Source organism: Heterocephalus glaber, unplaced genomic scaffold, assembly GCF_053883595.1.
Source record: "Heterocephalus glaber isolate CG9 unplaced genomic scaffold, H.glaber_assembly_v1.0 deba00001673, whole genome shotgun sequence".
In the NCBI taxonomy this organism is placed as follows: Eukaryota; Metazoa; Chordata; class Mammalia; order Rodentia; family Bathyergidae; genus Heterocephalus; species Heterocephalus glaber.
This window is the reverse complement of record NW_028258410.1, coordinates 11,638,908-11,709,057: the sequence shown is the minus strand read 5'-3', so window position 1 is coordinate 11,709,057 and position 70,150 is coordinate 11,638,908. Positions and strand designations below refer to the sequence as shown.

The 70,150-nt window shown below is 48.6% G+C and overlaps 2 protein-coding genes across 17 annotated transcripts in view; both read left to right on the top strand.

The window, feature by feature from the left end:
- Positions 1-29,659: 29,659 nt before the first annotated feature.
- Positions 29,660-57,735, top strand: Stx16 (syntaxin 16). 15 transcript variants are annotated; one of them, XM_087197918.1, is made up of 10 exons: positions 29,662-30,595; positions 38,201-38,329; positions 45,221-45,328; positions 45,737-45,877; positions 46,694-46,859; positions 47,823-47,914; positions 48,411-48,554; positions 49,707-49,787; positions 56,283-56,331; positions 57,228-57,735. In XM_087197918.1, exons 1-9 carry the CDS (start codon positions 30,464-30,466, stop codon positions 56,301-56,303), a joined length of 1,014 nt encoding a protein of 337 aa, XP_087054044.1. In that variant the 5' UTR covers positions 29,662-30,463; the 3' UTR covers positions 56,304-56,331; positions 57,228-57,735. The 15 variants fall into 15 exon arrangements, with proteins under 15 accessions (XP_087054042.1, XP_087054040.1, XP_087054044.1 ...); XM_087197917.1 differs by having other exon boundaries at positions 29,663-30,595; positions 57,042-57,735; XM_087197916.1 differs by lacking the exons at positions 56,283-56,331; positions 57,228-57,735 and adding an exon at positions 51,803-52,101 and having other exon boundaries at positions 29,660-30,544.
- Positions 57,736-64,329: 6,594 nt separating this feature from the next.
- Npepl1 (aminopeptidase like 1) overlaps positions 64,330-70,150 on the top strand; it is a 15,110-nt gene continuing 9,289 nt past the window's right edge. The window contains exons 1-5 of one of the 2 annotated variants that reach the window (XM_004840953.3): positions 64,330-64,523; positions 64,999-65,184; positions 65,653-65,823; positions 68,462-68,551; positions 68,951-69,032. In XM_004840953.3, coding sequence (XP_004841010.1) covers positions 64,374-64,523; positions 64,999-65,184; positions 65,653-65,823; positions 68,462-68,551; positions 68,951-69,032 — 679 coding nt within the window. In that variant the 5' untranslated portion in view covers positions 64,330-64,373. Of the gene's footprint in view, positions 64,524-64,705; positions 64,901-64,998; positions 65,185-65,652; positions 65,824-68,461; positions 68,552-68,950; positions 69,033-70,150 lie in introns of those variants that run through there. The other variant, XM_004840954.3, reaches the window with a different exon arrangement.

The window sequence follows — 70,150 nt, the reverse complement described above, 5'->3', positions numbered from 1 at the left end:
TTTGCTTGGGGACAGTGAAATGTGTCGGCAGGCAGGTGGGAACGCCTCAGATCTCGGAGCCACAAGGCCCTGCCTTGACCCCCAGCAGAAGCCCGTCCCTGAGCCCGTGCGTGGCTCCGAGCCTGGCACATACAGGCAGCCCTGGGGCCACAGGACACAGGTACAGTGTACACTGGGCAGCTGAGATCAGACAAAAGCTGTGGCCTGGGAGGCAGCTGCCGCCGCCATCTGGAACCCACCGTCTGCTTCTCTCAGCGGAGAAGTATGCTGGGCTTGGGTGTCTGCTTTTTGGATGCTTTCCTCTCCCCCAGCTCCCCACTCAGAGGATTAAACAGATTGGAGGAAGCAGGCGAATAGCATCTTGGTGACAGCCCAATTTTCTTTCCTTTTGGAAGAGCCCTCATATCGCTCATTCCCCGCTCCCTCTTCCCCAGAGCGTCTCCCCTGCCCTTGCCTGCTGCTGCCTTCCCAGCAGCCCTGGCACTGCCCATCTCCCCCCAGCCAGTCTGGCTGTGCCTCCGCCCAGGGCCCCGACCGAGACGGAGGAAGGCTTTCTAAGAAAAGACACGTGGAGGTGAGGCCACAGGCAGCCCAGGGAACCCAGGCCCCTGGAGGCCCTGATGTCCTGCCTAGGAAAGTCTGGCTGTTGCTCAGCTGGACCCAGGAAGGTAGACTTTAGCTACCTGCTTTGCCTGGTCTCCCGTGGCCCCTTCCGGACACGGGCTGAGCAGTGCAGATCAGGGGAGCACCTTGGAGTGAGAGTCAGAGAATCTTGTTTGGGGGTGCCATTGGGTTGGGATTAGGGTTTGGGTTAGGACTGAGTTAGGTTGGGTTGAGATGGGGTTAGAGTTGGATTGGGTTTCGGAATGTGGGAGAGTTGAGTTTAAAGGTGGAGTTAGGTTGGGTTAAATTATGTTTGGAGTCAGTTCAGCTACCAGCTGGGCTGGGGCCAAGGTTAAGGTTAGCTCAGAGTTCAGATTGCACTGAGTTTGGGGATCTTGGGAACAAAATGCCTCTGTTTCTGCTTTGCCCTGCCTCTGTCTCAGAGCTTCCTGGGAATGGGATGGGAGTTTCCAGTCAGGGCATGACCCGGTCACTGCGTGACGTCCACCAGCAAAGTGATCTCCCTCTCTGGGCTACCCTCATGCTGTCCCTGCCTCACTCCCACCTGCCCCTCACAATGCAGCTGCTGTTCATGTCCTCTCTCCCAGGAGTTCTTTGCTGACTTCTGAACCAACTTCCCTCACTGCTGGAGACGCTTGCTGAGCAGGACATCATCTCAGGGCAATGGGTACCTCTGCAATGCGTCACTGTGGCTCGAATGGCGGTGTGCCCAGCTAGACAGAAGTGCTGTGAGGAAAGGATGTCACTGAGCACTCGGAGCCACGTTTCACTCTTGGTAGGTGCTTAATAAATATATATATATATATATATATATATATATATATATATATATTTTGGTAGCGGGGATTGAACTCGGGTCCTTGCACTTGTGCAGTGGGCGGCGAAAACACTGAGCTAAATTCCAGGCCCTTAATAAACATTTTAAATAATCAGTAAATAAATGAGTGCATTCATTTGTCTTCACCACAGAACCCGAATCTCTCACAAACAGAATTTTGTAGATTCCCCCTGAAAAATCAATTTCCCCTCTAGGGGCTTCCCGCTTAGAGATATGTCCGCCTGAGTTCTAGGGATGTGGCCTAATTTGGAGTAAAGGTCTTGGCAGGTGAGACGAAGATACAGATCAGGAGAGGAGGTCACTTGGGTTAGGGAGGTGACACAGTCCAATGACATGGTCCTTCTGAGAATCCAAAGGCACAGAAGGCTGGGTAGAGGCAGAGGCTGGAGGGGTGTGGCTCTCAGCTAAGGGACACCAAGGACTTCTGGCAGCTACCGAGGCTGGGAAAGAGCTGTGAAGGACAGACCATTCCCCGAAGCCTTTCCAGTGGCCCTGGCAGCACCTTCATGTTGAGCTCCTGGCCTCCAGAACCGTGAGAGAGTAGATTCCTGTGGTTGGAAGTTTTCTGAATTTGTAGCAGTTTGTTATGGCACACCTAGGAGATCAGTGGAATCTTATGGGATCTGGTACTCCACCCTGGGGGACTCCATTAACCCACCACAGACCCCAACGCCCCGCCTTGAAATCTGTTCCCATGAAATCCTGTCTGCAGCCAGGAATGTGACTTGTCCTGGTCTCCCCAGTTCCAGCCCCCAGCTACTCTCTGGCTTCCAAATCCTCAGTCCTGCTGTTAGAGCAGGACTACGGAGAAACTGGGCTGTCCTGTGGGACCCTTCACGAGCCACCCAGCAGGGAGAGTGGGGAATGAAGCAAAGGCATAGAAACCAGAAGTGGAATGAGGCACAGATCCCCGAAGGCAACTTTGGTGTTCCTGATCTTGTCATGCCTGAAATCCACCCTGTCACCCCAGATAAGTACTTTCATGAGGCATTAAGGTTCCACGTTTTCCCTCGGGTCACCTTGAAGTGGTTTCTGCCCTTGGCAAACCAAAGTACACTGTTACTATGACAAGATATCCCACACTGCCACACTCAGGTCTGCAAGAAGTAGAAAGACCAGGACAGTGGTGTCACCCAAGTGTAGAGCACTGGCCTAGCTTGCACGAGGGCCTGGATTCCTCCCCCACATCACAAAACAAGAACCTGTTGCTACAGTTTCCTTCCTGAAAACCCAGGCTGGCTGTGCCTCCCCTTGTGTCCCTGGCCTGTCAGATCAGCTGCTTTGACCGTGTAGAGGAGTTGGGGCAACGAAGCCTGGGCACCCGGAGGTGCTTGTGGGATGCAGGACTCAGTGGATGACCCTGACCACAGAGGCCCCAGCTAGCAGCGCCCTGGACCTTGTTCTCTGCCTTTCACGTGGAGATTCATCGCAGGAGGCTGTATTAATGGTCTCCACATCTGACAGACTGGAGACAGCACGGAGTTGCCAAGTGACTCATCCACAGCAGGGGCTGGGGTGTGGGACCCCAGATCCAAGCCCTCATTCTTAGCTAGGAAGGGAGGGCAGAGGGCTGGGGAGGAAGGAAGAAAGAGGGAAGGAGGGCGTGCAGGGAGGAGGACCGGCAGTGTGTGTGTGCGCGCGCGCGTGTGCGTGGCTTAGCCTTCTGTGCCCCCTGCCTGCCCCTCCCGGCCCCCGTGTGTGTCGGTCAAGCTGGAGGCTCATCAGTGTGCAGTGTGTCCGAGCCGAGTGAGTCACCGGCTGAGCTTCAGACTGTGGGGGCCGCGCTTGCTCGCTGGGCACAGATTCCAGCTGGGCTCTCGCCTGGTCAGCCCGCACCAGCCCGCGCCTGCCTCCTGGCCGGGGGAGGAGAGGCGACCGGCTGGCTCAGAGGCAGCAGCCTCTCTCTGCTCCCCGATCAGAAACCGAGCTCCGAGGGACCAGCGCGCCGGCGGGTCGGCAGGAACCCGTGTCTGTGGGGTGCCGCCTCCGTGAGGGAGAGCCAACCACACCCCGCCAGCTCATCCTTTCCTCCACAGCGGGCTGCTCTGGAAAAGGTCACACAGCACCAAACCCTGGTCTCAGGGAGCTGAGGGTCCCCAGGGAGGGATGGATGATAACGGGAAAGAGACCAGACGGAGGGAGCCCTGGCTGCTGGGCCTGCACGGCTGCTGGGACTGCCTGAAATAATCCTCCACATTTTGTTTGTGGCCTGGAAGGCACACAGGGCTGTCCTGTTCCTGCTGAGTCTAGTGCAGGGCCCCGGAGAGGTGTGCTGAATGCAGCCAGATGAACGATAAGGCAGAGCGGCAGAGGGGGTGCTGTGAGGAGGAGTGGCAGGGAGATCTGCTGGAGGGAAGGCGGTCTGAGCACAGGGAGGCCGGTGGGAAGGCCCTGGGCTGTGATGTACTGGGTGTATCAGGGAAGGCCGAGGGGCTGGAGAGAAGGAGAGGCAGGAGGGAAGGGAGGGCATAGAGGTGGGCCCGAGCTGTGAAAAGAAGGCCGGATTCCTCTCCTGGGCAGTGGGAAGGCAGGGCTGGGCTCTTAGCAGATGAGCAGTGTGGCTCACCCCCACCCTCGGACCTCCTCTGAGAGACAGATGAGAGCCGCGGAACACCTGTCCTTTAGAAAACGGCCCCGCATTTTCTTGAAGAAATAGCTGCCTAATGACTCTTTAGTGTAGGTACAAATTTGTCTTCACTCAGCGGGGAACAGGGTGCCCAGTGACACGGGATACGTGGGTCTGAATGACAAGCAGCTCAGAGAGTGTCCAGATCGGGCTGTGCGCGGCCAGGGTGAGGGAGGATGTCAGGAGACAGACCTGGAGTCCGGGGTGGCATCAGCACCCTCTGGGTCTGGCCTTGCCTCTCGGGCTCTGCATCTCTCCTGGGCGCTCCTCACCCTTCCCAGCCTTCCCAGCCTGCGTCCCTGGCCGCCTGCGAGACTTGAGTTCCCGTCGCCCTCCTGCATCCTGAGCCCCTGGAGGGCAGACCCAGGTTTGTGCTGTGTTTTTGCTCTGTGTTCCTGCCTGGCTCCTGGCACCTTGCCTGGTGCAACTGGCACTGTCAGTAAATTGCTGCCACGCTGCGGGGAAGGCGATTCCATTTCACAGAGGAGCAAAGTGAGGCAGGCACAAGGTAGGGTCCGGACCAGGGTCAGAAACTTAAGGAGGCCTTTGACCACGGGCGCCAACCCTGCAGAAGAACCTTCTTGAGAGCGAGTGCCACCTTAAATCTGTGAGTCCCCTTGATCCCACCTAGACAGGAAGAAGCCAGCCCGCAGCCCTCAAGGGCCTCTCCCAGAGGTGTCCAAGCCCTAGGGCCCTAAGCGGAAAGGTGCGCTTACTCCCCCACCATCCACATCCAAATACCAAAGTGTGCAGGGAGCAATAAAATCGGCCATGTCCTCAATGAGCTTGACTTGGGGTGCTGGAGGAGCTGTTGTGGCACCTCTAAAACCTTCTATAGATCAGTTTGTTACCACTGACAGCAGAGAAGGAAATCATGCTATCAGTGGCAGGAGCTTTGAGAGGCTTGGGCTCAGTGTGTTTCGATCGTGGATGCAGTGCTGGGAATAAACGATGCGTGCGGCTCTGCCGTGCTCCATGTGGAAGCCCCAGGCTGGCTTGGGCCACCTTACTACTTTGCTTGGTCTTGCACTTGACTGTGAACTTGCACGATTTCCTCCTCTGCAGCCACCCTGCAAGGCAGATGGGTGTGAGGCCAGCGGAAGTGTGGAGGAGGGAAGCACGCATCTGGAGGCAGGAACCATCTGGGGGCACTGGGTGGAGGTGGCATTGGAGTAGAGCCAAGGAAGGGAGCTGGGCCAAGCACCCATGGTGGCAGAAGCATGGGCGGAGGGGCAACCTATTCACAGAGGAGACAGAAAAAGTGAAGTGGGCTGGCAGGTGGAGACCTGAGTCCCATCTTGGACTCACCAAGCCCCTTCCACGTCTGGATCCTGTTTCCTGACCCATTCTACAAGGACCTGCCTTGCACGGGAATGACAGATGACATTGCTGAGCCCCTGGCCCCCCGCCTGGCACAAACTTGGTGTGGTTGGCGATGTATTATGACCTTGTAGCAGACGGAGCTATCTGAGACGGTGACCCTGGACTCTGCCCTACTGAGTGCTGTTCTACAGCGTTTGTGCGCTCATGGCAAGGAGTTAATGGGAAGCATTCTTCACCCTGATGCCCATGTGGCTGGAGAAGGAGCGGGTGCCTAAAAGGGATGGTCGCCACTGCCCTGCTGGGCACTGTGGCCCCAGAGCTGTGATCTTTCCCACTATGTTCACCACCACCCAGTTGAAGGGCTTCAAAGCCAGGCTGTGGGCTTTGGACGCCGACGTGGTGAGAGGGGAAGGGACAGTAACCTCTGCAGCATCCGTGCTGGGTAAGGCACAGCCTCACTGCTGACGCCAGTGGAACCGGGGGCCTCCTCAGGGGCCGTGGCGTGGCCACCACCCTTCCTGTTTCTGGGAACTTCCGTCATAGCAGTGCGTCGCTGGGGAGCGTCCTGTCGAGGGTCTCTGGGAGGCTCTCTTCCTCTCCTTCCAGCTTCCTGTCTTGACAGCATTGTGTGCCAGGATGTCTCATGAGGTACTGTTTCCCTCCAAGAACTCAAATGACATATTTGGTGACAGAGTCTCCGTAAGACCCACCCCGCAGAGCCCGTCTTCGAATCGCTGCCAGGGCCTTCAGTGCCGAGGCTGTCTTCCCGGGGGACCAGTGACAGATGGAACTCATTTCTAATTTAACAGAACAACAGGTTCCCCTCCCCTCCTCTCCCACCTCTCCTAACTATCGCATAGACATGGGGCTGTTGCTACCTCTGAGGCTTTGTTATATTTGTCCTGCTTGAAAATTCTTGCCCAGCCCCTTGACCTGGCCCCTGAGCCAAGCCAGGCCCACAGTGCTCCTTGTGGGTCCCACTTCGGACTTCTGGGCAAGCTGATTCACACTGCCCCTTCTCGGGCACCTCTACTTCTGTGCTGCTGGGGAGAGTTATGGGGAGGAGGGCCATGGCCTGAGTCATTGACGGGGTGGGGGGTTCACTCAACAGAGCTGGCCATCTAGGGCCAGGTTGGAGCCTCCCTGGGCTGAAGGCCAGTGGTGACACTGATGTGATGACCTGTGCTCTTGCCATGTGCCCTGCATCTTCTAACCCCACTGTGCACTATTTGATTTCACACTCACTACAAGCCCATTTTACAGGCAATGAAACTGAGCCCATGAGCGGCTGAATAACTCAAAGCTTAATCACATGAGCAGGACTTGGCCCCATTTCTGACCCCGAAACCTGGGTCTAAAGCTATGGCAGTGCTCCCAGCACCACCCAATGGTGGCTACTGACAACCGCCACAGATATGGGCAAGGTGCTGGCATCGCCTGCTTCTCTGATGGTGTAAGTTGTGTCTTTGTGGATATTAACTTGCTCGTGAGGGGTTCAGTTAGTTAGGTTTGAGGGAAAAGGAAAGAAGAAGGAGAAGAAGGAAGAAAAGAGAAAGAGAGGGGAAATAGAAGGTGTCGTGGCAGATTCAGCCCCCAATTCTCAGCCTCGCCTGGCTCTAGAAGCCCCCTCCCCAGCTGCAGCGTCACCAGCTGGCCTCACAGATGACAGCCCCATGATCCACCTTCAGCCATCTGCTCTCATGGCTAGGGACACCCAAAGGCCACGGAGGAGGGCACTGGGAGGGACCTGCCTGGCACAGCCCAGCAAAGGTGTCAGACTTTTCAGGTCACTTGCCTTTTGGAAATGTGGTCTGGCCCGGGTCTGCACGTACAGCATCTCATCTCCCAGGCCTGGAGTTCCTAACAGTCAGATAACCTTGCTCACAGAGGCTCAGCCTGAACACCAGTTAGAGAGAGTGACACCATTTAATGAGATAAAGCCTTGGGCATCCATGAACCAATTTATGGGATGTGCTGTGATGAAATGGCTAAGGTTTCTTAATAGATATCCAAACGCAACACAACCAGAGGCCAGAGAGCTTCAAAGAAACTTCTCAGCGTTAGCCTCTTGAAATTTCAGGCAAAATCCAAACACCTGTCAGTCTTTTCACTCCATTTAAAATGATGTGTTTTTGTGATATTACGCAGGACCCATTTGCTAAGGGGAGATGGCCCAGCTGCTCTGAGGGCTCAAAGCCAGGGTCTTCAGCCTCAATTCCCATAATGACAACATCAAATTCCAGTCCCACTTTCTGCAGGGGGATGTCAGACAAATGTCTTGTCCTGGAGAAGCTAAAACACCTGGAAGGAAAATAAATACTAAGCTTTCACTGACTCCTCATTTCCTTCAACTAGCTGGTTTCCTGAAGTGAGTGGGTAGACTAATTAATGCAAGTGGGCAACTCAGCATCAGATCTAGTCCTGGAAAAAAAGGTTCTCTCCCACTTCCAACCATGGGACAATGACGTCCTCACACAGCAGCCCCCCCCCCTTTGAAAGGGCACTATTGCCCCACTGGTGTCTGTCTTTTCTGCCTGACTTGGAGAAACGGCTCCTTCCTCTGAGTTCCTAAAACATTTATCATCCCTATGATTCGCCGGGCAATTAATCATGCACTGCCTTGAGTCTCTTCTGCTGTTGTATCGAACAGTTGTTTAACCCTTATCAGTGGTGAGGTTTTCAATATCGAGTTTTTCTGACTCAACATGGACATCCGGAGGGCCGGGCAAACGTCCACCCATCTCTGTCTCTCTCCTAAGCTCGCTGCCGGAATGAGCCATGTCTGATCCTCACAGGGAGAGGGATATATCTCCCTGACTAGAATAGCGTCTGTATGCAGGGTGCTTAGCACAGGGTCAGGAACCTTGTAAGTGCCTGAGAAAGGGTTATTAGTGCTGGCACTGGTATCAGTGTTAGTGCTATTTGATTTACCACACAGTCACTGATTGTCCAGGCATTGCACCCTGAGACAGGGGCCTCCATGGCTCTCCCTGAAGCCTCTGGAATCCAATGGGGAACTCCAGGCTCCAGTCCCTCCCAAGGGGGTGGACTTATTCCATCAGTTGTCTTCCTTACAGGCCCCTGGTCTGGTGTCAAGGACGCTTCAACTCTGGGTGAAGGGGCTTGTTTTGATCTCAAGAGCAGTGTGTGGCCTTTGAAGAACAGATGGATTGAAATCCCCATCACCCTCCCAGACAAGGCAGGAAGGGGCCAGAATGGAGGGAGACTCTGAGTGGAGTCCCCTGGAGGGATGCAGACAGGCCCAAGTCCACGGCTCTGGAAAGCATGGTTCATGTCCCAGCAATGCCTCTCGCTGGCCCAAGGCTGGGATGAAAAGCATTGAAGGTGGGCTGGGGTACGGGGCAGTCAAGATGTTTATATCATCTGTGCTGTGGTCATTTCCGATGAGATAGTTATCACCGGATTGTCAGATATAACTCTACCCATGCCAACTCCCTCCCCATATCTTTTGGAGCTCCTTCTTCCTGGATGGAGAATGTTGGACAGGAAGCCCGGCGTGGGCGGCATCTGCTCGTCCACATGATGGTGGCTTGGATCAGGGAAGGGGAGGAGGAAGGGGAGAGAAGCCTTCTTTCTGGACTTTTCCAACCTGGGTTCCCGACTCCTTCCACATCCGTGTCCCTCAATCCCTCCTCACTCTGCATCTTATTGTTTGCTAGAAGGAGGCATCTGTGAAGGCAAAGCTTTGGCTTAATTGTCTCTGCTCGCTGAACACCAGGAAGAAGGAAGCCAGGCGAACCACTGTATCCCCTTTGGGGCTGAGGTCTTCACAGAAATCCCATCTGTGGCCTCGTTGCAGCAAGCCGGACGCTGGAATTAAGGGAAAGGCTTATCTCCTAGACTGAATATCATTCCATTCAAATCTGAGCATTTTAAAGCATGTCTCATTCCTGCCTGAGGTTTATCACTCCCGTGGGGTCTATTCTACAGCCCACTTCCCAGCAAAACCTAATTCCAGGGCAGTGGAGCCAGCCCCAGAACTCAGAAGGAAAGACCTACACGCCCCCCAAAGACTGGTGGCCCAGGAACAGTGGATATTCTGTCAGCCTGTAGTGAACATTACGGGACCTAAAGACACTCTCTGGCCCTGGTGAGCCTTTTAAGAAACAAAACAAATTTTAAAAACACATATACACAGAAAAGTAAATAAATAAAAAATAAAGGTGTGTGCATGTGTGTGTATGGGGGGGGAGGCTGAGGAGGAGGAGGGAATCCAAGGCGATCTTACCTTCATCTCATCCCCTCCCTCAAAGGAGAGCAAGGTTGGGCCCCTCAGCAGCCACCTTGGAGGCTGCAAAGTCTAGGAGGAACTCTGCTCCAACCAGGAGGGTTTCACATCCAGCCTGAACCTCAGAAAATGACCCTATTTGGATATAGGTTCTTTGCAGATGTGATCAATTAAGGATCTTCCAATCATCTCAGTTTACCGGGTCCCTAAGTCCAAAAATTAGGGTCCTTATGAGAAGAAAGGGAGATTTGAGGCACATAGGAAGAGGATCACATGACATGGGGTGCTGCAGCCAGCGATCAAGGACACCAGGAGCCACCACAGACAGAAGAGGCAGGAAGAATCCATCCCTTGAGCATTTGGAGGAGCATAGGTACACTTTGACTTCAGATCTCTGAGCTCCAGAACTGTCTGTTTTTTAAAATTTTATTTTATTGGTACATTTTAGGTGTACAATATAATGACATTCATCGTTGGAAATTTGCACCTTTACATAGTCTCTCTCAGTTCTTATTTTCCCCCTTCTCCTGCCCTCCCTTCAACCCCTCCCCATTTACAAACACTTTGTTTCCATTTTTTCCTTTTCTCATATTAATTCCATTCCTTTCTTTCCTTTCCCCTACCCCTCCCACTTCCCTTCCCCTTTGCTCCTTTTCTTCCTATTTCACATTATCTACTATACATTTTAGTCCTTATTTATGCTTTGAGTTTCCCACAGATATTTATGATTGTCATCTCTTCCTCTTGGATTGTTCCCTTTACAAGGATGTAGTGTCCTCCTTTGTCTCTCTTAATCAGTGTTGGTTTGAAATCCACTTGATCTGCAAAGAGCATAGCTACTCCTGCTTTTTTTCAGGTTCCTGTCACGTTAAGTTTTGTTTTCCACCCTTTTACTTTCAGTCTATGAGTTTCTTTTTGAATTAAGTATGTTTCTTGTATGCAGCATATTGTTGGATCTTGCTTCTTGACCCATTCTGCCAGTCTATTTCTTTTGATTGGTGAGTTGAGGCCATTAACATTGATGGTCATAACTGATACAAATTGGCTTATCATTGTCATGACATTTTCTTTTTGTTGGATTCTCCCCCTCTGCATTTAATTTCTTGTTATGCCTGATGGACTCATTTTGCTGGGCTTCCTAGGGTTGTGATACTCATTGTCTTTTCCTAGGGTATTGTCTAAAATTTTTTGAGTGCTAGTTTGGTATTCATGAAGTTCCTAAGGTGCTCTTTGTCATGAAAGTATCTTTTTTCTCCATCAGTTTTGAAGGATAGTTTTGCAGGGTACATCAATCTGGGTTGGAGGCTGTTTTCTTATAGGGCTTGAAATATTTCACTTCAAGCTCTTCTTGCCTTGAGGGTTTGCATTGAGAAGTCTGCTGTGATTCTAACGGGCTTTCCTTTGTATATGATTTGTTTCCTTTCTCTAATTGCTTGTAGAACTTTGTTCTTCTGTTGGGTTTCTGGAATCTTAACAATTATATGCCTATGTGTAGATTTTTTTTGATCAAGGCTATTTGGAGTTCTATATGCCTCACTTATTCATATGTCAAGTTATTTTTTCCTGCTTGGGAAGTTTTCTGCCATTACTTCTGTGAACAGTTTCTTTTATGTCATCTGCACGTTCTCCTGTTTCTTCATTGACTCTGATAAGTCTAATGTTATTCTTCTTTGCATCATCGAGCAGCTACTGGTTTGATTTCTCATGGTCCCTGACAATTTTAAAGCAATTTTTCTCTTCCAGGTCACTAATTGCAATCTTATCTTCTATATCTGAAACTCTATCCTCACATTGGCTCATTCTGCTTCATAGACTTTCAGTGGAGGTTTTAATCTCCTGGAAATCTGTTTGCATTTGTTTTATGGATTCCATTTGTTTTCTATGTTGGGATTCCTTCATGTTCCTCAGCTCCTCTCTAGATGTATTAATCATGTCTTGCACTATGGGCACAATCTCTTCTGTTATCTGAGAAATTATTTCTGATTTTATTTTTTCCAGATCCTCTTTTGTTGCCAGGTCAGGGAGTTCAGGTGGTTGAGTATCAGAGTGTTCCATCTTGTTTCCCTTTGAGGTTGCTATAGGTGATCTGGAAGTCTGGTTTTGAGGCTTGTTTATGTGTCTTCTCATTTTGATTGGAGGGTGGTACTGCTGGCAACCACTTGGCTCACCTCCTCTGTGCTGGGAGCAGTGGCACGTTGGCCAGGAAGCCTCCTCCTCTGTGCTGGGAGCGATGGTATGTTGGCCCAGAAGCCTCCTACTCTGTCCCATGTGTATGTTTATATGATTCTGTCAAGACTGTGATAGATTGTTTTCTGTCAGTCCATGGAGTGGCCAGACCAGTGCTTGCTTCCGCTGCTCACCTTTGGAGCTGAGTCCCTGAGATACAGGTGGGGGTGGGGGTTGCCACCTTCAGCAAAGACTGATGAACTCCTGCAGGGGGACAAAGGTCACTCTGTGGTTTTCCATTGGGGGAGAGTTAAAAGCAACTTAATGACAAGGTGTCCATGATGTGGTTAATGCAATTTGTTACTCTATGGAGACACTTTGCAAAGGTGTCTGGGCCATCTTTGTCTTGTCACCAGCTCCTTCCAAGAAGCCACCAGAACTTCACTCCCTGGAGTCACCATGGTGGGCAGACCAGCTAACATCCTAGCAGGAGACATGAACGTGAAGAAAATAGATGAAGTGGCAGAATACTGATGAGAAAACCTACCACACAACTGTGGCTAGAGACTTCTCTGAGCGGGAGCCATTCAGTCTGGGACCAGAAGGACAAAGAGAAACCAGCCATCAAATGAGGAAGAGTGTTTCAGACAGAGGAAACAGCAAGTGCAAAGGCCCTGAGCCCTGAGATGGCAAAAGACTTGGCCAGGGCCAGGAATGTACTCAAGGCAACTATGGCTGAATAGCAGGAAGGCCTCAAAGACCCCAGTGAGGAACAGGACTTCAGGCTTGTCATTTGGTCAAGGACAAGTAGCCTAGGAGAGGTGAGATAGCTGGCCCTGGACATCACCACCTCTGGGAAGCCTCTCAGGTTGCCTTTGCAGAGGTGCAAACTCATGGCAATACTGCCATGGCCTCATTCGGCCATCATCACTGGTTGCTTTGCTCTGAAGGGTCTTTGTGTTATGAAGGGCAGTGTCTCCTGGAAGTCTCTAACCCCTCACCCATACTCAGAATATGGTAACATGTGAGTGGTTACCATGATGTCTATGTTTCACATCTGGCCGCTCAAGCGGTGACTTTGTATTCCCTAGAGCTTTGTACTGAAAGACCTTCCCAAGGAAGAACAAGCCACCTCTCTATGTCAAATAGAATTCTGAAGCTCCATTAGTCATGTCTGCTAGGAACAGGGAGGGTCAAGAGTGCCATGTGTTTGCCATCCTTCCTAGCCGAAAGCCTCCTTTCCCTCCCAAAATCCATGCGCTTTCTGGGTTTTAACCTAGAAACTAGACATATGATAGATGTTTGAGAATATTTGTTACTCGATCAATAATTTATTCTGCAGTTATTTTATAGCCTAATGACCACAAGCTATGTGGGGTAAGAGAGTGGAGGTGGGCAGAAAGAACTGGCTGCCAGATGGGAGGTGAAGGATGCATGTCAGACAAAAGTGGACCATCTTGGCAATTTGAGCACGAGAAGTTGCTCTTTCCTTGCCTGACGGCGGGTCCAGATGGTGGGGTACCGCAACCCCTGTCTAGGAAGATATTTTTCTTCTTTCCCTTTTCACCTTTAGGTCTCTAAGCTCACAAACTCTATGGAAGAGGCTTTGCTTGCCTCCCCCAAGACAGGTCTTGGAGCTGCAATGCTCACCCTGGTGTTCATGAAGGTGCTAAGAAGGTGACTCAGGTTCCACTTAACAAGCACTCTTAAGTAGCCTGCCTGGCTGGGGCAGGGCCCTCTTCAGCTGCACCTTATTAGAGCGTCTAGAGCTTAAATTCTCTCCTTAAGAAAGGAAAAATACCATAGAGACCCGCACCACAGAGGCACCCAGGTGGGTGTGCTTTACGGGCCTGTACATCAGGAAGTGTTTCCTCTCGGCTACCCTGTGGTCTTTCTCCCTCTGACCAGACGTCCACAGTATGGTTCTGTATATGTTTTTCCACTTTTTCCAGAGCCAAGAGCCAGGAAAAAAAATGAAAAATGGAAGTGTAAGGAAAGTGAAGGTAGGCTGTGCCCACCACAGCTTGGGTGGCCCCATATGAGAGCTTTCTTGCGAGCACCCTGCGCCCTCCCATGGGCCCTCATGGTCCCCTTTGGGGACTTGAGCCTGGAAATGTTCAGGTCCCTGTCTCTCCCCAAGTTTCTGACTCTCACAAACATCCTCTCACCACGGGGTCCGCAGAGGGGCAACCACAGAGGCTTCTCTGCCTCCTGCTTGCCTTTCTTTCTTTTTTTCTTTTATTAAGTTTATTGGTGCATTTTAGGCATACAATACGATGATGTTCATTGTTGGAAACTTGCACCTTTACATAATCTCTCTCGGTTCTTATTTTTCCCTATTGTCCTCCCCTCCCTTCACCCCCTCCACCCCTCCCTATTTACAAAGACTTTGTTTCCATTTTTTCCTGTTCTCATATTTGTTCCATTCCCTTCTTTCCTTTCCCCTACCCCTCCCACTGCCCCTTCCCTTTAGACCCTTTTGTTCCTGTTTCAAATTATCTATTATACCTTTTAGTCCTTATTTACACTTTCAGTTTCTCACACCAGAGAAACTACTCGGTATTTACACATCTGTGTCCTATTTATTTCGCTTAAGACTGTGCATCAATGTGCATCCATTTAGCTATAAATGACTCTAGTTTCTCATTCTTTATGGCTGAGTAGTACTCTATTTTATTAAAAAAAGAAACACATCTTCCTTAGCCAGTCTCCAGTTGATGGGCAATTGGGCTGTTTCCAAGCTTTAGCTATCACAAACTGTGCCGCTATAAACATGGGTGCACATATATCACTGTGGTATGATTCTTTTAATTCTTTGGGGAAGATACCCAGCAGGGGAATAGCTGGGTCAAATGGGACCTCTAGCCCTTGTTCTTTGAGGTATCTCCCTATTGATTTCCACAGTGGTTGCACCAGTCTGCACTCCCACCAACAATGGAGAAGGGTTCCTTTCTCCCCACACCCCCGCCAGCATCTGTTATTTGTTGATTTCTTGATAGCAGCCATTCTTTCTGGGGTGAGATGGAATGTCAGTGTTGTTTTCATCTGCATCTCTCGAATGACCAGTGATGTTGAACATTTTTTCATCTATTTATTTGCTCCTTTTACCTCTTTGTCTGAGAAATGTCTGTTCATTTCAGATGCCCATCTTTGAATTGTATCTTTAAATTTGGGGGATCTGTTTTTTTTAAGTTCTTTATATATTCTAGATAGTAGTTCTTTGTCCAAGAAGCAACTAGTAAAAATTTTTCCCACATTGTAGGTTGTCTCTTAACTCTGTTGGTGGTTTCTCTTGCAGTGCAGAAGCTTTTTAATAAGATGAGATCCCAGTTGTTGATTCTTTGTGCTAGTTCCCGTGCTACTGAGGTTTTGTTCATAAAGTCTTTTCCTATCCCAATGTCTTCAAGAGTTCTACCTCACTTATCTTCCAGCAAGTTTAGTGTTTCTGTTTTAATATTTAGACCTTTGATACACTTCGATTTTAGTTTAGTGCATGGTGAGAGATATAGGTCTAGTTTTAATCTTTGGCAAGTTGAAACCCAATTTTTCTGTGCAAGCGCAAGGACCCGAGCTCCATCCCGGTTACAAAAAAAAAAAGAAAAGAAAAAAGAAACCCAATTTTTCCAGCACCATTTATTAAAGAGGCTATCTTTCCTCCAGTGAGGGTGGTTGGCTCCTTTGTCAAAGATGAGGTGGCTGAGTGTGTGAGACATATTTATAATAGAAAATATTCATTGTTTATCTGAAATCCAGATTTAACTGAGTGTCCTGTAATTTACCTGGCAACTCTATTCCAAGGATGCCCACTAAATTCCAGAGAAATGCAAATCAAAAGCACACAGCCAGGTATAGTGGTACATGCTTGTAATCCCAGCACTCTGGGAGGCTGAGACAAGAGGATCACAAGTTTGAAACCAGCCTGAGCAACTTTCCAAGCCCCTGGCTCCTGTGTGCTTCTCGACAGGCTCCAGCTATCAGCTTGGCCTCTGTAGCCCTCTGGCTCCTGCAGTGCATGGCAGTGAGCAGCACCTGCAGCACCTTCCTCCGGCGCGCTCCCTCGGGTACTCTGTCTTGCCTCGCACCCCATGAGTCGAGTCCCCTCCACACTGCTGAAGCCGCTTCTGAAAGCCCTGTGGCAGACCCCACTCACCTTTCTGACTGATCAGAGGAGACCCCTGGGGTGACCCCATGCCTGGGCATGTTCTGTGGCAAAGTCTCTCCCAGGTCAGGGTGCCCGTGATGGGTACTGCTCTCCAAGGTGACTGCCCCAGCCCTGAGACACCAACAGCCCATCCAGAGGGCCACCAGCCACACGGACACTCGCCAGGGCCTTTGTGAGAAGACATGTGGCTCTCAAATGGGTGAGTTTGCCTCCAGGGGACCAATGGCCTCACAGGTTGGAGGAGGTGCTGCAGTCACCTAGTAGGTAGTGGTCAAGGACACTGCTGAACTCCCAGAACAGTCCGACAGCTGTTAGTGCTGAGGGTGGGCAGCCCTGGGCCAAAGCCCTGCCTTCCTCACTGCCTCTGAGGCCGCCCCTCCTTCTGTCCCACAGGACTCACCCATGCATCAGGGGTGGATGTGACTGACAAACCCCAGTCAACTGGGGAGAAGATTTTCTCCCCTTCCCTCCTTCCTCACTCTTTCTCCCCTCTTCTACCCTTTGATGGGTGGCCTGGTAGACTTTTAAAAATAAAAACCAGTGGAGAGAGCCAAGCACATCCTCACAATCTTTTCCATCCGAGGAAAGGAAATAAAGCCAACTGGAGAACCATTGTCAAGAGACCAAAAACTATGGAGAAGGAGGGAGAAAGGGAGGAAGGGAAGGCAGGAGAGGACTCCCTGGCGCATCTCCTGGTGCCTGGGTCACATGGAAAAGTGTGAGGAGGAGAGCTCTGCAGGCAGCCACAGGGATGTGAAGATGGGGCCACCCAGTCGGCGGGAGCCTGCCGGGCCCGCTGTGAAACGAGGCGCCACTCCAGCACCTTCTCGGGGGCCACAGCTCGGGAGGCCGAGTTCCTGCTTCTAGCCTGGAAGAGCATGGCCCTCAGGAGCTCTGAGTGTCTCGAAAGCAGAGACAGAGCCAGGGGTGTTCAGAGAGCATCGTTCCAGGAACGGGCAGTAGCCCGGCGGTTCTCCACCACAGTCAGACCCTGTTGGCGACTGGCCTCACCACCCTTCCCTACCTCCCTGCAGTGCACTTACTCTGACTCCTCCATGGTCTTCGCTCCAATATCACCTCCTCCCAGGGGCTTTCCCTGGCCACCCTCCCTCTGTGTCTACTGTCTTCCCTGAGGCCGGGACCGTGTGTTTTGTGGGCCATGGTGTCCCCAGCAGCGAGCTCTCTGCCTGGCACATAGGGGTTCCTCTGCCACGATCTCATCGCTGGGGTGGAGCTTCTATTCCTGGCTGTTCTGACCTAAGATCACTATGGTTGACAACAGTATGTTCTACCAAATCAACAACAGGATCCAGGGGCAAGGACAGGGGGACCTGGAGCCAGCCAGACCTGAGTCCCATCTTGACATTGCTTCTCTGCCATCAAAGATACAGCACAGGAGCTGTGAAGCTGCTTCTTTGTCTAGAGAATGGAAGAGCAAAAGAGAACCAATGCAATGATTCCTTTCGAGCACCAGACTCTCATGTCAGGCTGGAAAAGTACCCTGTGTTCAGGAGTCTGAAGAAAAGAGACATATTTCCTAACACAGGATGCTTTTTCAGCATGAGACAGGAGCCTGGAGATGTTTTTCTCAGTAGGTCCTTTGGGGGCCACCAATTTGTTTCCCCCTGCATGGCCTGTCATCTTAAAAGACCACAGAACTGTGAAAGAGCTGCTAAGCTGCTCCCGCACGTGAACACTGCTCAGCTACCAGATCTGTATCGAGAACTTCCCAGAGCAGCCTTGTTTGGCCTTAAACACACAGGGCCCCTCCTGCCACCCCTCTTGTGATGAAGACAGCCTGCTGGGGCCTTCTGTGTGGTTCCTTCATATGCATGGCTCTGCTAGCAGGGAGAGAGAGGGACACTGGCCAGCCTGGCCTCCAAGGAAGGGACACTGCCCCGTCACCTGTCCTCGGGCCACGTTGGCCTCCAGCAGTCCAGTCCCAACTCCACAGAAATGCCCATCGATGCCTCATCCCAGGCTGCAGGAGGCTTGGGACTCTCCTATCCCTCCGTAGAGTCACCAGTGGGGCCACTGGCTGAGGTGGACACGTCCAAGAGGAGCGGCCCCTCATGTCACACTGCGCGCACCCCTGGCTAGCACCCCATCCTCCTGCACCAGCTCAGGAAGCCCCTCCATCACCTTAGGCCCAAGTGCCTGTGGCCCTGTGCACTGTCCAGGTCCCCTGGGTACCTGACATTGTCGTGCAGGCCAGTCACACCAGAGCGTGACGCTCTTGGCTGTCCCCTGCAATGCGTGGGGGGTCGCTGCTTTATCCCCACCATGAAGACTGCCTTTATCTCTCAGGAAGCTCATTCATTCATTTACTATTCATTTATTCTTTCATTTACTCAACAAATATTTACAAAGCCTTCACTCTGGGCGAGGAGAGCACAGAAATGAATTAAGTACACATGATCTCACAACCCTGTGGCGTTCCACAAGGGAGATAAGAATATCTGTGTTTGTGGTTCAAGGGGCTTGCTGTTCTGTTTTTGTGCCAGGAAGTTCTGGTTACAACACCCAATTCTCCCTGGGATAATGCTCCCCACTTCCCTGGCCAGTGTATCTGGGAGGCCTGACCCGAGGATAGCTGTGTCACTAGCAGATGTACATGGCTGGGTTAGGTACAGGCTCACCCCACACCGGGGATGGCCCTAGATTGGTCAGGGGTAGGGCTGGTGACCCAATTCAGGCCACTGAGGCTCAGACATGAAACCTTTGCCAGGCTGATCCCTGAGTCCAGAAACTGGGGACCTTGCCGAAGCAACTTGCCAAAGAATCTAGTTTTTCCTCCATTGACCCAGAAAGGATTCCTGAAGGTGGAGCTTTGTGTCTTAAAATGATGGGAGAAAAAGCCAGCCATAGTGACTCATACCTGTAATTCCTGCCCTCAGAAGGCCAAGGCAAGAGGAGTACAAGTTCGAGCCCAGATTGGAGAATTTAGCAACTTAGCAAGATCTTATCTCAAAATAAAAAATAAAAAAGGGCTGGAGATACAGCGCAGTGCAAAAGCCTGGGTTTAATCTCTGGCTCCCCTCCCTGCAAAACAGGATGGGAGAAAAAGGGAATGCAGCTGGTGCTCACGTGTCGCCACTGTCGGCCGGTGCGCTCTCTTTCCGGGCCTGAGGGTATACTGTACACCAGGGACCGGGCCCTCTCACCAGCATCTCTGTGGTTCCCACCATCCTTCCCGTACCTGCACCAGATCCACACCTAAGTGATTTAACTCCCATGTGAGAAAGGACACCAACCATCCCGAGAACCAAACATGGCAGACGCTGGCCTTTGTGGGGGACACAGGATGATATTAATTCTTCTCTGAGGTGAACAAAGGGCTGCTCTAGGGGTTAAATATCTGGCTTCAGGGCTAAACTTCTCCATGGCCAAGCAGCTTCCCTTCTTTGGGCTGCATGATCTTTAGGCATCTGTCCAATAGATTATTGTTTTTAAATTACTTAGATAGAATGCTGAGGCCACAAGGCTTGGATCAAGAGCCAGAGCACGTGGGACTCCCCTGAGACCCACGCAGCTCCCCAACACCAGCTCTCCCCTTCCTTTCCTTTGGTTCCAGGCAGAGCCTGGTAGGAAATTGTGTCGAATAAAGACTGAAACGCTTGACGTTGCTAATGGCATCCCAAGGAAATGACGTGTAAAACTGCACATGTTATTCAGCTTCCATAATGCTTTTATCTGAGGCCCTGGAAAGCACTCCTTTGTAGGAGGACGTCTGGTTTCCTTGGAAAGATGGGCCTCTGGGCAGGCCAGCAGGGAGCGGAGCCCTCCTAGCACAGGGGAGGGCAAGAAAGGCCTGTCTGTGTGTCAGCCAAGCCCAAGCCCAAGCCGTGAAGCCTCTCTCTCTCTCTCTCTCTCTCTCTTGCTCTCTCATGCTCTCTCGCTCTCTCTCTCTCTGTCTCTCTCAGAGAAAGAGATAGAGAGAGAGAGAGAGCACAAGTCCATGTTTCAGCTCCATTTTTGAAAGGAAAAACTGTGTGTGGGCTTTCACTTGGCCAACTGTGAAAGATGTCTTAACTCCAGCATGCTCTGAAAATAAAATGCAAGCTCCCCACTTCAGCTTCCAAGCCCAACAAGGTCAGAGCCAGGCTTGGTTCCCACCTCGCACTGCAGCTCCTGTCTTTGGCCCCTTCCAGCCTGCCTGGCTCCTCTCCATTCCTCAGGGACTCCAGGCTCCTGCCACTGAGGAGTCGGGGTCCTGCTCTCGCTGTACCTCCTGCTCTGTCTCTGTGCCCGGTTGGGGTCCCTTCCCCTTCGTGGCTCAAATGTTTCTTGCCCTGAGCACCTTCCCAAGCCTCTCCTAGTCTCAGCAGCCCACTCCTTTGTTTCCTCCTGGAACTTTCTGGTTCTTCCTGGAAAGTGGAGGGTGGGGAGGAAAGTGCTGCACTGATTCTATTCATCATTGTACCCCTCAGAGTCAGAAGCAGCACCTGGCAGCACCGGGTGTTTCTGTCGGAAAAACAGAAGCAGGAGCTGTGTACAGACACATATGTTCGGGGACACGGTACTACGGCCTGGCTGGCTTTGCGTAGGAGCTGGTTGGGGTACCTCTTTCAGGGTGTGGCTCAAAGCAGCTGCTGGGGCCTGAGGCCTACGGGACAGGCCATCAGGAGCAAAGGTGGACAAGAAAGTGGGAGAGCGAGAGCGAGCCAGATCCACACACATAAGCTGGGGCACCCAGACGGCAGCTTGGACCCTGTGCTGCTAGCGTTGTCCTGGACATAGTGACGCAGGCACCTCCCAGAAGCTGGCCCATCTCCACACAGCCAGCAATGAAGGCTGTTGGCAGATCCCCAGCCATGTGCGTCTACTACAAAATGTGGCTGCCATATCCCTTGTCTTCTGCATCTTGCATGAATCTTCCTTGTCGCTCATCTGAGCTGAAAACTGTGGGACTGCATAATCTTTGTTCCTTTTTCTCCAGCCCCATTGTGATTAAAATGTGAGTTAATGGGTGGAGATGCTTGTTAGTCTAGGGATGCTAGATAGGGATCTGTAACAGACCTAGAGTCCCAGAGTAAACTACTCAACTCTGTTTACCCGGAACTGATATTCCAGGCACCACAATTGTTAGAACAAGCTGCAGATGTCTGCTGACCATCAATATGTGACAGTCGACCACTAACCTTTGTCCCCTTTTCTTTAATATGTTAACTTCCCCCTCAACCCCCTATAAAAACAGCCTTGGATTCTGAGCCAGTTGCCTCTCCAAGCTATTTTGCTTTGGGAGTGTGGTCTGGCCAGACTAATAAAGGTCTGTTTTCCAACTTGTCCGGTGTGTTCCTTCCCGGGTGTTCTTTGCTGTAGTCAGCTCCTTGGAGCGTTTGGTAAGGCGCTTGGTCTTGCATTCTGAAGGCACTGCTGGGATTCCTGGGTGTGCTTCACTAGTCAGCTCCTCAGAGCGTTTGGTAAGGCCCTCGGTCTTACAAAAACGTACAAGACGGAGAATTCCAGGATGTGCAATGGAGTTGGCTAGATGACTGCCTTCCCTCACCATCCTCGGGTCTGCAGCCGTCCCAAGAGATGCACTGCAGGCCCGGCTGTGGGCCCTGATGGGACCTCTGAGACTCTGCATCCACCTCATGCCCTCCAAACCCAGGCCTGCTGTGTTGCCTCTGCCTGGAGCCCTGAGCTCCGCCCACTGTCCCAGGTAGCTCTTAGCACTTTTTCAGATGCAAGCTTCATGCAACACCTCCTTTTGGAGTCATTTCACACCAGCTTTGAGTCACAACCTCCTCTGTGCTTCTTTCTCAATTTCCTTTGCTAGGAACAACTATCCCTTGCTTCTTGTGTCTCTTCTCAGAAATGGTCTAGTCATTGGCTAAGAAAATGTGTATTTCTTGTTTCCTCACATGAAATTCTGGGTCTTGGATTTTTTTCTTTTAACATTCTATCTCAGAGATCTTTCCAAATCAAAATAGATAGAACTGCTCTATTCTTATTAATGGCATGGCCTAGGATTCCGTATGGATGACCCATAATTTATTTATCTTGTGGACATTCAGATTGTTTCCATTTTCACAGAGATAAGAAATACTGTAGTGAAGGTTGCTGTGCATGCTAGATCATGTTTCTGCCCCTTCTAAATCTGGCCAACTTCTAGTGCTCTGTGGGATTCAGTAGAAATGTCACCGCCTACAGGAAGCCCTCTTAAACCTTAAAGGTTAGGTTGTTTTATGTCTTGGAACTTAAATGTCCCCCAAAGGACCATATGCTAAATGCTGGGTCACTCTCCTGTGGCCATACTGGGAGGTGGTGGAGCCTTTAAGAGTTGGAGCCTAGTGGGCGGAAGTGAGCTCATGGGGTGTGGCCTTGAAGGGGGTCTTGGGATCCTGGTTCCTTCTTTGCCTCTCTGCTTCCTGACTGCCACGCGGTGAGCCGCTTTGCTTCACTATGAGCGCCCCACCATGATGTTCTGCCTTACCAAAGGCCTCAAAACAACTGAGCCAGTAGGCCTTAGACTGAAACCTTTGAAATTGCAAGCCAGAATAGATTGTTTCCTTCTTCTACACTGATAATTTCAGGTGTTTTGTCCACAGTGGTGGAAATCTGACTCACACAGGTTGGCTGCTTCTCTTGGCTTCTGGAACAAGCTACAATACCTCAGCCATTAGATTTGCCATAAAATGTTGCTGTATCTCTCTTCCCTGTGCCTTGTTCCTTTCTGAGTCTCCAGCACAATTTGTAGTGCCTGACACACAGTAAGGACTTGAGAGATGTTTGTGAACTGAATAAACATCAAACTGATGCCCCAGATTTTCAGGGGCTCCAACTCTCCATTGTATCCATCTCACTGTCTGGCTCACTGCTGCTCGCCACCTGCCTTATTCTGAGTCCTGTCACTCCAGCTTTGCTTTTGCTGTCCTCTTCTGGGACACCCTCGGGCCCTTCCCCACCCCTCAAGGCACATGCCTTCCCCTCCTTGCTCTGTGCAGGAAGCTTTCACCAAAACACCGTCTCTCCCTTTTTGAACCTCTGCTGCCTGTATAGTCACTTTGGCATGTTTTTTCAAGCTCCATTGCTCATTAATTATTTCCTGTCTGTTGGTTTTGTGTCCCCAGCTAGACTGCACATTCTTTGAGAGCAGAGCATATTGTATAATGCTAGCGTCTCCCACAAGGCAAGGCGCATGGTCACTGTTCAATGCTTTGGTATAGATAGATTGATTGGTCCCATCATTGAGTGAGTCAGGTCCTGATACTGACTGCTAGGCATTGTCCCTGGGATACCAAAGAAGTGCTAAAAATCAATCCTGCTGATTTTCCTAGTGGGAGACATTTCTGTAAGGAACTCAGGGGCCTCTCTGCTCTTGCTGTTCTACCCCACTCTACTTATGATGGAACTTCTGTAAGATGATTCTCAGGTACTTCACAGTCTGTCTGTCTGAAGGTCTGGACTGAAGACCGTCTCCCCTTAGAAGTCTCTCCTTTGGAAGACACTCAGCATATACGTCTTGCCACCTCGTAGAACCTCTGTTCCCAGGAAGGAATGCAGCACTCAAGGCGTAGGATGACCTACATCCAGACCCTACGTTCAGACATAATTTGATGTGAACCCAGTACAGTCGGCCTTTATTTCCATCAAGGACAAGAAGCAGGTTGTTGGTCCTATTGGGGTAGCTTGGGTAAGTCAAAGGAAGATAGAACGAAAGGAAACATTTAACTTGGTTTAAAATTGAACTTTGGAAGGAAAAAAAGAGAGAGAAAGAGGGAACGAAGAAGACATCACAAACAACCCAACCTTGAGGCACAAATCAACTTAGATTGCCAGCTAAGGATGAGTTGGCTTTAAGGAAGAGGAAGGAGGGAGGTGTGCCAATTAGAGAAACAAAATCTCTGCCCTGGATTTATAGAACCTTCTCATTAACCCAAATCTCCTGAAGGCATCTGAGCTTAGACATGGGTCCTGATTACAGGTAGCACATTCTAAAGACACCTATTCCCCACTCGCACAAGGCTCACAGGGCCAAGCCGGCCAGCACCTGTCTTCCACATGTTCTTCCTCTAGTGAAGGAGAGACACGAGGCCAGATCAACACAAGACGGGGGTGTGTCCTGTAGGCCATGTGGGACCACGGTGCTTGTGCTGCAAGAAACCAAAGTGACTGATACCTTCCAGGTAGCCCTAGGTTGGTTGGGGAAGATCTCACCAGGGGCTCCAGAGCCAGATTCTGGAAGGAGAGTGAGAATTTTCTAGAAGTGGTGCAAGGGAGAGGCAGGTATGGACGCGAATGTGAAAAGGGGCCAAACAGGAAGCACAGTGTGTGCAACAGGATTCAAGGTAGGAGTGGTGCGGAGGCTGTGAAGTGGAAGTTAATTTCTTCTTGTAGACAGAATGAAGACAAAAGAAGCAGTCAGCAGCAGCAGAACAGGAACAAAGTGCCTCTTGAGAAAGGTGATGCTTGGAGAACAGGAGGCGGGGAGCCAGCTTTGGAGGTATAAGTCCAGCTACACTGGCCTCTGTAATTTTCTTGATAAGAGCAGCAGGAAGCAAACAGGGACAGGAACATGGACAGTCGGTAATCAGGACACAGGACCTTTCCCACTTTGGCTGTGGATGGCTCCTCAGCAGGTGGTGGGGCAAAGAGCAGCAGGGACAGCAGAAGCCAGAGGCTCTCTTGGGGAGTCATTACTACAGATCAGGCACAGAGCAGGAGGCACACACTTAGGCAGGAAACTGACAGCTTGTGTTGGATGTGCAGGACACCAGCCAGCTCTGTGCTGCAAGCTGGAAGCCCCCGTGGAGTGCTCAGGAGGAAGACGAGGGAGCTGGTGAAGAAAACCTAGAGGCAGATGATCACAGTAGCTGAAAGGTAACAAAATAGCAAGGATTAAAACACTGCAGAAAATTAGCCTTTGGGGAGCTTGGCCCTGAGGAGATGTAAAAGGAACAGAACTTGTTGTGACCAAAGTTCCAGTAGCCAGGGGAGTGAGTTTTAAGACATATGGCCATGTGCAGAGGGTCGGGGATGGATCAGAAACTGGCCAGAGGCAGAAATCTGTTGTATTTGAACATTCAACTGATTTCAGGAAAGGTAAACTTGCATCTGTTTTGCTGTGGTGAATCAGACCCTGGTGCCCTTACTTCCCTGACCCAGAAGTGGTCATGTGATCCAGGGCTCACCGCTCTGGTGATCACTATTTTCTGGCCATGGTTTGGGGTGTAGTGCTAAGAATGTGACCCAAGACAGGCCAAGGAAAGTCAATTCTAGGCCTTTTGCTGAAACCATTGGCAGAGAGAAGTGTTCTTCCTATCAGGGTTGCTATACGGAGAGACACCAGGGCAGAGCTTCCAGACATCATCTTCTCACCCCTGGGAGAGCTGCCCTGAGAATGTGACTCTCAGGAAGGAAGAGCTGAGACATCAAGACTCCTGTTGACACTGTTTACCTCTGGGTCCAGCTATGCTCCCGTTTCTTTATTCACTTGTGTCAACACCTTTGCTTTTAAACTTAAGCCAATTTGATTTGGTTCTGTCATTTGCAACCAAAGGAAGAGTGGATATGGTGACAAAGAAGCATCTGGAAAAGGCTAGAGTCCATCCCTGTACTTGCATCTCACACAAATTACCACGAGCAGGTTGGTGGTAATGGCCATGGGGGAAAAGAACTAGAAATTGATAAGCTGGCTTCGTCCCAATACCTGCTAGGGTGAAAACATAATGATTTCCTTTGTATTTCAGGGGTTGAGTCATACTGGTCAGCCTGGGCTCGGCACAACAATTTCGTGTTCCTGCCAAGAGAGATGGTTAAGATGGGAGGCTGATTTATTTCAGTACGGGTCAACATCATCCTGGGAAGAAAAGAAGAATGCAGATATGCTTTGCAGGCATCTGTTATTACCAAAGAGGCCTTTTCCTTGGCCTGAGAGACCGAAAGCCAGGATGGTAGACAGTGTTTGAATCTTGAGGTTGACCAAGGATGGGCCATGGGCGAGAAGCCTTTGCCCATACTGTGGACAAGGTAGGAGGGCTGCTTAGTATCAAGTGGACCCGAGACCTGAAAGGGACCCAGTCATATGGGAACGCTTAGAGGGTTCAGAGGACCACTATGCTCTCCGTACCATGCACTTTCATTGTTTTCTGTTTTGTACTCTCTGGTACTCAATCTCATCTTGCCATGTATGTATCAAGCTATCACTCATCCATTCCTCAAACATTTATTACAGCAAATGGTGCAGGCTACCAGGGAGAGTTCCCCAAGCAGAGAGGAAAGGCCCACCATCCTGCAGAAAAGCCCAGGAGTGAGTCCTGGGGAGGAAGGAGCTGGGGAAGGCTCTGGAGGCCAGCCCTCAGTCAGGGAGGAAGGCAGCACACTGCCTCGGGAAAGAACAACACCAGGCAGGGTGAACACATGAAAAAGAAACTGTGATGCAAGGTGTGCTTCTGGGTCAAATCGGATGCAGTCCTAAGTTACATTCTAACACAGTCCCACAGTAGCAGAGCCGATGGTTTCAGAGAAAGTGAGGAGAGAAACACTTAAGATGGAGACTCTTTCATCAATTAGCTTAATTTTTTCTGTCAATCCGGAGAAGACGGTCATTAGTTAATATTAGCCACAGCCCAGCGTGGTGCAGCTTGGAGACCACCTGCTTTTTGCTGTGCATCATTTGAGATTGGCTGTTGTGGCCAGAGGGAGCTGTTTTAGGGCCTCGATCAGGCAGTGACATGATTCGATTTGTGCTTTGCAAAGGTCATTGTGGCTGCGGGATAGAGGATGGATGAAGGGGAAGAGATGAGTGGTTGTTAGGAGGCGTCAGAGAAGCTCCTGTGATGAGAACCAGAATTCGGGCGGAGGCAGCGGAGATGCCAGGTACTTGAGGGCAAAGGTTTGGGTCTGTTTCCTCCCTTTCGGCAAGAGCTAGGCTCAGCCCTTGGCAGACTTTTAGATATACACACGAATTGAGTTGTCTGGGCTAAAAAGCAAACGTGGTCTGGACAAAAGAGAACTGATGCCTCTTTCCAAGCCTCTGCTTGGGAGAGGGATCACGGCTGAAGACAGTGCTAGGAGTTTTCTGGGCTCGGAAAACCTCAAGGTTTTGAGGAACTATTTGGGTAGACAGGATACAAAGCTCCTACTTCCTGAATCTGCCTGCTTTGTCAGATCTGTGCAAATGAGACATTTCTTAGGCTTTTGGGCTTCTGCAGCTCGTCTTGATAAGAGAATGACCCTATGTCTTTCTATATGCACTAGAAAGCGGTGTCCATTGGGGACTGTCTAAGCTCCTCTTCCACACGACAGTGTGGATTGCCAAGCCACCGAACGAGAATCTCGAAAATGTGCTTGGATAGTGTTGGGCTCCCATAGCCATAGCCTCCCTTTTGGGGCCTGTGATGCCTTCTGGGGAGAGGAGAGCCCATATGAGTCTTGCGACAGCCAGATGCTGCTGCCATAAATCTTATTACCCCCTTAAGGAGCACTCAAAATGGCCGAGTCCATGTGAGGGCTTCACTAGACCTATCCCATTTTAAAAAGGTCTTTGCCAAGGTCCCCACTGCTGCCTGATTTTGTTGAGCCACTTGCCTGTTAGCACTTGAACACCTTCCCCGCCCCTGCTATCCTCTGGCTTCGCTTCGGGAAAGTCCATGTTTATGGTTCCCTTCCACATTGATTAGGGTGACAAGGAGATGGTGAAACATTTGTCCCCAAAACTGACTTCTTGGATCCATTGGCAAAATGTTAGAAAGTGGTTACAAAGCCCAAGAAACAGGACACAGAGGCTCTGTCAGCTTGGGGAGTATTACAGAATCTCATCCCAGGCCAAGAGTGACTCACAATGAAAGCTTTTAAAATATAAAACCATCAACCTAGATTTCAATTCCAAGGAAACACATACTTGGCCATGAGAGAATTTTTTTTTAAATCAAGCTTAAGCCACTTGACAGGAAAATAAAGCAGCCAAGGAACATTCAAATATAATGATTTACATCCTTCTCCTGCTCCCTTCCAAGGTGGGTCAGGGTGTACCTGGGCATGACCAGACAGCGGGCATACCTTCCCAAGGGCACTCTCCTTTCTGCTGAACACCCTCTCACACACACGCCCCTGCTTGGATAAGGCAGAGGTGCACAGTACTGCCCTTGGGTTACTATAGCTATCTCCGGAGTTCTTCACCTTCTCCCTGCTTGTGGGCTCTTGGGTTCCTTAAGGTGGCTGCTTGGTGAATACTAAGATTTTTCTGTCATTATTTATGTGTGCAAACCACATTCATTTCTCTGAAAGAAACAGAAGCCCGATTGATTTCCTACATGTAAGAAGGAGGAGACTGTTCCACAATAAATATTTAAAACTGACCAGGAAGGGTGATCACCATTTGGTGAAACACAATACCAGGAATTACTTTGTTAAGCTTCCTGCGTGGAGAGAATGAATAACCATCCTATATAATATTTGTTCAGCACCTGATAGTTTACCGTGTTGTCACTTATCTTATTTGATCTTCACAATAGGTAGACAGGGCACGGATTGTAGGATATATATACATATAATTTTTTCTCTCTCTTTTAACAGATAAAGGCTAAAAAGGCTGAGTCACTGGAGGGATGTAAGATGGTTTGGGGATTAAATCTCGGGTCTCTAATTCATTCGTGCACATATTTAAAAGACATTTATCCAGAGCCCATTGCAAGCCAGATGAGATGGCAGTAGGTACAAAGATGACTAAACACAGCCCTGCGTAGGAGGAAGACCACATTCTAGCCAGCAGTAAAGAAGGACCTGCTTGGCAAGGGGGTGAGCGCTCAAGAGAATGAAGCAGAATGGGACCACGGCTCTAATCACCTGATTTGATGTTTGTGCAGAAAAGCAGCTCGGTTGTTATTTACCAAGATCGGTTCTCTGAAGAGGGCAGGAGGGGGCTCGGGGGGCGAGCTGACTGCACTCCGGGCCACCCGGCCTGCAGGTGGTTCCGGCCCACGCAGGCCGCCCGCCAGTCGCCGCCCGGGCTCGGAGTCGGAGCAGCCCCCGCCGAGTCCCGCCGGCCCGGGTGGAGGCTTCTCGAGGGCTGGGCCGGGGACGGCCCGGCTGGCGGGCGCGCGGGGCAGAGCTAATTGGGGGCGGGGGGCAGTTTCCCGGGAACTTTCCCTCTGGAAATGCGCGACCCTGCAGTGCCCCCTACAGAACGCGGCGGAGGGGCGGGCGGCGCCCAGGCGACCCCTGCGTGCGGGCGGCCTGCGGGTCCGAGCGCGCGGCCTTTTTTCCCTTTCTTTTCTCACCGCTTCCCCCCGACGTTTGTTTTTCGATTCATCTCTCTCACTGTTTTTTTTTTCCCCTTCAGAATTAAAAAAAAAAGCCGCAGCGGGCGGCGCCTGCAGTGGAGCTTGCCCGGCCTGCAGAGGCGCTCGACACCGCCGCGCGGGCTCTGCGGGCACACAAACTTGCCTGCCGCACAACTTCCACTCTAATTCGGAGCCCTAGGCCCCTGAAAGCATTTTTCGGCTTAGGGGCCTCACTGCAGACGCTCGGGCCCGCCGGCTGTCCAGCTCCAGTCCCCGAGCCCGCTCCGGGCAGGGGAACACGGCAGCCCCGGGAAGCGCCCCGGAAGAGGGCGGGGCGCTCTCGCGCCTGGGGCAAAGGGCCAGGGCGTTCCTACACCCGGAACGTTGGGAGCAAGCCCTGCAACGTCGCGGGGGGGGCCACTCGCGAGGGACGGACAGGAAGAGGGGCAGGGGGGACGCCAGAACCCAGGACCGCTGCACGGAAACGGCCCAGGGCTGGGCTGTAATCAGATCCGGGGATGGAGGGAGCCCGAGAAGAGGAGTGAGGAGGCTGGGGAGGCAGACCCTGCTGACCTCCTGGAGACTGGCAGCCTGCTGGCAGTGAAGGTCCCGGCCACCAAGGGAAGAAAGGGGTCAGGAGATCGAGCTGAGACTTAGCAAGCTCAGGCTCATTCAAAAAGGGAGCTGCAGACGCACAGCAGTTCAGGGCTCAGGCCTGGTTCGGGGTTTTCGACCAGGAAACTAAAGCAAGCCTAGTGGGAATAGTTGAATGAGTCAGAGCCTGGCAAAAAACCCACAGGGTCTAAACGCTCAAAAGCCAAGTTAGGGGCAGGAGCAGAGACCTTTAGGAAAGCTCATGTATTAAGACGGGCAGGGGGCTTCAGACCCTCCCATAGCTGAGTGGGATTGGCGAGTTGGACGCTTGTGGATCTAAGGTTGGATTGGGGAGGGGTCTCCAGGACGTTGGCTTGCTAAGCAACGATTGGGGGGATTCAAGTGCTTAGAGATCGAAGCCAGGCCTTGGGTAGGGGGAGTCAGACAATTGGAAAGCCTAGGTGGTTATTTGGGGAGGGGTCTTTGCGTTAGGCGGAGTGCAAAGCTGCTGCTTTTGGCTTGAGGCCTGGGACCTTGTCAAGGGAGGCTTCTGTGAAAGGGTGGGCCAGCTAGGCCAGACCAAGAGAAAGAAAGTGAATAAATTGGATAAGTGGGTGGGGGGACCCTGAGAGGGGGTCACAAAGGGTGAGACATGGCCACCAGGCGTTTAACCGACGCTTTCTTGTTGTTGCGGAATAATTCCATCCAAAACCGGCAGCTGTTAGCCGAGCAAGTGAGTAGTCACACCACCTCCAGCCCTCTGCATTCACGTAGCATTGCTGCGGTGAGTCTCCTGGCGGCCTCTCCGACACACGCACCGTGTGCACTGCGGCTGTGCCTGTCTGTCTGTCTCTGTCTGTCTCTCTGTTTAAAAAAGAAGATAATAATAAGGCTAATACGGAAATGCAGGGTTTCTTGGCTACAGCCAAGAGCCGTCTAGGATCCTCGACGGGGGAAAACAGCTTTAGGCCTGGCCGCTTCTGTCTTGATCTCTCACTCCCGCAGCCCTCCCCAGACCCCCTCCTCCGCCGTCATCACTGCCCGACCGGTCGCTTCCAATTTACATATGTTTTAACACCAGGTCTTGGAAGCGTTGAGCCTTTCTGATGCCTTTTTGTTTTGTTTTGTTGTAAGCGCCCCCTCCCGCCTCCAAGCGGGCCTCACTTTGGCTCTAATAGCCAAGTTGCACGATCTCACAACCAAATTCTTGCTAGTGAACGACTCCCCCCACCCCCAGGCAGGAGTTGTGTTGTTTGTGTGTGTGTTTGTATGTGCTTTTCCACCTCCCCTGGCCTTTTTTAATGGGTTCACAGACCTCTGTGTGCCTGTGTTCCCTGTAAATAATTGCTTCACTGTTTTTCCTGGGGGCTTGTGTTTGTGAGACTGTAAGGTGCTAGGCTCTTCGTTTTCCATTTCCCAGACAGGAAATTAATCTTTACCGTCCCTTCGAAGTTTTAGATAAAACATGACGTATATGTGAAAATCAGCCCTCCAAAATAGCTTTTTTTACTTATTTATTTATTCATTTATTTATTTATTTTATTGACCAGACCCTTTACTTAGCCTAGCCATAGAGTTTTTGTTATTTGTTTTTGGTTTTGTATTTTTTTTAAACAAGGTCCTGGAAAGATGACTGTCAGGGGTTTTGTTTTCAGTGGGGGCTAACTTTCCCTAAGTGTCAGTTTACTGTTGTGTTAAATAAGGGGTCAAGGCCGGGTGATTTGAATAAGATGATGATTATTAGCTCTGTAATATCCTTAACTGAAAAGTGAAGTTAGGAGACTCCTTCTAGGGGGCTGCCTACTATAGACTCGGTAAATTTAAATGGCAACAGTATTAGAGCACGAGCGAATGTCAGCCCAAGACCTGATCCTTGGGGATAGTGCTGGAAAATCCACGGCTTTTTAAATCCCACACTAACTCACCACTTAGGAAATGTATTCCTTTTTATTTTTTTCATTATCATTTATCAAAATGGCAAATAGAAAAATTATGTCGTGTTGTGATTGTGACATGTCTCCTAAGACATTTCCTTTCTTTTTTTTAAGTCACTGTGGGAAATATCTGACCATATGCTCATAGAAAAGCAATTTTCAAGCCGTGTGTGCAGTTTTAGGAATGAAAGGATGCAACGCCTGGTCAAAAAGCATAGAAAGCAAGGACAGAGTGTGTTTGGATTTTTTTTTTACATAAAAATTTGAAGATTTGTTTTACGTTTATAAACTGAAAGAAATGATGCTGTACAGAACTAAGTGTAAAGGTATTAGGAGGGAAAATGGCAAATTCTAGTACTGATTCTGAAGTGTCCTGAAATAAGGCAAGAGAGAATAGAAACTGAATGATAGAAACTGAATGAATAAAATTTTTCTGTGGCTCTTTAGTTATGTTAAATAAGAAGAATCCCTTGTTCATTAAATCACTTGGTTTTATGCTACCTTGTGGAGGAAAAAAAAATCTAAAATATGCATTAATGTTTTTAGGGTCACAATTGTAATTGATTGAAAAACATTGTTTTAAAATTTTTAACCATATAAAGTTCAACATACTCTGAAGCTTTGGGTAACATGAGAAAAACAATATTTTTAACCCCTATTCAGACAGTTTAAAAATCTTGTATCGTCTGATACCGATATGGGCAGCCTTTTAAAAGTACATCTCTAAGTCAAACTGCTTTTAAAAATAGTTTTCTAAATTAGACAATTTTTAAAAACTTCATAAGCTAAGTAATAATTAAAAATGGATAAGGTACACAGGAAAAATAGCATGTCAGAAAATGTACAGATATATTTAGCCAATCCAGACAGTTTCTTGAAAGTAGATTTCTAAATTCAACTAAAAATACATATATAAGTCAAAACATTTGAAGTATTTTTATTTCACCCCATTGAAAATATTACATGCTTATATCAGTATAAGCATTTAAGATCTTTCTTCTAGCATTAAAAGCAGTCAGGTCATTGGAAATATCCGTGTAGTTTAGACCATCTGAAAAATAGATTCTGCAGTCTAACAAAAACAGTTTGCCTAAGTTTGAACTTAAAAAGAAAGCACACGTTTATATATTTTAAATGTTTACAATAAAGTTCACATGACATGCCATAAATTTATGCTGTGTTTAGAAGTGAAGCATGACTTCTCTATTTATAAGTGATTTTAATAGGCACTATTTCTGCACATTCAAACACGCAAAATCAGATATGACAAGATGGTAACATAAGTAGAGATTACAATTTTTTTCAATTTTTCTGAAAGTTAGAAAAGTATTGTAAATATTTTGGAGAAAAAGACATGCCAAACATAATTTTTAAAAACTGTATTGAATAACTCATATAATGTTTCTCACTGCATATTTAGCTCATCAAAATTTTAAAAAACCTCATACATGTAGAAAATCAGAACTGTATGTGTAAAATTGAATATGGATTACGTATTAGATGTTATTAAGGAATTATTAATTAAACTAATTATAATTAATTAAATTTGTTAATTTCATCAGGGATGACTACTGAAATGTTTAGTAGTGAAATGTCAAGATTGCTGTTACCTATTTTAAGTACATAATGCCCCTCAAAAGTAGAGGAAGCAGAAAGGCAAAATGTTACTAATTGTTAGGTCTAGTGATGAATATGTAGGAAGACATTTTACCACTGTACATACTTTTCTGTACATTTGAAAAATTATAAATCAAAACAACAGAAATACATTTGTCATAGTAAAGTACAACTATTAAAAAGAGACAATTTACAAACATGTATATGTTACCTGAGATGATTTTAAAAAAGAAGTAACTAAACCTGGGCTTAACTTAATTTTTGAAAGTCATAAATTCCTAATTAGAAAACTGTAGAAGTTGATTTTGGAGTATTTGTTTTCTCATGAACAATTAAAAGTAAATCACCTGTAACAGATTTTTTTTTTTAATGTGAATGTCATGTCCTTGAAAAAGCTGCAGAAACTGATTGCAAAGTGGCATGTGATTATGTATATCTCACGTACCTCAAAGAAAGCCTTTCATTAAAAAAATTACACTTAGGGGTTTTTTTTTTTAATACTAGTTTGAAGAAAAAACCTAGATTATTATTGTTGATGAGGGTTATTGAAGGTACCTGCACTCACTTGCAGACTTAGGCGACATTCAGGCAAAGATGTTAGCAATAATGAGTAATTTACCGAAGATGTACATTAGCATAACACAGAGCCCGGTGGGTCCGAGGGTCCGCAGGTCTGTCTGACATTCCCATCGGAGAAGACCCCTCATTCCTGCCTTGCTTAGCTGCCTTCTGTATAGCGATAGGAATTTCCAGTAGCTAGTCACTCCCAGCTTTTTTCTGCTAAAATGTTTTTTCCTGTCGTGAGTCCAATTATATTTATGTCTCAATCTTGTGGTCCTCATTCCAGTTCTGTCCCTCCACTAGGGTCTGCAGTACAGGAAACCCCTCCCTCCTGCACCCTGATTCTGCAGCCTTCTTGTTCCTGGAGTTATTTCTAGGCTTAGAAATCCCGGCTCAGACGCATGGTTTGATTTTTTTCCTATGAATGATGTCGCAGAACTGAGCAAAATTCTGTTTATTTATGGTTTTTTATTGTGTTGATATTAGTAAAATTAATTGTTAAAAAGACACCGGGATTAGGGCCGGGGATTTAGCTCAGTGGTTCCGGCGCCTGCCTCTCAAGTGCAAGGTCCGGAGTTTGATCCCCGGTACCAAAAACAAAACAAACAAACAAAAAACCACAACAAAACACACCGGGCTTTGGTTCTAGCCTCTAAGCAAAATGCACTTACTGGCAATTCTCTTAATTCTCAAACAATTCTGTTTTGGCTTCAGGTTTGGTGCCCGGCAGGTTTATGCCTCAGGGCAGCATGAAATAAAAGGAAAGTGTATTAGACAGTGAGTCTGGGAATTTAGGGTGAGTCTGATCTGCTGTGGACTTAATCTTTTTAGACATCTTTCCTCTTATTTGTAAATTGAGTTTGAGTTAGGTGATTTTTAGTGGCTCTATCAATTTGATAATGTTTTCTCAAGTTCTGTTTTAATACATTCTTTCTCATGACCAAAGCACAGAGCCTTAGCTTTAATTTTGAAAAGGAGAAATCCGTAGTCAACCACGGTATTGTGGCTGTCAGCCCAATGTTGCTGGCAAAAATCCTTCGAAGTAGCTGAATCTGTGCAAAAGTAACTTTGACATTCTGTCAGCCACATGTGCGTGGTAAGGCAGCAAGCACCTCATTCAAGCGTTTACTGGGATTTTGGCTGCAGGAACCCGAAAGGGCTTTATGAAGTTAAATAATCATTTTGTAAAAATGTGTGAAGCCTTACATGAATGAATGAAAAGTGGAAGTTGAGTTGCTGTTCCGATCTCATGAGAAGCTGTGTGGATTCATGTTTTTTCTTTATTTTTTTAAAATCTGGAATGAATCAAATGCAAGGGCTGGAGCTACTTTGTGTTTCCTGCCTAATCTATATTCTGCTCTAAAATAATGCATAATCTATAAATGGAAGCTAGAGTTAATTGGTCTTAGATTAGTTTGAAACTAGCACATTATTTTTAATAAAATGTGTGCTTTATGAGAAAAAAATTAAGGATTAACTATGATTATAAGAAACCCGAGATCCTTATTAAGTCTTTTTTTTTTTTTTTGAACCAGGGATTGAACTCGAGCCTTGCGCTTGCGCAGCAGGCGTCGAAACCACTGAGCTAAATCCACGGCCCTCCTTATTCAGTCTTCACTTCATCATTAGTTAAGATTTATTGAGCACTTGCTGCATGCCTGGGACTGGTCGAAGCCCATTCCCTGTCAAACCTTGTGTCATCCTCACTGTCCAACAGGTAGAGGCCCACGGTACAGTTAGAGAGACCGAGATGTAGAGGAGTTGGAAACTCAGCATCGTGCCCTTCGTGAGTGGGGTTCCGGGGCGGAGCTCTGGCCCCCTTGAACCAAGGCAGTCTGCTCGTGTCCGACCACACTGCGGCCAGTTCTCTCCCAGGACTTGGGCTGTAGCTCCTGGAAAATGGAAGGACTTAATATTAAAATGCATTTTATTTTTCTAGCAATAGAGGAGCATCTTTATCTCTCTTTACAGCCTTCCGCAGACAATTTTAACTTGCCCATCAAAAATTCTCAAGTTTTAGGTCAGGCTGAGACTGTTGGAAAATCAGTTCTCTGTCTTTAGAATCCAAGTATGAAATCATTGTACATTTCTCTTTAGATCTATTTGCTTTTCTGCTTTTAAAGATTCCATTTGAGCAGTGAGAGTTACTTGAGAATAAGGATACTTTGTTGGATAAAAGTGAAGCAAACTTTTATTTTGGCAGTAACAGAAATAAAGTAAATATCACTATAGCATAGACCTGTATTTCCAACTCATTTCGGTCAACTTTTCCAGACTTGCTGAGTAAACACAGATGGGTTTCCACTTCCTTTTCAGTTTTATGTAGAAAGTTCTTTAGATTCTAATTCCTACATGCTACTTGGAGTTTTCAGTATTTGCTTGATTTCATACCATTGGCAGGTCAAAAACCTAGATTTAAACATTATAAAGATTTAGAAGGTGATGATGTGCAGTAAATGTGTTTTCATTCCACTGTATTTTGGTCTTTCCGGATGGTAATTCTAAATATTTTAATTCAGATCTTGACTAAATTTACTGGTAATTTGGGGACAGGGGGAGTTTTGAAAGCTTTCTGTTTTTAAGCACCCAAATAGGGGACCAAGGGGTTCTTTGGAAAGATGGCCTGAATTTAATTCTGGATATGGTATGGGAGCTGTCCTTCACAAGTAATTCTCAGAATTGTTAATAAAATTAGGGAGCTTCAGAGCAGGGTGGTAAGAGGCCTGGACACCTGGGGCTGTCCCCTGTTAACCATTAACAAGCTGTGTGACTTGAGGGCATGTGTGTATACATTTTGAAGGTTAGTTTTCTTATTTGTAAGAAAAGAGTTGCTTCTAGCCCTAGAATCTCAGGGATCCAATTTTGCCTCTTATCATCCGGTAATCGTAGAAATCCAAAGATCAGGATGCCTGCGCTCGGGTAATAATCCAGCAGCACAGGCTCGCAGCAGAGGTTCTGACTGTGGTCTGTAGTGATGGTTTGTGCAGAGGTTAGTACCAGGGAGCCTCTATAGAACGGGAAGAGGCCGCTGCTGTGCAGGGGTGGGGGTAGGGGGTTACCTTGCGTTTGGTTTTATTGATTAAAGATGTCCAGGTTCTCTTTATGGAAATGTTAAGCCTTTAGAAAGTACAAACATTTTTCCTGTTTAAAGTAAAAGGTAATGAGATCAGCCATTGACCCCATCTTCTCTATCAATGTCCAAGCACTACCGTCACATCACGGCAGCATGTGTGTAGAAGTAGTTCTTTGCTCAGCAGCTGTAGGGGTGAGGAGGGTTTTCAGCATTCTATAATATCACCTAATTGAAGTATTACACGGAGAGTGTTGTTTGATTATATTTTATTGTTAATCATTGTGCAATAATATTTTGGCTCTGATAGACCAGCTTCATTTGCACTAATTTTTAAATAAGAAAGTTGCTTTTTTTATGCTCTAAATTTATGGCTAAACATAAAAAACAGTTGATTATTGAAATTCACCACTAATTATTTTTGTGATCAATACTGTAAAAAAAAAGGCTCCTAGTTTAAATTATCTGTCATTAGTAACTGTTCAGAAAATAGAGTTCTACCTTCATCTAAAAAAGAATCTTTAGTTTTCAATTGAAACTTAACCCTCGGGTGCCTGTTTTCCTTCGTCTTTCCTTAACCTTTTGTTGTCTGGTTTGCTTGCTTTTATAATAGCTTTATAAATAACTGTGTGTTTTTTAGACTAATAGTATTACATGCCAAGCAAATGGTAAGAGTTTTTCTTTAATTTTCCCACCTGTGTCTCTCTGGGAGACAGCGGTTTTCCAGCTGTCTCGCTGTGGGCAAAGCTGCGTCTGCGGGATTTAATTTGTAGGGCTCTTACATACGTGGTCACTCAAATACTACCTCGGTGCAGCCATAGACAATTTTGTGGGTTGTTCATTTTGTAATTGTGCTGCATTTGCAGGGCTGACTTACATGTTTAAATATGCATTTATTTGACATAGTGGCATTACATTTTAGCTTGTTCTTTTCTGAAAGAAATTTAGAATGTTGAGTATTGTATGTGATATTTGTTATTTATGAAACAGGTTTGCAATATACTTTAGTGAAACCAAAACAAGTTTATTTTGTTTCCAATATGTTTTAATTTTTACAACTATTTATTGCTGTTTCTTACCTCATTTACTAAAACAACCATCACAGTAAATAAAAATATATATTGATGTAGCTTTTTTTTTTTTTAAGAAAGGGAGGACGAGAAGGGGAAATTTTGAAATGCCTTGGCTAGTGGATCTTTGTTTTTAGTTAAGAGCTGCTAAACACCTGTTTTCTCACCTGATGGTGCCTTGTCTGTCTGTCTGCACATGCTTCCCTTCCTGCTCTCCCTACCTGGACGGCCTGATGGCAACTACACATCCACAGGAGCTGGACGAGGTACTGTGCTTTGCATATTTTTATGTTAGGGAATGTTAGTTTATAAGATCCCTGTTTCTCCAGTCTCTGGTCATATGTAAAATGGTAATGGAGGTTATACATATCTTAGCGTTTGTTTTGATCACTTTATAACGTGTTTAACAATGTGGTACTTAGAATTTGTTTAGTGCATCCTCACACCATGTGAACTGACCATTTAGAAAGATTTAAGAGCATTATTCACTGCTCTCGGGAAATGTCTCCATTTTGGGAGCAGTCGAAGCTGAGCATTCTTCTGAACACGCCAGCTGCTTGCCATGGGATTGTGTCAGTGGCCCCCCCGCGTTCTGAAGGGGTGCAGTGCAGCAGCTCAGGTGAAGCGAAGGTGGCGTGTCCGGAGCCCCCGAGGAGGACAACGGAGCCTGCGATGGAGAGGAGGCTGGGGTCTCTGGAGCCCCTCATTCCAGAGAGCAGCTTCCTCCTGCCTGGCCGCACACCTGTGTTCTCACCGCTCAGCAGGGTCTCACCCGAAGCGCAGAGGATGCCTGCCTAGTGCTTATGTTGGCAGCCCACCCAAAAGGGCAGAGGACATCTGCGAGGAAACTGCGGTTGTTCCTGTCTGTGTGTCTGATGTCCATATTAGCCGTGAAGAGGCAACAGTCTTTTTCCTGAGGAGAAGGTTCCTTGTTTTAATTTATCAGTTTGTACAATAAGGCAGGATTAGGATCACTGCCTTCAAAACCTCCGAGCTCCTAATTAGCAAATTAGATCCACCTGTAAAAGAACCTAAACTAGGGGCTGGGGATTTAGCTCAGTGGTTCCACCACCTGCCTCCAAAGCACTAGGTCCCAAGTTCTATCCCCGGTACCCAAAAAAAAAACAAACCCCTAAACTAGTTGATAACAGCAATAGACTGGAGCACAACTTAAATATTCTTCACTAGGAACCAATTAAATAAATTACATAGCCGGGCAAGGTGGCACACACCTGTAATCCCAGCACATGGGTGGCTGAGGCAGAAGGATCCATGCAAGTTTAAGGCAAACCTGGACTACATAGTGAGTTCAAGACCAGCCTGAACTACATAGCCAGACCCTGTCACAAACAAATAAATTACATAGTCTGTGCCCTTGTAATGGTTAGAATGAAGCCTGTCTATGAAGACTGCATAATATGAGCTTCCAGGCACATGGCCAAGTGGGAAGGAAGCTAAATGCATAATGGGGTGATGTGATTCCTGCCCCCCAAGTAATATTTATCCTTGTGTGTGCCTTAAAAGATTCTAAAAAGATACTCAAGAAACCAGTAACAGTGGATACTTCCCAAGAAAAGTCTAGGATATTAAGAGAACTTCCTTTCTATGGCAAACTTTTTCTTAGGGTGAAAATATATTTGTAACCATGTGCATTGATTACTTTTGTCACAGAAACACAACCTCAGCCAGCAGCTCACTGAGCAGGTGGTGGGCAGTCAGGCCGGCGTGGGAACTTCAGCCCCATTCAGGCGTCTGGTTGCCAGCACCGAGCCTGGGCATGGGGCCTGAAGGTGTGAGTTCACTCTGGCTCACGCACAGTGGAGCTAAGCATCTCGAGCTCAGTGGGCACCAACAGATGTGTTGACCAAGCTGGCATAGGACACAGGCAGCTTAAAGGTGGATGTGAGCATAGATGTTGGTCTTTACCAAGCATTTTACAAATTTAGAAGTTATGACTCCCCTCTCCCCCAAAAGGCAGTGTATGATGAGGGGAAAGAGCAGACACTAGAAGGACTTACCATGAAGAGACAAGGTTGCAGGGGAGAGGGCATGGAAGTGGTCCTCATGGCCTAAGTGAGGGTCACTTTTTGGTCCCATTCTAGTCTTTCCCACTTCTTCAAGTGGCAAGTTCTAGAAACTGCCCACGTACCATACAAGCCAGCAGGCCCTTCTGCTTTTCTTAGGCTCAGACTCTGAGTGTTTAAGGGGGATCTCCTGCTCTGACCAGAGACCCAGGGAAGAGCCCCTGTCAGCTCACACGGGTGGAAATCCAGCCTTCTGTGTGGATGCTCACAGCTACCCCATCCCTTCACACAGTTCCCTTGTTCCTGAGTGTAGCTTCCTGAATTGTACATGTCATGTGTTAGTTACCTCATTCATTCATTCCATCCACTTGAGTGTTGACACACTCAGCTAACTGTAATTGTGGACTTATTCTTGTGATGTCCCCAGTGCTGACCCAGGAGCTGGGGATGTGCTTGGGCGTGGTGTCCCGAGGCTGGCTTCACTAGGCCGGTGCAGGGCTCACAGTGGTGTTTTCTGGGCATGGGAAACACCCCGTTATTTAGGCTCCTGGAGAAAGTCACGTGCCTGGTGGCTCCTGCTCACCCAGGGCCCCCCGCAGACCACCTGTGCCAGCTGGTGCTCACCTGCATGCTGGAGACGACCTCTCACCCTCAGAAAATGCTGAGGAGAGTAAAGTGTCCCCTGAGGAGGAGGCGACCTCTCCTGTAACAAACTCCCAAGCTGTTAGTTTTTAAGATTCAAAGTGGAAACTATTTTTTAAAGGAACCACAAGATGTAAATGTCAGGCTCCAAAACTACACAGCTGGGGAGGGCAGGGTGATGTGGTAAACAGCTGGGTCCACCCCACTGGTCACGCTGGGTACCGCTGAGCAAGCCCCAAGCCCACACTTGTGAAAACGGGAGCCCCTCTTCTGAAGCAGACCGAGTCCATAGGAGTGATCAGCACAGTACTGGCATGGCCCATTGTTGACCTTTTCTTCTTTTGTTGGTGTATTAGTTTAGAGGAAAGAAAAGTCAGTGAAGCTAGCAACATTAATGTCAGGGTGGTAAGTGGCATGATTCTCAGGGTTTTTTATTTCTGTAATTTTTGTAGTTTGAAGTATTTTTAATAATTTCCTAATCAGAAGTGGCAAGTATTTTGATCACAGTTTAAAAAGATACAGGGCTGACATTGCCCGATTCCCTCTCATCTGCCGTTTATCCTCTCCTCCAAGAGCTCAGGTTTCTTGAGCCCCCGTCTGTGCACAGGGGGTGAGTGTTTGGGTGCGGGGTGCTGTGCTCGTCCTTTGGCCTTGTCACTTGGGACCCCCATAGCGGTGAAAGTCGCCGCACTGCAGTTTTCACTGTCCCTTCAGGACTTCTTAAATGCTCCCTGACCGACAGTGCAGAAGTGTCAGTATTGTCCTCATTCCAGGGCATAGGGCTGAACTTGGCTGAGCTTTTTAGACAGAGAGAAAGCGTGCCTGACTTCCCAGTCTCTACGGAGATGCCGATGGTTTCCAGATCTTAAGCACATGAAATTAGCCTACACGTAAGGGCAAGATGTCGTAAGAGTAGAAGGCTATACATTTGGGACAGCCGGATTGGTAGGAGAGGGCATTGTATGTATGTCCCTTCCTCAGGGTAAGGTTACACTGTGGTACTTTAGAAGGGACAGATGTCCACATCCGAAATGAGCCAAGAGCCAGAGTCCAGGTGAGTGAGAACAGCACGAAAGCCTTTGGAGTGAGCTGTAGTGAGGCTCCATGGGAGCTCTTCTGCATTTCCCACAGGAAGGTGACTCTGGGCTATCTTGGAGGGCCAAGCTACAAGTCAAGGACACAAGAAATCTTCAAGTTTTCATTCTGCTAAGGGTAGCTTTTATAACATTCTTTTTCTTATTTAAAAGATGTGGAAAGATTTTTTTTTTTAACCTTCAAAAGTATGTTTAAGAAAAAGTTAACAGCCAATATATTTTTGGAGAGGGGATTGAGTTGACATTAGGGAAGAAAATCATAAATCTGGCAATTGTTTAAGGTCTGTATGGAATAGGATGACAACTTGAAAATTTACATATGTGCTGGGTCCTTACCAAATAAGAAAACATGTTTTTAAGTGGGAAGTGAGGTTCTGGAAGTTGAAAGGATGATTATTTTGCACTTAACATGTATTTTTATGTTCATATTTGCTTCCATTGTTTTCCCTTCTCGAAACATGCTGCCTTCTTTTTTCATACATACTGTGATACACATTATAAGTCACTATCAATAAGAGAAATGACATTTCTGAGGAGAGCAGCACTTCTAGCATGATGAGCTATGGCTGTAGGGTCTATCATAAAGGGGACAAATTATTTGCTGTTCAAAGTTTGCAGTCCTCAAGAACCAGCGGTTCTCTCGCAGAGGCAAAACCCGAGGAGGGTAGTGTATGAAAGCTCACGTCCTGGAGCGTCCCCTCATTAGTGGCCTCCTTGGGACCCCTAGAAGAGCTTTGTCCCCAGTTTAGATTTATATCTAATTTTTGGGAACATGTATAAAACAAATATATAAAATGTATATATAAAATAAAATAAAGTACTATTTGAAAGAGTTGAATCCACCTCAGTTGGCTATTCATCTGTGGTTTATAATTTGTACGTTGTTTTGAATAAAATGATGCTAGTCACAGTGTAGGTAAATTTAGATAGAGCTGTATCATTTTCTATGTCTCCTTTTTAGTTTAATACGTTTTTGTAAACAGCAAAAACAGTAAGATTTATTTTGTTCATGAACTTAGAGATAAAGTCACTATAAATAAAACAAGTCATTATTCTACTGAAAAACAGTATAATAGAACCTGGTGGATTAGATAATGAACTGGCATTGTGGAAGTTCTGTGATTCATCGCGGGTAACTAGGAGGTTTTAGGGTTTGCTTTGTATAAACAGTCGGATCTCCGCACGCCCAGGGCAGTACCTCAGTCCAGCGCACCGTAGCGGGGCGCTTGCCGGGCGGGCACTGGCCACGTGGCTTCTCCTCCCCCGTGGTCAGCGTGCCCTGCACAGAACTGGGTACCGCTTGACTTCGGAGCAGGACTAGGGGGGAATAGAGCTCTGCCTCTTAAGTGTCTGGCGGCAGTCCCCCGCCCTCCCTATTCCGCCTGCTCTGCAGATGGCCCCGCGCTGCACGGCACGTAGGCCAAGTTTATTGACGCTTACGTGCCCGCTGGGGGCCTATCCTATGGTCCCTGTGCAGTTGGTGGGGAATTAATCAGAGTACTGGGTTTTGTTGCTGTTCTAATCTGATGGTTTGTCTTGATTCATTTTCTTAGCAAATTGCAGTTATATTTCATGGGCCTCCCAGAGTGATTGACAGCTGCAGGGTGGAAGGGGCTCCTGGAGCCCACCGACCCGGGTTTTCATCTGCTTTCACCTCAGAGCTTAGTGGCCTCAGGCAAGCTACTTAACCTCTCGGTTTCAGTTTCTGTATTTGTATAGTGGAATCATAATTCCTAGCTCACCTAGTTTTTGTGAGGATTAAGATAAGAATTTAAAATTCCTATTAGTGAACTCTTACTTAAAAACAAACAAAAGGTAGAGTGGAGGGTGAGAATTCCACTTCAGGGATGCAGAGCTGCAAGCAGTGCAGGTGTTGATGGTTCTGTTCCGGACAGAAGTGACACTGGGCCCCACTGGCTGACCAGCCTTGGTGGTGGGCTCTGGTGGCCTTAATCCCAGCGCCCAGGGGCTCAGGCAGTGGTTATGTGGCAGGTGCGCCCCTGAGTGGCCTGGGCACCCCCAGGCACACGGGGCTGAGAGCAGAGGGAGGCTTATGTGCTATTTTTTCCCCTTCATCTGTGGGTTTTTGAATTTTACCTGTTCCTTTATTGTTTGGTAAGCAAGTATTTACCAAATTAATAAAAAAATAAATTTATGTAGTTGCAGGGAAGAAGAAAAAGCAATACAAATTCCTCACCCAGTTTTATAGAACAGTACAAAGTATTATCTGTAGAGGACTTTTATAGATTGTTTACCATTATATTTTGATTATCATTCGGATCTTTTGAAACTACCCTTTAAAAATTCTGAGCTCTACCCCGGCGCCTGCCCTGCAAGTACAAGGTCCCGAGTTTGATCCCCAGTACCAAAATAAATAAATAAATAAATTCTGAGTTCTGGACCCAGGCATGGTGGCTCACACCTGTAATTCTAGCATTATGCGAAGCCTAGGCAGGAGGATTTCAAGTTCCAGGCCAGCCTGGGCAATTTAGAAAGTTGGCAAGACCCTGTCTCAAACCCAAACAGAACAAAAACAAGCACTGGGGCTAGAGCTTAATGCTAAGGCCCTGGGTTCAAACCCCAGCACTGAAAAAAGAAAGAAAAAGAAAAAAATAGCCTTGTGTTCCTGAGGCTCCCTCAAGATGCTGTCAGCCCATTCATAGCCTCCAGGCAAAAGCAAATCATGTAAAACTGCAATTTCCCTTGGATTCTTTTGAAAGCTTGCTAAGGCAGTGTATTACACAGTTAAGCAGGGGATGGGGGGAGCGAACTTGCAGTATCATTTCAAAGCAAGGGACGATGTTGCTGGTGGCCAGCCAAGTGAGGAAAGAAATGACGGCCTTGGGGTCAAGGTGAGATTTTAAGGGTTGCTCTTGCCCCATGGGGGCTTTGCCCACTGGTTCAGGCAGTTCCTTCACACACGTTTGTTAACATGTAGTCAGTGATCTCAGGACCAAGGTAACTGGATCAGCATTTCTAAAACTAGCTAAGTGAATGTCAGTAAACCTTGCTACTATCAAAAATGTTCTATCAGTTCCATTTGTAGCCTAGTTATTTGCTTTTACTTGTTTCTTATCACATTAATTGCTGAGGTTCATGCCTTCTATCATAGTTCCAGTTCTAAGAGGTCTTTCTTTTAAGCATCTTCTGTTGACCTTTTCATTACATTTCTGTAACCAGATGAAGTCAGATTCGTGCTCACAAGGATATGTCCAAGGAAATTAAGAACTGGTGTATAAAGAGATAGAAACAATCCAAATCCTAGCTGTATGAAAGCAAATCCCTTTATTCTTGCATCCTATATCCTCTTAGGGAATAACAGTTGAAAGGAGGTAAGAGTATCTTTTTCTATGCTGAATCCAAATAACCCTTTTAATGTTCGTGTATTTTTCTGTAGCTTGCCGATGACCGTATGGCACTGGTATCGGGCATTAGCTTAGATCCAGAAGCAGCCATCGGTGTAACAAAACGGTCACCTCCAAAATGGGTGGATGGAGTGGATGAAGTAAGTTGAATGTTAGTTTCACGGTTTTGTTTTTTATGTGATAATGGCAACATATTTCAATATATCTGCAATATAAACTAATTTGGCTAGAGGGTATATATCTAGAAGTACTTAACCTTTGGGTTTATTCATTTTACCTAACATAAGAAAAGGTTTTGTGTATGTTAATGATTTTGGCCTTAGTTTTAACATTGGTAGTAACTTCTTGAATTATAGAAATTAAACTACAATAAAGTAGGGATTTTATAAAAATTTTCTGGTAATTTAAATTAAAATTTGCTCACATATCAGGAAGCCATCAGGGTTCCCTGCAGACCCAGCTCTGTATTCTGAGTGTAGCTAATTGTCTTTGAGGCAGACAGATACCTGCCAGGCGTCAGTGGAGTTCTGGTGACTTCATTTGTTTAGATACAATATGATGTTGGCCGGATTAAACAGAAGATGAAGGAGTTAGCCAGCCTTCACGACAAGCATTTAAACAGACCCACCCTGGATGACAGCAGTGAGGAGGAGCATGCCATTGAAATAACCACTCAGGAGGTCACACAGGTGAGGGGGAGGACTGGTTCCGGGGAAGGGGCGGCCACCCCAGAAGCCACGAAGTGCCGCCATTCTAACGCAGCTGGCAGGCAGCTTCCTAGATTTCCGCTTCCCAGCCGGAAGTTCTCAGCCGGGCTCCTGGAGGCCGAGAGGCCCACCAGGTGCAGCAGCGTGTGTGTGTGACGTCTTGGAGGCGGGGCACTATTTTTCCGTGGCTGGTTTGTGGGCAGATGCTACTCTGGGCTGCTTAAATAAAAGTTGAGCTCAGAATACTCCTGAATTCAGTCATTTCATTTAAAACCATGTGACTTCTGTTAAACACTAGTGCTTACAAATTTTACACGAAAATACAGTTCTCATAATTGAAAAGAAACTTAGTATCGTCTGGGCCTGGATGAGACTGGTGTTTAGCTTCAGTGTGGACGTTGGTGTTTGTTTAGATCTCCAGGGTGCTGATTGTCAGAGGAAGAGCATCTCTTGTGTGAACCCTGCTTCTTCGCATGGTTCCTCTCTTTTCACCCCTCTGACTCCAGCATTCTCATCCTTAAAAATGGGCATAAGATAAACTTGGACCTGCCTCCCACTGAGCTTGCTGGGAGAGGGTGATGTGTGGGGCGCCCGGCAGACGCTGTGCAAAGGGAAGCTGCAGTACAGCGAAAGTATCTGCGTGTGTGAAGGGAGCCTGGTTTCTTTACTCGCTTCCTTCTCCCCACGGGAGCTAACACACAGACATCCCCTCTCTTTTGCTCGTGGGAGAGCGGCCGAGGCTGGGGTGGCACCTCCGTCCCCTGCTCACCTGAGCCCTGAGGGCTCCTGTGCTCTCAGCTCTTCCACAGGTGTCAGCGTGCAGTGCAGGCCCTGCCGAGCAGGGCCCGGAGGGCCTGCTCCGAGCAGGAGGAGCGACTGCTGCGCAACGTGGTGGCCTCCCTGGCACAGACCCTGCAGGAGCTGTCCACCAGCTTCCGGCACGCACAATCCGGCTACCTCAAGCGTGAGTGCTGCCCAGCCCTACTGAAGGGATCTTTGAGTAGGGAAGAGCTACTTTTTGGTTTGTTGTGGGTTTTTTGCTTCCTTCTTGTAAATGTTTCACCACCTTTGATCACATTCACGCCTTATCTGACAAAAGGAGGCCCCTCCCCTCGCGGGCTCCGCAGGGAATGAGCAGGGAATGAAGGCCCAGCTCCGGGCACCACAGGGTAGTTCAGAACCAAGCCAGAATTTGAAAAGCAATCGAGCACATTTTCAAAACTTGTTTTCTAGATGTTGAGGCTAGGGAGCTGCTCCTAAATAGGTAGACAGTCACCACAGCATAAAGCCACATATCTGGATAGCAACTAGAGCATTTGAGAGTAGTTTCTAAAACCCCTGCCCTTGTCACCAGTCCCCTGAGCACACCCTTTCTTCCGAGCAGTTTGAAGCCAGCTCTGTGCTCATTCTACTTGCCCTGTAGTCACGGGTTTGCTTTGTTGCCCTTGGAATCAATGAAGTCCCCTAATCTATGTGCCCCCCCCCATCTTTCTGGTACTGACAAGGGGCATATTTGTGTTTTAATTTCATTTCTTCTGAAATTTGATTAGGCTCATTTGGAGTTTTTACTAGAGATGCTCCCGGAGAGAAATACCGGTGTTGTTGTTCATATTTTGTGACAGCAGTTAGAGTAACTATTTCTGTTTTCACTTAGAGATTCTGAGATGATCATGTCATTTTTGTTTTGGCATCAGGTGAATTTTGCACATTTAGATGGTGACTTTGTGTTGAATAACCCCCACACTTGCATGGTGTGTGTTTTAATGCTTTATTCTCCCTCACCCCACTGAAGATGGGCTTCTTTAAAGCTATAAGGAGATCCCCACTTTGACTGCTGAGCTTTACTCTAGATTTCCGCTTTTTCATGGTGAAACGGTAACCAGGACGGTTTACATATTCAAGTAAAGTGGATTCCTATCTGTGATAGGCGTGAAGAATCGAGAGGAAAGATCCCAGCATTTTTTTGATACATCAGTACCACTAATGGATGATGGAGACGATAATACTCTGTATGCTCGGGTACGTGAGGGGCGAAGGAATGACTGCTGTACATTTGCACTTTGTTCTGTTTCTTCCCATTTCTAGACCTCTAACCCCCGTGCAGTGCAAATGGAGCAGCACTGTTGGACTTGGGCGCCCATCAAGGGATCTTTGCAGCAGGCAGAAGAACAGCCATACTGTTTCTTCCTTTCCAAAAGCCCACAGGAGACCTTGTGACCTGCTTTCCAGAGCCTTCAGGAAAGCAGCATTTACCCCTTTCTCAGAAGAACACAGAGAAGCACAGGGCCATCCCAGAGCCCTTGCGTGGCTGCATGCTGAGCTTCTCTTGTGTCCCTTGCTATGGCCACAGTGCTTTGGGGAATTTGGATCTTTCCTATTAGGGAAAAATAAATGCTTATTTATTGTCATGTGTTTTATAGATATATTTTCTATAAGTTCATTTTCTTTGAATTACACCTGAAGTGGCACAACGTAAGTTTCCTAAGGGGGAAATTTTGCACTGTTGTCTTGCTAGGGCTTCACGGATGACCAGCTGGTGTTGGTGGAGCAGAATACACTGATGGTGGAGGAGAGAGCGCGCGAGATCCTCCAGATTGCGCAGTCCATTTCTGACCTGAATGAAATCTTTAGGGACTTAGGAGCCATGATTGTAGAGCAGGTATGTGGGTTGTCCACCCCATCAGTGTGTTCCTTCTCCAAAATCCTTCGATTGTGTATTTGTCAGGAAAAAATTTGAACCTGTGTGTGTACATAGTACATGTATATTACAAATGGTATAGACTACTATCATTCCCTGTAAAAATATTAGTAAACCCAAAGAGAAACCGAAGTTCTAATACTCTGCCCTGCCCCAAGGTACTCATGTGAGCACCCTGCTGTGGGGGCCTGCATGATTCTGACCGAGCCCAGCACTGATTCTGGCAATAGATAAGATTTCCTTTCTAATTTTGGCAGGTTATTGTGTAATGGCCATTGGAACCACTAGCTTTCAAGTACAATTAAATTGTTGTTCACTGTTAAAATCTGATGAGGGTATTTTATTATCTTGCCAGCAGGGATTTGGGTCCTGATCCCCCAGAAACCAACTGCAGAATGGAGTGTTCAGGCTAGGCAAGATCCAGTTACATTAATTACTCCTGTGTCCTGTCTCCCTGTGAACTGCTATCTCTCCTGACCCAGCATGTTTTCAACAAGAGCCCTATCCTCATATGCAGCTCAGTGGCCCCTTCTTCCTGTAAGAGCCAAGAGATTAAGTGGTTTTTAAAACTTCCCCTTGAGGGCCAGAGTTTTAATTTTGGATGGTGGATTGGAGCTTTCCACGCTCTGCTGTGCCCCATGGAGAACCACTGTCAGGTTTATAGATGTGACAATCAGTTTGCAGCCTAATTACCCCTGGATTGAGCTTAACTGGCATTCTCTGCTTACTTGAATCCAATATTTAAGCCCCAGGTGGACATCCAAGCTGGCCTTTTGCTGGGCAGAGCCTAGGTCCACTGAACCATATACTCTTTTAAGCCCCAGTAAGTCTGAAGATGGCACATCCTATAGTGGCTAAACCCAAGAAAGGAACCTCAGTTTGTCAGTATTTCTCATGAGCTAGACTTTATTGCAACTAACCTAGCACTCTGCCACCAAGTACCTCACACTGCTTGAGGGTGGATCCCAGAGTTCCCACTGTGTGCCTTCATCACACATTGGGTGAATTGCTATCTTATGGCAGATGATGTCTGTAATTTGCACATCTCGTGTTTGAACTTCACTTTCCCTCGTTGCAGTTGTTGATCACTTGTAACTGTCATTTATTACTCAGGGAACGGTCCTTGATAGAATTGACTATAACGTTGAACAGTCCTGTATCAAAACTGAAGATGGCTTGAAACAGCTTCACAAGGTAATAACATCTTTCTCTGGCTGAGAATTTTAGGAACTATTATCAGATCTCAAGAATTCATAAGAGGATTCTCTTCTGGCATAACTCTTAAGCATTTGTCTTTATGGTTGGCTATCAGTGCAGTTGTGTAAAATGTACACCATCATTTCATTTAAGGTTGACTGTGTGGGTTGTTACCATTTTACTGGAGTTTACCTTTCCACGTGTGCCTTGCTCCTGAGATCAGATGTTGCTGAGAACTCCATTCTGTGACAGTAACTTCTAAAAGGACTGGAGTTTTCCTCTTTTCATCCCTTCTGAGACTTCTTGTTTGGGGGAATCAACTGAATGGGTATTTGCTAAAATATGTGTTGAGCAATCTGTATGCTTGTTGCTGCTGACTCAGACTTTGCTTGTTGCGATGCCCTTCTGATGAATTGCTGGTAGAGTCATTCTGGAGATGATGAACATCTAATGTTCCCTTTAATTACCACATCATATCTGTGTGTTACCTTGAGAAAAGAGAAGTTTGTGGAAATGAAGTAGTGGGGCTCTCATTCTTTGCTAATGAGGTGCCTATATCAGGTTGTTTTCATATTACTTGTTAATTTCCTTCTCTTAAGAAAAAAACAGTGGAAAGCATCTTCTCATCATCGGTTATGAGAAACACACACAGCTGCTGTGTGCTGGTGTATAATTGGGCACATATTTTCTTTAAAAGGAATATAACAATACCTCACAGATAAAATAAATTCTATTTGTTTCCTTGTGTCGTTGAGATTCACTGGTATTTCTAGCCAAGTAAGAACACCTTTCCAGTTCACTGACATATTATGCCGTTATTCTTCTGAAACTAGTCACTTCCGGAGCAGAGATTGTCCCTAACAGCAGCTTCGGGCTTTCAGAACCCAGCCTTGCACAGTCTAACTGGAAGTCCTTAGCTGTCTTCGGTGTGCCGTTGCCTGGTGGGAGTAGAAATGAGAGCAGCACATGATGTGGAGAAATCTGGCCTTAGATCTGCAGGGGCTGTTTACGCATTTAGACTGACTTGGTCACCAAGCTGTGTTTATTAAAAATGGAAGCTAACTTTAGGTTCTCACTCTGTAATACCCAGGTTTTGATGTGCTGCTGAATTATGCATGGGTTTTGAAGTTTCTTAAATAAAAACGAGTGAAACATGTTTTTCTATTATAGCACAGACAAAGAGGAAAGACTTCTCTGCAGAAGTGAACAAATCTCGTAGGAAGTAGAAATTTTGTTTTAAGTTGTACTGTATAAATCGGAGAGGTTTCCAAGCGAGTTATTTGGTGTGGCTTCCCCAGTGCCCGGTTGTTTACTAGGGAGGAAGGTGTATTCCATCTTCTCAGACCCATGCCGGCATCGGTAGCACAGCTGGCCGTCCTTGGTTGTTGATGAGCTTCTCTGAGGATGCTTGAGCCATGGGAGTCGCTCCCACTGGCTATGCTCTTGAGGTGGCCTCCTCCTTCGGCTGTTTCCTCCCAGTTGAGGAGGGGTTCCTCCAGGCATCGGGTGGGCACCCTCGCCTCAGAGGTGGGACGGGACTGAATTCTTACCTGGTGGTTTTCTCCCCACCCGTCCTGCCAGTGTCTTGGGAGGGTGGGCCACCCTCTGCCTCTGGGCTTGGGACCCCTCCCAGCTCTCCTGCCCTCCGGTCTCCTTGCTCAGGGGTCTCTATCTGTTACCAGCAACCCTGGGCATGTTGGGGCTTCTGCATCCCAGGCTGGGTGGTGTAGCTGGCACTTCAGCGTGAGGTATTTAGGGAAGAGGTGTGGCGGGCGGGCCTCACCCCCAAGTTGAGCTTCAGGCCCCACCGCCATTGTGTCATCGTTAGCTCAGGGAGGATGCACCTCAGCTGGGCTGTGTCCGCAGATCCATGGGGCACACGTCCCCATTTCTAGTTCAAAGGATGAGCTTTTTGTTTGCCATCAAGTTCAGGGAGTAACACGTGGGCCTCTCTGGCCGTCAGCTCCATATTCCTGGTTGTGGTAACCGCAGCCAGCTGTCGCCTTTCGCAGGGCTGGAGCATGCGCGTTTCCAGACGTGGGGGCTCTGCCTGGCAGCCAGGGAAGCTGCAGTGGAGAGAAGCGAGGCAGCAGAGGCTGAAGAGCGGGGTCCATAGCGTCTCCGCCAGCCTTTGCCCCAGCGGTAGATTCTGAAGTGGTGTTTCCCCAAGTCCAGGTACATAAGGAGCGCCAGGGTCACGGAGCCCTTCCCTGACTGGCCGGGACTGCAGGGACACCACTCACTGTGCAGAAGAGCCAGAAGCCTTGCCAGGAAACAGGCAGGAGGCCGGCCTGGGCTTCTGGGAAATGACTGCCTTTCTCCTCTTTCTGTAGGCAGAGCAGTACCAAAAGAAGAATCGGAAGATGCTTGTGATTTTAATGCTGTTTGTCATCATCATTATCCTCATTGTTGTCCTTGTCGGTGTGAAGTCTCGCTAGTGGCCTTTGGTTCCTGTTGCCACCTCGTGGACGTCCCGGTGTGGGGGCTCAGCGTGCATCCGTAGCTGCGCAGAGGTGCAGCTGGCGGGCTCGTGGGCCCTGGGCCTCCGGCAGATTCCTCTCCTCCGGCGTGCTCAAGCGAGGGGAAGGGGCCTTTACTTTTGTTTGCCATCACTGTCGAGTCTTTAAGGGCCTTTGATGCTGTTGCATAACAGAGGTTTCTTCTGTGATCAGTTATAAAATATATATTTTTTAGAAAGTGAAAATGAGTTGAAAGTTTACAGGCACTGCTGAAGCTGTTCAGTGTTCTATGTGTATATGCTATTTTTTTAGCAGTTATGTCTGAGCAGCATGTTAAAATAATTTTTGGAAAAAATTTTTTAAACCATTTGGTTTTTAAGAAATTTGGTACCAAAAATTTATGAGTAGAGGCAAAAATGCCTCTTCATCTTTATATATTTTCCAGTTGAAAACAAACTAAGAAGTCCTTTAAGAATTTATAATCCGTTCCCCATTAACTTAATTTAGCTTTTCCATCACGGTTAACAGAGTAACAAAGTGTGAAAAATAAGAAACCATCATGATGTTAATTAACATATATAGATGGGCCAGTTAAAATAGCTTCGTAAGTTTAAATTAATTGTAAATAGAGTATTCCTCATTTAAAATTTTGCACTGGATTTTCTACTGTATACCAAAAGGGGTTACCCAGCAAAACCATCTAAATTTAAAAGTTGGTGATTTGAACGAACCTCACATTAAAAGGAAGCTTGACAGTGGTGTGAAAGTCCCCAGATTGAGCAAGTGTCTCTCGGGTTGTCCCCAGCCTCCGTACTCCACCTGTTACTTAAGCCCCAGCCACGTAATGACCTATTCAAACCAGACTCCATTTAATGAGCTGTGAATTTACACAGAGGCCATTTTAAATGGGTCACCCCATTTAGGAGTGCTGGATCTCAAATTATTAACCAAACATCACTCCATTTTAAAGTAAAATATTCCACCAGTGATTTGATTTATTGGTTCTTCCATTGCCACTTAACAGTGCCCAGAAAGTAGACGCACTCCTGAGGATTGTGACAATCTGATTGGGAAATCCTTTGCTTGTGTGAGCACAGATCAGATCGCCAAAGCAGGACTTTGTCGTTTACCTACCTATTATCACGTGTATGGTGCTGGAGTATAATCTTGGAACTGCCATGTGGGAAGTGACGATAGCTTTGAAAACTCAGTCGTTTGTGTTTTATTTGCCCTGTTTTAATTGATACCAGTATAATTTTAGTGGCTTTTGTGTAAGTTTTGATGGCTTTTTCATTGTTTCTTTTTCTCTTTAAAAATTTAAGAAGAGCATGACCCCATTAAATGCGTTACATTTTATTTAGGCCAGTCACGTGAATTGCCTCTTCAAGAATGGCTTTTGAAGTGGCTTCCAGAGATGTGCACTCAAGTCATCCAAACAGACCATGTCTTAACACCCAAGCCCCTTCCCAGGCTTCCTACCTCGTGCCCACCTCCAGGCAGCCTCCTGTTTTCTCACTGCTGCAGGTTGGAGAACTGAGAATCCAGAGGTGTGCCTGGCGTTCCCTGGTGGACGCTGGTTAGGAAAGAAGGATCGGGAGTCATTTCCTCCCTCTTCCTCTGGACAATAGGACTCGAAACCTGCAGAGTCCCAGCTGACTTTAACCCCACGGCGCACAGTCATTTAGACCAGCTGCTCCTCTAAGTGGGACTCTTTGAATTAGGGAACTTGCCTGGAGAACAATCCATGGAGACCTTGGTGGATAATTGTTAAAAGCTTTTAAAATGCTGACTCCTACCAACTCTTGAAGGACATTGACTCATTAAGAAAGGATTAGCACTTATTTATGTTTATTTCCCCAAAATAGAGTAATTTGGGTTGCCTCCCCCACAACCCATTTGGGTAACATAATGGACCTGATTAGAAATTGTTGTAAGAATCTCATGCGAGAGTGGAGGAACTGACCTCTTCAGTCTCAAGCTAGTACAGTGCTGCAAAGCCCCATCTATCTGCTGCAGTGACTGGTGTCCCAGGGTGGGAGATGTTTGGGCCAGCCTGGAGCTGGCCCCAGAGCCACGCCTGACTTATTGGGGTCCTTAAACCACTGTATTTTTCTTTTGAGCCTGTACTTGGGGGAAGATCAGTAGCATATGAGAAAGTAAGGGAAATTGATAATCATGTCCTGTACCTCAGGGTAATTCTTTCCCTCTGAAGGAGATGGAGTCCTTGACCTGCCCATAGTTGTGCCCGTTAGTCCCTGCAGAGCCATGGGGGTGACAATCATCCAGGCCAGACTCTCCGCTGGCCTGGGAAGCACTCTCCAGGAAGAGGCCCTGCAGGAGAAGGCTTCCCCTGGGCACCTGGGCCTAGCCCTGGGCCCCATTCCTTTCCCGGTATCCTGGCTGACTCCTGTTGAGTGGAGCTGGGAGGAAAAGCAGAAATTTTAATGTCAGTTTTGCAAAGCTCCTGATCTTTCCCAACACTGTAAAACTGCTGTCTGTCATTTTGTTCCTTTTGTGGGGGGGAGGGTTGCTGGCTGGGCCATGTCATGTGAATCTGTATATCTCTAATTTAACGGATTTACCTCCTCTGCTAATTGAGAGAGCATTATTTATTTGTTTTGACACAAGTGCTTGCAGTGTTTTATCCCAGCTAATGACTTCTTAAAGGTAATAAAAACCCTTCAACGTAATTGGTCAGATAAGACTTTTTTTCTTATATGCTTAAATAAAGCAATTAGTGAAGCGCTTCTATCCAAAATGACTTCTTTTGTCCTTTTTTAAAAATTAATTTACTGCTACTGGAAACTTTTTGTACAATAAAGCATTCATGCAGATTAAAGAACATCCTGTGATCCTGGTATTAATTTTAACGATGGGTCCATGTTTTCTTCCGATGCATTTGTAGTAGGGAGAGCCTGACAGATTCTGTGCTCTTTCTGGCCCAGGACTGTTTATTGTGTGCCTGAGGCCTTTGCCTCAGTGTCTGCAAGTCCATCTGTCTAGTGCACGCTTCCAGTGGGACCGATCTATCTGCTGTCCAAATACAAATAGGGAAACTGCCCAAAAGGCAGATAATTATTTTCCTTATGAAAACGTGCTTTCTGTACATACCAAGGAGAACATGGAAATCTTGAAGTGTAACTGTAGTGTGCCAGAAGTAATTCTCACGTACACGCTCCAGGACCCATGACTTTCCACAAGACTCTGAGTGTCCCCATTCCGTTACACCAAAAGTTGTAGGGACAATGTTTGTCAATCGAGCCCAAAGCCAGCCTGTCTCCAGGGTCCTGAGGGCTTGGGACAGTCTCTGTCACAGAGTCCTGACCTTGACACATGTGTACACCTGGTGGGAGATGTGGCTGTGGATTGTGATGGGTGTGCACTTCTTCAGTCAGACACTGGTGTCTGTGCGAGCTGTCATTCCGGGTAGTGTCCTTGGCAAGCCTGGCATTTAGTCCTGAGATGCTGCCATTGCTCATGGCAATTACCTTCAGAGCCTGTTGACAAACCACACAGAAGAAACGGCCTCTTCCTTTTGTGCCCTCACCTTATTCTTTGGCTAGAAATTACATTTCCCCCCAACATGCTCATCAGCCATCTCAGCAGATGTCTGTCACAGGGTTCAAGAGCATTCAGACTACTGGTAATAACATTGAAGAAGTCCTCCATCCAGATGGACTGTGGGGAGGTGTCCAAAACCCGTGGACATACAGGTTCTTGCATGGAAACCGCTTTGGTTATGTTCCCAATGGAGACTTTGCTGGCCCAGTTTTGAAATGGTGCCACAGGAGTGTGCAGATAAAATCCAGAACATCGCTGTTGGGCGGAAGACAGGGTAGCATGCCACTCCATATGCTGCTTGGTTTTGGTCGTCAGGGTCCCTGTTCAAGTCGTGTGGACCATAAGGAGAGAACTTTTGTCGAGGTGGAGGATGATTAGTTGGGTGTAGGGAAGACAGGACAGCACTAAGAATTCCTGCTTCTCAGTGTTGTTGGTTCACTGATTAAAAATGGTAAGTTTTCATTTCTTCTAGGCTTTCGGAAGGCAGACCTGACACACTTGATGTTACCCACACTGTAGAGGTCAGTGCTGTGATGCATCTGAGTGCATGCCTAGAGTTGTACATCCCTGTGTGTGCTGGCCCTGGAAATCGCCTGGCTTTCTCCCTAAATTCTCTTGACTGCCCAGGTGCTACCTTTAACCTTATGCCTGCTGTTTGTGTTTGGCCGTGTTTTGAAACAGGGAAAGCATCCCCCTTCCAGTTGATGGGTGTCGGCCAAGCTAATGTGGGCCCTGGGTGGCGGACAGAGACTGGGTTCATGTCAATGTGTTTCCAATCTAGAACTCAGAATTGGGTAGTAGATGCCACTGTGTGCATCTCATCCCCAACTCCATGCCACCCTCAGACAGATGTCCTTGTACCAGTCTGTGGCCAGGTTTTCTCACTATACAAAGAGACATTCCACAGAGCTAAATGGCAGAGACTGGTACACAATTATCTGGTCAATTGAGGCAAAGGAAAATAATCATTTGTCCAATTGTCCAAATGAGCTCTCTGGACTGTGCTGAATGCTCAGGATAATTGTGTGGTTCTCCACTTTAGCTCCATAATCTGGCTAAAATGGACCATTTAGATGAAGCTCCATTCAGCACAATGCACATTTAAATTGGGCTCAGCTAAAATAGAAGACTGGGTTTAGCATTTTCTGTTTGTCAACTATAATTCTATAATTGCTTTTAGCTAATCATCCAAATTCCACCATTAGTAATCACTATTTTTTTCATTTTATAGATGTTGTAATGGAGGCAAAGGGCTCCGGTGTGCATCATTCGGCCTCTTTTCTCAGACTAAGTGCTGAGGGAATCAAATGTTGTTTTTAACTTGTTCTGACCCAGGGCACCATAATAGACCTCTGCTTTCACCAGCTGTGGGGAACAGAGAACGTCTCTCTCCATGCAAACCTCCCCCCTTTTCCAGATGGTGAAACTGAGACCTGCCTGCACCAGAGCCCGCCAAGGTCACCCAGCGAGTGCAGCCCAGGGCTAGAACTAGAATCATCAGCCTTCTCATTTCCAGTCCAGTGCTATTTCTGCTTAGGCCATTTTAATTGTTCATTACTTTCCATAAAATTAAATGACCTTCCTCAAGAAAGATTTAATGGTCAAGATGTGATTTGGTAAAAAGCTTCCTCAAGGATTTTTTTCTTATTACAAAGATGAGACCAGGCTGTGGCTCCGAGAGATTTGCAAACAGTGGTGTGTCATTATCCCCGTTCAGTGTTGGTGTAATTGGTGTGAAGAGACTGCTGCTGCTGAATCAGCCTGTGCTGAACAGAAAAGAATGATTCTTTTGTGACGTGACTTGATGTATGTACCTGTAGGTTTGTGGTTGTTTATAAAAGGTATATGTGTACATAAAACACTTACTGAGATGGATGATGTCATTTTAAAGTTGTAAATAATAAAAAAGTCTCGAGCAAAACTGATTTTACAATTGCCTGAGAATGCGGTGCTTCATTTCAACACTACGCAATGGCTAGAAATTGATTTTTTTTAAATCCAATTAAGCCTCAAGGTTGGTTATCCATTTAAAAGGTCAGATGAGTTAAACAATGACAGTACCTTCGGTTCATGCTAATAATTAGATTTACATGGAACTTCAGTACTCACATTGTGCTTTGTGGATGCACATGCTCTGTCTGCACGACCAGGCCCTGCCCACGTCCCCAGCCGTGGTGAGGGTTCAGCAGAGATCAGGGACCCTGACTCAGTGAGTCCCAGTGGTCTCCAGGAGCTGTCACGCCTTCCCCTCAGACTTCTGGCATCCACTGGAGAGCCTCGGTCTCAGCAGACAGCTACCTCCTTCCCTTTCTGTGGCCTCGAGAATAACGGGATACGGAAAGTAGCTTCTCATGTAGAGGAAAGATACAGACACCACCTGGTTGCATGTACTGCTAAGTTTATAATGCAGTAAATAAACCTTGTTTTTAAAATAGTACTTTATAGTGGAAATTTACTACACATTCCTAATCTGTTAAAAAAAAGACTTGAAAATGTTCTCATAGGTAATGTTTTTATGGTTCTCATAGGTAATGTTTAAGTATTAGTGAATTTATGAAAATGTAGGGAAAACAGGAACCTGATTGGAATGCTTATTACTCTGCTTGGGTGATAATGTCACTCAAGTTTTATAAATCATTGAGAACAGATAAGTGATCTTATTTCCAATCTAGTATTATAATTAATATAAGTAAGGCTGTTGCATTTCAGTACTTTCTACCCATAACTACGACCCAGCTTGAAATACCGAAACTTCCAGACTCAGCGAGGAAAGAAAAATACTGAATTTCCTTCTCATTGCCCTGGGGGAGGGGCTCACAAGCTTTGGTTAGTTTTTGTCTCCCCTACACTTTCTCCACACTGCTTGGGCTGCCAAAACCCTCAGCAACAGATCTATGATCTTTTTCAAAAGATCTATATTCAGATACCACAGATAGATGTGTAATAAGCACAAGGATGTTTCTAGGGAAAATGTGACGCAGGTTGAAGAGTGAATCATTCTCAATACACTAGAGAAACGTACTGTTGAACAGGATCTTATAAGTGAAGCTTTTCCACAGAAAAGACTTTGATCAAAATAAGCATTTGCTTCCTCATTTTGCTTTCCCGTCAGTCTCCACTTGCAGTTTGGATTTGCTTAAAGGAATGTGGGACCACATTTGATCAGTTAATTATTTCTCATTTCCTTCCTGCAGCTTTCCCCTCCCAAGGCTCCAGGTCCTCAATATACCCTTGAAAACTTCTGCAACTACAAAAATAATTTTGCTGGTGTTCAGAAGTAAATAGGAATTTAGTTCCTGAGACATAAGGGTTATTGCTGGCCAGCACTGAGCCCTTCCTAAGAGAGTAATTTAGGTTGCTTGGACAGCAGGGGACTCCAAGAGCAATAGTTCAGCCCCTCATTTTATGGAGAAGCCCTAAAAACTGGTGTCTGCAGGAGCACTTCCTGCCGTTAATAAACGGTTCTGCTGATCTGTCTGTATTGCCACACCCACCCTCTCATCCCACCCACAGGAGAAAGCAGAGACACGGTGCTCGGAGATCAGATTACAAAATGTGCTTTGCAACTAAAGGGCACAAAAGTGCGTGCAGCGTGCTACCTTTTGTGTAAGGTCCATGAAAATATGTAATCTTATTTTTCTCACAAAGAGACAAGAAAGATAAACCAAAAGCTCATAAAGATGGCTATCTGGTAGGGGGGTGTTGCAAAGCTTGCCTGTGAGGGGTGAGTAGAAAAAGGATTTAAGGGGCAGTAATGAGAGGAAACTCCTTTGAACACGTTCTAGGGTTTTGACTTTTAAACCATGTGTTTATGCATTCAGAAAAGAAAATGTTAAAAAAGAGAGAAAATAACAAATCATTACATTGAGTAGAAGCAAACATAAAACTAAATGTATGTCACGTTGCTGAACCACACAAATACTGAAACATATTTTTAACACATCAGTGGAAAACACTCCCAGAACAAAGGGAATAAAGAAATAGCAGGTTTGTTGACGGGAGTAGAGCCTGACAGTGACTCTGACAGGAAGAAGCAAATGAGTATCTCTGGGAGGCTGCTTAGGAGCCAGGGTCCTCAGTGACAGGACACAGGCAGGTGAGATCCTGTGGCATGGAGACCTCCCTGTGTGGCAGAGTCAGTGTACACAGGATGTGATCGCGCCTGCCCCAGGAGGACCAAAAGCAAGGGCACCCAGCAGCAGTGAGCACTGCAATATGCTCTTTCTTTCTAATCAACCTTCCCCCTCCTAAAAGAAGCCAGTGATGCCTGGAGAAATGGCTGACTATTTGGGGGACAAGGAAGGAGCAAAGTGAGCCCAGGGATCATCTTATTATTCCAGAAAGGACCAAAGTCCTCCAACACTGATAACATGGCAAGAAGACATATGAGGCAGCCTGATGGGGCTCGTACTGGCCTTAATGGGGACAGTTGGAGCAGAGGTACTAAAGCACACAGGTGTACATACATCAGGGGGTGGGGGGCTGCTTCCCGAGTGCAGTTACGTGACCCTCTACTTAGTTTAATACCCCGCCATTTGCCATCTTGAAATTCTCTTTCGAGAAGGAGGCTGGACATTACGTACTGAGCTTCACAAATAGACAGCCAGTTCTGGGGCAGGGGAAAGTGGCCTTTGCTAAGGAACACCAGGTAATGAAGGATGGCGAGCTAAAGACCATCGCACCACAAGTGGCACCACACCCTGGTGGAAATCACCGATACTCAGTACACTGGGGAGAATGTTGGGAGCCAGAGCATTTTTTAGCCTTAGAGCATTAGTCCAGGGACTATAGAGAGGACACTGATTGTAATTCTATTATAAAAGAAGGAAATGTATTTTTACCATGAAGAGATCTGGCAGGATCACATAAAGCAAGTAACCAAACTTGGCCAATGATGGGGTACACTTAGATTATGCACCTCCTGATACAATGTAGGGGGAAACAAATGTATTTTTGCCAAAAACATTCAACCTGAATTTAATCGTGAACAGATTAATCCAGACTGAGAGCTTCTGCAAGACGTGTCAAAGTCATGAAAAATAAAAGCAGAGATTGTTATAGATGGATTATGGGAGGCCAGAGAGGCCTGTCAACCCAATGGAAATGCCCGATCTTTATTTGAGTCCTGAATTTAAAAAGAAAAAAGCCATGAAGGACATTTGGGGACAACTTCAGTGTAGAGTATCTATTAGATGATAGCAGTGTTTGAATGTCCCATCTCCACAAGTACAGTTACGTAGGCCAGCATCCTGGATCCTGAGATACACACTAAGGCACTCGGGTGCAAGTGTGCACAGCTTACTTTCAGTGGTGCAGAAGCAACCGTATGTGTATGGATATACACACTATGTGGATATACCATACATACATGCATGCAATGTGCTTAGTGTTTCAGCTTTTCTGGAAGTTAAGGAAATTTTTGGAAAAACTTTCTAGAGACATATGCCTTCATGGCAGTGAGTTCCTTTCCCTTCCCTCAGGGAACATTTAGTGCAAACCTAGGCGGCCCATCTGGCACCACCAGTTATGAAATGTAACGGAGGCCCTTCTTGATGTCCAGGAACTGGACATGGCAAGGGAAGGCGCAAACACCCACAAGCTGGGGCAGCCCTCCAGAAAGCATCCAAGTACCTCAGTTCCAGGCCACAGGCTCTAGATGGTGTCATGGAGGGGTAGTATCGGAGCAGGGCCAGGCTTGACTTCCTCTCTGTAGGAGAGGAGCTATTTATTGCCAACCAGGAATAAGCTCTGCCTTTACTTCACATAGGACCTGACAGAGGTGCCTCCGCTGGCTTTCAGCTGGCCACAAGATCAAGTGCCAACTCTGTGGCTTAGTGTGCATCTTAGGCACATGTTCTGTCTGTCTCCGTGTGCTGCAGACAGTGCCCAAGTGCACCATGTTCTTAACCGCATGAGACCACCATGTAAATGGTTCCCTGGGCCCGGGTCGGATTGCCTGGCACATCCCTCACTTCATCCTTCAAGACCCAAGCCCGTTGTCATCCTAGTCTCTGGAGCCTTCCCTACCTCAGCCTTCTCTGAGAGCTTGGGAGTTTCTGGATTTTGTTGCTGTTTAGTCTCCCCTAATACATGCACATACACATGCACGCCATGGAAATCCCTAAACCCCAGTGGTAGAAGTTTTCAGAACTGATGATCAATAAATGCATATTGAATGAATGAATGAATACACTGGAAATGAATACACAAAACTTGCCTTCTCATTCAGATACAGTGGCATCAGGAACCTCGATCAGCTGAGCCCAAGCTGGCATTAGATTTTATAGTGACTCTGCCATGAAATTAACATATAAATGCACATCTCAGACAACTAGAGCCATCTTACATGATATGATTTCAGAAATATGAAAAAGCTTCCTAATAAGTCTTGGGAACATTATTCTGATTTCTAATATTTTCCTTAAATTCCAAGTTAAGTCTGAATACCCAGTTGAGTTTGGAATGGATCTCAAGACAACAAAACCATAAGTTGCTTCTTGGGTTGCATTAAAGGTCTGGTAATTTATTTTAAACTTTCATTTTTAAAGAAAATTAAATAGAGGTGGATTTTTCATTGACAGTGAAATATATACTAAGCCATGGATTAATACCTTCATAAAAATTTATCTAAACGAAGTGCTGCCTGTCTTATTTATGTTGAAGTCTGTAAAGTCTGCAGTGAAAGGGGGAAAGTACTTTCCTGGAATCTATTTGTATCTGTCACAGGCTGCATCTTGAGGAAATTGGCAGGCATTTGAAATAGAATAATTCCTTAGCATTCTGTTTGGGTTGGAGTTCTTCGATACAGAAGTGGCTTGAAACCAGAATTGGGAATATTTGCTTCTAACAGTCACCTAACATTTCTTTCTTGCTTTTGTGTGTAGTAAGTGCTCAATAAATGTTGGTTAAATTGAGTCATCTTGTTCATCCTTATTTGAAGTCATCACGGTTATTTGAGCTATTCTTAAATAAGGGAGAATTGTAAAAGGAACGTCTCCAGACGGATCTCTGTCCCAGCAGCTTGTCTCCTCTTCAAACTCCCCAAAGTTGGCTTTCTGAAATGCTTTTCAGATCCCTCCTCAGCTTGGAAAGCTCTGTGGAGTGAACCATTCTCCACCCATCTCGACCTCCACTCCTGCTCTTCTCCAAGCCCCCCGTTCTGCACTCTGGTTTCTGAGTCCCTGAGCATTCTGTGTTTTCTCCGGGGACTTCTCTCGGCCCTGTCCCAGCCCGAAGAAGTCCCGTCTCATTCATCAGGGCAGAGTCCGAGCCTGTGGCAGATCCCCCAGCTGTCTCAGCCGCCTCTGGAGTGCCACGCGCCTGTCTTCCACGGTGTATTTGCAAACAGAAAAAAGAGTGATAGATGTTCTTGCCGCTCTTAGTACCCTTTACAAATGTGTGAAAACATTCAGCTGCTGTAAAATCTTTTGAAGAAAATAAGATCCAATTAGCGTTGACTTTTATGTCGGGAAAGCCAGAGTTTCAAAGGGATTCCTTTCACTTGTTGAACAGTTATTTTGTGATGCCTGGTCCGTGCTGGGCACAGGCGGCCTGCAGGGCAGCGTCACTTCGCCTGTGTTACTGTCGAGGGTCTGGCTGGGATGGGACAGGGCTCACAGCTGAGCAGGGACATGGGGGGCGGTGGACAGGGAAGATATGGGTAGTGATGGAGTGGGGGGGAATGGGGTGCCGGGCTGCCGCAATGCCGCACTGTGAAATTGCGTTGCTATTTTTTAAGGTTGATCATGAAGAAATTCAAAATAAGAAGAGTGGTGCATGGAACTATCTGGAGGCCACTGAAAGGGTGCTGAACCAAGTCCTGCAGCAGTGAGGATGAGGGCATCGCAGGGTCACGGGCTGTTTTGTTTAAACGACTCCAGGGTCATCCTTCCCCAAGGCTTGGAGCTGCCAGGACCTTCACCCCGGGCTCCTCCACCATCCAGCATGTGCCTCACATTCCCTGCCCAGCAGGTGACACAGGCAACTCCGATAGCTCCTCTCCCTGAAGGGGGTGCGAGGCTGAAGACAGCTTGCACGGGCGCGGCCCGGATGGAAACCCACGCCCCATCACCCCACTCCCGGGCAGGACTGCACCTGCCAACGGGGGTTCTCATCAGCCGGGCGTCTACTACTAAGTGGGCAGGACGCGACTGTGGACACCGTGCCCGCCAGACCAGGCAGTGGACAGTGCCGCGATTCGGGAGCCGGCCCGGTCCCAAGGATCGCAAGCCAGGCCGACCGACCCCACCTATGCGGCCCGCTGGTGCCCCATCGGCCTTGGGCGGTCCCCCAGGGCCTGCTGGGCCGGCCAAGGGCCTGGCTGGCGGGACTCAGGCCTCGCAGGGCCCGTGGGCGGCCAGGCCCTGCCCGAACCCCTTCGCGCGGCCGCCCGCCTCCCCTGGCGCCCCCTCGCGCCCCGGGCGGGCCCTGCAGGTCTCGCGCGGCCCGCGGCGGGGAGGCGGGGCGGCCGGCCGGGCGGGGCGGTGCCGAGTGCCGAGTCGAGTCGGGCCAGGCCGGAGCGGGGAGGGTGGGGGGGGCGGCCGGCGGGGGGCGCGGGCGGAAGATGGCGAACGTGGGGCTGCAGTTCCAGGCCAGCGCCGGGGACGCGGACCCGCAGAACCGGCCCCTGCTGCTGCTCGGGCAGCTGCACCACCTGCACCGCGTGCCCTGGAGCCACGTCCGCGGGAAGCTGCAGCCCCGGGTCACCGAAGAGGTGAGCGGGCCGCGGCCGCCATGCGCCCCGCGGAAGCGCAGGCCCCGCCCAGGGTTCTCGGCCCGGGCCCGCGCCCGCATCCGCACAGAGGCCCCGCCATTGTCCCGGGCGCGGCGCCGCCCGCCAGGCCGCGACACCTGCGCGCAGGCCTGCGCCCCGCGGCCCTGCCCGCCCGCAGTAGCCGAGGGCGGCCGCCACCTGCCCTTCCGCGTGGCGCTCGGCCCCGGAGCCGGCGCCAGTGGAAACAGGCCAAGCCCCGTCCGACCCGGGGGTGCAAGTGTTCGAAGCAAAGGGGCCCGGCGCGGACCTCACGCCCTTAGGCTTCGCTCCACGAGTGTGGCATGGTGCCAGCAGAGACACAAGCGTCCAGTGGCCCGGTGGGGTGCCCAGGAAATGCAGGCGTGGCCCGCAAGGCGGGGTCCTGGCACGAGGCCCCGTTTGAAGTCCGCTCTGTCTTGTCTCCCTTCGAATCTAGCTCTGGCAGGCTGCTCTGGCCACGCTCAACCCCAACCCCACGGACAGCTGTCCCCTCTACCTGAACTACGCCACCGTGGCAGCCTTGCCCTCCAGAGTGAGTCGGCACAACAGCCCCTCGGCTGCCCATTTCCTCACCCGGCTGGTGCGGACCTGTCTGCCACCCGGAGCCCAGCGCTGCATCCTGGTGAGTGTGTCTGAGGGAGAGGTCCCAAGTGGGTCCAGGGCACTCAGAGCTTCCACCCACAACTGAGCCTGTGACCCGGAGCACCTCACACCTCCCAACTCCTGCTCCAGACAGGGCAGCAGGCCCAGACACAAGCCGCCTCGCCCAGATCAGTTTTGGTGGCCAGCCAGAGATCACTGCCTGTCCTGAAGCCGAGTCTCAAGTCTGAGGCTCCATGCCTTGTGCTCATGTCTGCTGAGGCACTCGACAACTCTGGTGGCCAACGTCTACTTTCTCACGTAGCAAGACCCTGCTTCAGGTCCTTGTCCCAGGGAAGGCATGGGGGATGGGATCGTGGCTGCTGTTGCGTCCGCTTGTGTGGGTTTCATCCACTGGGAGTTGATGTCAGACAGTGTCACTGCCGGGCAGCTCCTGGTCACAGTCCCCGTGGCCCTCAGCCCCTCCTCTGCCTACCCTCCTGTGCTGCAGATGGTCTGTGAGCAGTCTGACATCTTCGCATCAGCCTGCGCCCTGGCCCGGGCCTTCCCACTCTTCACACACCGCTCGGGGGCTTCCCGTCGCTCCGAGAAGAGGACTGTCACTGTGGAGTTTTTCCTGGTGGGACAGGACAACGGGCCAGTGAAAGTGTCCACGTTGCAAGTGGGTGTCTGGAGGTGCAGGCTGTGGGAGCTCGGGTGGGGAGCTCTTCCCCTTCCCGCAGAGGGGGACGGGAGGGTTGCCATGGTTCTGGGGAGCCCCTCTCCCCCAGGGCGGCCTTCGTTTGCAGGGCTCTGTTCTGTATGCCAGTGTTGACTGAGCATCTAGCCAGGTACCTTCATGTTTGAACACCAGTAATCTCTTGTCTGTGTGTATTGAATCCATCAAGGGAGCGCTTTTACATATGTTATTTCACTTGATCCTAAGAGTAACGCTTTGCAGGCAGACAAGGCTGGAAGGGATTTCTAACCTCTGAGTCTGTGTATGGGCCTGATGCGGGGCTCCCTTCCCACACAGCTGTCCCCAAGCCCACTCCTGTGGCCTTGCCTACCTCTGTATCCACCCCAGCAGCCAGACCAGATGGCCCCCCTTCCCGCTTCAGTGCTTACCTTTCATTTTGGCTCCAAGAAGACTGAGTCCTAGGCGAGTCCCCCACCTAAGGACTTGGTAGCCACCCTGCCTGGTCTACTGTCTCCTCATCCAACCCCAGCAAGCTCACAGCGCTGGCACAAAACCACTCCCCTCAGCCAGAGTCCTTGCCTTTGAAGGAAGGAGCTTGCTTCTGTCCCTGACATCTTGAATGAGTTCTCCTTTTTTCTTCATTGTCAAACTTTTAAAAAACAGTCTGATTGCTTTGCTTGTCTGAATTCCTTACCCTCCCCTACCAAAAGCTAGTTTGGGCCTCCTCCTCGGTGTGGCTTTTAAGGCCTGGGCTGCTGGGCTGGACTGCTGTCACCCTTCCTTGAAGTATGGCGACTTGTCTGGAGCCTGCCCATCACCTCCCACAGTCCCTTCACAGCCTGTCTGACTTCACCCTTTCCTCCCTGCCTGGCGTCAGCCACCTCTGGACCCCATCTGCCGGGGGACACTGAGGAGCACTCCCACCCGTCTCTGTGGCGTTCCTTCTGAGCTCCGGCTGCCTGTGCTCTAGGCCCCAGCCCGGAAGCCTTGAGACCCTCCCTCTTCCGGTCCACACCTGACAGTGCCCCTTCACCTTGTCACCACCCTGCTCCCCACGCAGGCTCAGTGGTTCCTGTTGTCCCTCGGCCTGTCAGGCCTGTTCAGGGTCTGACACCCTGTGTGGCCTTGCCATGGCCTCCTCCCGTTTCCCTGCCAGGGCTGCCTCCTCAGTCCCCATCCATCCTCCGGTACTCTTAAGGCCTACAACCTCCACCTTGCTCTTCTGAAGCTTTAATGGTGGGTGGTCCATTTTCTCCTGGCCTCAGTCCCTCAGATGTCTCTGGACTCAGAATCTAGCATGGTGACCGGGTCAGAATGAATGAATGCTCTCCTCCTGTGATGAAGAAACTGAGGCCTGCACTCTTTGCCCTCTCACTCCTTTGTGGCAGTGCTGTGAGCTCACTGGGGTCGGCCAGGTCACACCTGCTTCCCTCAGAGCCAGTCCTGTGGCCCTGATGTGCTTCTCAGACAGGACAAGAGCCGCCGGGTGGCAGGAACACACACACAGCTCATATCTGAGCTGTCAAGTCCCAGGTCTCTACCTCTGAGGCATTGGGGTTTAATTACCCGGGACAGACAGTGGCTCTTGCAGCAATCAGACAGGGCGGAGGTGGCAGCTAGGCTGGCGAATTGACCCTGTGCCTGCCCTTCCTGACACAGTGGGCCTTGGGGAGCCGATGATGAGTTCATTGTCACTGCGTGCATCTTCGGGCCCCTGGCTGCCTTTCTCTTAATATCGTCTCCTTCCAGCCAGCTCAGAGGTGCTGACACAGCCGGCTGCCTGGAGCTTCTGAGGCATGAGGGTGGGCAGTGAGGAGCGAGGTGGGGCAGGATGTCCTGGGAATCAGCTGAGAACAAGGCACTACCGGCAGAGAAGAGCGGGCAGGCCGAGGCTTCCAGGTTGGCTGATGCAGGAGCAGGACCACTGCTGTCTGCTACATGTCAGGGGCAGCCATTCTCTGGGCACATGTGGCATCAACAGTCACACTTGTGTGGTTCCCGGCTGCTTTCCTGAGTGAGTGTTGGGGTTTCAGACTCCACACCTGAGGCCGTGTGGTCCACTTTCTCAGGTTCCCACTGGCTGCTGTGTGCCGAGGAGATGCCTGCGCTCCCTGAGGCAGGGTCTGCTCTTCCTTTCCACACCCTGTGCCAGCGTGCTGCCCAGTGACAAAGGCAGCCAGACCTGGGTGTGCTGTAGCAGCTGTGACCTGCCCACGTGGATGCATGTGGAAAAGCAGCTCGCCTGGGCTCAGGGGAGAGTGTGCGGGAGCCCCTGGAAAGCTGCTGGGGAAGATGGCTTTCGAGAAGGTCTTGAGTGGAGGTGCTCAGGCCCTGAGGAAGAGGCTCTGGTCTGCAGAGGCCAGATGAGGGGAGGAGCAGGGTGGGACTTCGGGAGGACCCCAGAGTGAGGTCTGGGCAGTAGGCTGCAGGGTGGGGCCCAGCTGCTGGGGAGGGGCACCAGCATGGGTCTTGCTTCTGCATCCCACCAGCCTCCTTGATGCTTCGGGTGCAGCCCTGCAGCCTCCCAGGGGGATGTAGGGTGTGTACCTCAGATGCCACTGGATTCCCTGGGACATCTCCCTCCCACCAGGCCCAGTGACCACCTTTTGCTTTTTCCCAGTGCTTAGTAACTGCCACGGAAGGTGTGCGGCTGGCAGCCCGCATTGTGGACACGCCCTGCAATGAAATGAACACAGACATCTTCCTTGAGGTGCGTGGCCTTCTGCCAGGGGAGAGGCTGGCCGGGGTGGGTGTCATGGAGACCTGGGGATGACTGTGCTCTCTGACCCTGCCCAGGAGCCCTGGAGCTGCCTCCTGTGGAGTTCTATCCACCCAGCTTCGAGAGGCCAGCAGCCTCAGCAGAGGGTGTGGGGCAGACAAGGCCTCGCTGAGGCCCCACAGTAGGCCTGCAGCCACGAGCTGCAGGAAGTTGGGCCTGCTGCGGGAGCCTGCTCTCCTGGGTTTAATCAAGAGAGTCGAGGCCGCTGGCTTCCAAGGCTGGTTGTGCTCCCACTGCACAGGCAATGGCTCATCCCTGGCACCGAGCCCCAGCCTCGCCTTGATTGGCCATCTCCACATGTCTTCGTGTTTTTTCCATGAACGTGTCCAGGAGATTAACAAAGTTGGAAAAGAGCTGGGAATCGCCCCAACCGTCATCCGGGATGAGGAGCTGAAGACGAGAGGATTCGGAGGTGGGTGGGAGCTGCCACCCCATGGGTCTGGGCCTCAGGCAGTGGCCAGGTAACTTGGGAGGCAAAGGCCCAGCGGGGCCTGTGGTGCACTGTCCTCAACTTTATCCTCCTTGTGACCTGAAAGAAAGCAGCCCTTGTCCCAGCGCAAGGCCAGAGCCTGGTAAGCTGACCGTCTCTGGAGGAGACAGCGGCAGCCGTCCAGGTTCTGAGGCATATTCTGGAAGCAGCCAGACCCACGTCCTTCCCCCGCTGCAGCCTCGTCATGCCCTGCACATGCCAGCTCAGCAGGGCCTTTCTGTTCCTCGAATACACAAGTTCATGCCCATGTCAGAGCTTCGCATGGGTGGCTCGCTCCATCCGGAATGCTTTTCCTCAAGGCGCTCAGATGGCGTGAGCTGTCTTGTCCTGCAAGTCTCGGCCCCAAGGCCACCTTCTCAGGCCCTCCCTGATGGCTTAGGACCGCTCCCACTGCTCAGGAACTACAAGGAAGGACAGCTGTGGCGCGGCCACCTGGAGGCTTCCAGGCAGCCTGGGGACTGTCGCAGGCCTGGTCATCTGTGGCTGTGAAATAGAGGGACTGGCAGCTGCAGTGCGTGGCCCCTTCGGCACCTCTGCGGGTAGGGACCCCTCTGTGGCTTGGGTGTCTCCCCGCTGCAGCCGTGGGTCACTGACTCCGCCTGGGGCCAGCCCTCTGCTGCTAACAGGGAACCCCTCAGGCTCCGGGCAGTCTCAGGGCTGGAGGCTGCTTCGGGGAGATGCAGCTCCTGGTCCGTGGACCTGACCAGGGCACTCAGCACAGCAGCTGGGGTCTCTAGGGAGAGCGGGGCCGCGTAAGAAGCAGGGTGGGCGCTCCCATCTTTCCTTGTAACCTCCAGGAGGTGTCTCGTTGCTTCTGCCACTCTGAGGTGGCAGAGTACCCCACAGAGGGGACACTGGGAGTCATCTAAGTGGCACCTACTACAGACACATAAGCTCCTTATGTGGGGAAGTTTCTCAGAGGAGGTGACTTTTGCAGTGGATCCTGCAGGATGAATAGGAGCTCACGGGATAGCCATTGTTAGTGCTTGTCTGGTTGCTATTGTTATTCAGCTCAGTGATGGAGGAACCTTGGGGCCCAG

Excerpts from the sequence above, each read along its gene's own strand:
- Stx16 (XM_087197914.1), top strand. The coding sequence starts at position 30,464 with ATGGCCACCAGGCGTTTAACCGACGCTTTCTTGTTGTTGCGGAATAAT. Across the intron at positions 46,860-47,822 it reads ACAATCCGGCTACCTCAAGC|GCGTGAAGAATCGAGAGGAA; the intron begins GTGAGTGCTGCC and ends TATCTGTGATAG. Across the intron at positions 48,555-49,706 it reads GAGCCATGATTGTAGAGCAG|GGAACGGTCCTTGATAGAAT; the intron begins GTATGTGGGTTG and ends TTTATTACTCAG.